The sequence below is a fragment of the Heptranchias perlo genome, chromosome 20 (assembly GCF_035084215.1).
Source record: "Heptranchias perlo isolate sHepPer1 chromosome 20, sHepPer1.hap1, whole genome shotgun sequence".
In the NCBI taxonomy this organism is placed as follows: domain Eukaryota; kingdom Metazoa; phylum Chordata; class Chondrichthyes; order Hexanchiformes; family Hexanchidae; genus Heptranchias; species Heptranchias perlo.
The window spans coordinates 18,767,430-18,839,518 of NC_090344.1; the positions used below are offsets into that span (position 1 = coordinate 18,767,430).

At 45.2% G+C, this 72,089-nt stretch overlaps 1 protein-coding gene and 10 non-coding genes across 11 annotated transcripts; 8 read left to right on the top strand and 3 right to left on the bottom strand.

Annotated features, from left to right (window-relative positions):
- Window positions 1-9,174: 9,174 nt before the first annotated feature.
- Window positions 9,175-9,245, top strand: trnag-gcc (transfer RNA glycine (anticodon GCC)). Its single transcript has one exon. It is a non-coding gene; the product is annotated as a tRNA-Gly (tRNA).
- A 2,931-nt stretch (window positions 9,246-12,176) lies between these two features.
- Window positions 12,177-12,247, top strand: trnag-gcc (transfer RNA glycine (anticodon GCC)). The gene has a single exon. It is a non-coding gene; the product is annotated as a tRNA-Gly (tRNA).
- Window positions 12,248-25,062: 12,815 nt separating this feature from the next.
- trnav-cac (transfer RNA valine (anticodon CAC)) lies at window positions 25,063-25,135 on the top strand. The gene has a single exon. It is a non-coding gene; the product is annotated as a tRNA-Val (tRNA).
- A 6,228-nt stretch (window positions 25,136-31,363) lies between these two features.
- Window positions 31,364-31,437, top strand: trnat-agu (transfer RNA threonine (anticodon AGU)). The gene has a single exon. It is a non-coding gene; the product is annotated as a tRNA-Thr (tRNA).
- A 3,202-nt stretch (window positions 31,438-34,639) lies between these two features.
- Window positions 34,640-34,721, top strand: trnan-guu (transfer RNA asparagine (anticodon GUU)). Its single transcript has one exon. It is a non-coding gene; the product is annotated as a tRNA-Asn (tRNA).
- A 4,151-nt stretch (window positions 34,722-38,872) lies between these two features.
- trnap-agg (transfer RNA proline (anticodon AGG)) lies at window positions 38,873-38,961 on the bottom strand. Its single transcript is given in 2 exon segments — window positions 38,873-38,908; window positions 38,926-38,961. It is a non-coding gene; the product is annotated as a tRNA-Pro (tRNA).
- A 4,424-nt stretch (window positions 38,962-43,385) lies between these two features.
- trnat-agu (transfer RNA threonine (anticodon AGU)) lies at window positions 43,386-43,459 on the top strand. Its single transcript has one exon. It is a non-coding gene; the product is annotated as a tRNA-Thr (tRNA).
- A 4,620-nt stretch (window positions 43,460-48,079) lies between these two features.
- trnas-uga (transfer RNA serine (anticodon UGA)) lies at window positions 48,080-48,161 on the bottom strand. Its single transcript has one exon. It is a non-coding gene; the product is annotated as a tRNA-Ser (tRNA).
- Window positions 48,162-54,280: 6,119 nt separating this feature from the next.
- Window positions 54,281-54,354, top strand: trnan-guu (transfer RNA asparagine (anticodon GUU)). The gene has a single exon. It is a non-coding gene; the product is annotated as a tRNA-Asn (tRNA).
- A 4,476-nt stretch (window positions 54,355-58,830) lies between these two features.
- LOC137335952 (zona pellucida sperm-binding protein 4-like) lies at window positions 58,831-61,154 on the bottom strand (the record flags this gene model as incomplete). The annotated part of the gene is made up of 7 exons (XM_068001461.1): window positions 58,831-59,008; window positions 59,082-59,195; window positions 59,968-60,040; window positions 60,195-60,342; window positions 60,578-60,767; window positions 60,848-60,981; window positions 61,057-61,154. Coding segments are annotated over 7 exons (906 nt in total), but the record flags the coding sequence as incomplete, so codon positions are not given.
- Window positions 61,155-68,617: 7,463 nt separating this feature from the next.
- On the top strand, window positions 68,618-68,690 carry trnav-aac (transfer RNA valine (anticodon AAC)). The gene has a single exon. It is a non-coding gene; the product is annotated as a tRNA-Val (tRNA).
- The last annotated feature ends 3,399 nt before the right edge of the window (window positions 68,691-72,089 follow it).

Genomic DNA, 72,089 nt, shown 5'->3' on the forward strand with positions numbered 1-72,089 from the left:
ATTCCCTGATAATAAATCCTAGTGTGATGTAAAGAAGAAATACATAATTATGGTACATGTCTTTCATCTTATGCTCACCACGAGAGATACTTCGTTTACCAGGGGGCCATTGCGCACTTTGATTGAAACTTCACCTGGATCACCCCTTACAATCCCAACACCTCCGTGCAAGAAACATTTTGGGTGGCAATTCAGACTTTGCTGATTTGTGCAAACAGATGCAAGCCAGCAATGCGGAAACGCACTTCTTCGGAAAGAAGATTTTTGGGTGACGCGGCCAAAATGAACAGCTCTACTAATTGTAGCAGAGGGGGGATCCGAACCCACATAATCGAAAGATTGACTCCATCATCTTGGACAACTGCATTGCTCTCCTCCATACCAGTCTGTCCATTTCTGATATAAAAGTTCAGAGGGCTGAAAGCTTACCTCTGGTTCTTTCTCCACAGGTGCTACCTGACCTGCTGAGCGTTTCCAGCATTTTCTGTTTTCATTTTTGTGAATTCACAATGGCTGTTTTCCTGAAAACACCCAATTTGACCCAAGGACAAAGCTCGCACTTCACTTTCCCCACACGCTTTAAAGTCTGTCGTTTCTGAACAAAATCCCCGCCGCGCCGGACATTCAAAGGACCTTTCGCTCACGGCCAACCTCCTGTCATCGACACTTTTTCACCATTCCCGCGCTTCTCATTTCTCCTCATTCCTTTTCAATCGGACATTTCCACAGACCTATTAAGATCAAGCGGAACATTTCCGGTCTTACTGTACCGCCCAGACTGACAAAAGTGCACCTTTCAGCCGTCATTCGCAGCTCTGTCGCGCCGCCCGTCTCTCCCGCACATCAACTGCTCGGGCAAAAGCGCCAACGACCATGAAAACAAAACCCAGTTCTTCAGTTAACATCCCCCGTGTCACAAGATACCCCATGGAAATTTCACGGAAAAGTATGCCGCTGTCCTTCCGAATGCCTGCCCTGCTTTCTTAGTGCTTGTCTCTGGAACAGTCACGCAGAACGAAATGTATCGATTGGTTTCAAGGCACAAATGAACATTGGTGTGAACGGGACATGTGCCCCCGAGAAACAGCGGTCGATGTGGAGCAAACTTAAAGGCGTAAGAATGTGAAAGTGAATGTTAGAGTAGGCAAGGCGGCAGGAAAGTCTCAATGAAATGGACGATGATTGTGGAAGGAAGAAAATGCTGGAAGAAGCGACAGGTCTGAATTTTGGATCATCCAGCAGAGACACATGAGAGAACAAAAACAGGATACAGACAAAGGTGCTGGAGGCAGAAAGAAAAAGCACGAAATAAGAGGAATGAAAAGAGAGTAACTTAGTGGAGCGCGAAGAGATACAGTAGCATAGTGGTTATGTTAAGTGGCTAATAAGCCAGAGACCTGGACTCAGAATCCGGGGTCACGAGTTCATAATCCCGCCATGACAGCTGGAGAAATTCAATTCATGAAAAATAAAAGTTGGAATTAAAATTCCAGTATCAGTAATGGTGGCCATGAAACAACCGGATTGTTGTAAAAACCCATCTGGTTTACTCATGCCCTTCAGGGAAGGAAACCTGCCTTCCTTACCCAGTCTGGCCTCTATGTGACTCCAGACCCACAGCGACCAATGTGGTTCATTCCTAATTGCCCTCTAAAATGGCCTGGCAAACCACTCAGTTGTAAAATCTCGATTAACAAAAAAGTCTTAATAAAACCGGACGGGCCACCAGGCACCGCACACGACAAAGGCTCAAACCAAGCCCAGTCGAGTCTGCAAAGTCCTCCTCACGAACATCTGGGGACTTGTGCCAAAATTGGGAGAGCTGTCCCACAGACTTATCAAGCAACAGCCTGACATAGCCATACTCACAGAATCATACCATTCAGCCAAAATCCGCAGACTCTTCCATCACCATCCCTGGGTATGTCCTGTCCCACTGGCAGGACAGACGGACCAGACAGTGGCGGTACAGTGATATGCAGTCAGGATGGGAGTGCTCAACATTGACTGTGGACCTCATGGCATCAGGTCAAACATGGGCAAGTGAAACCACCTACTGACAAGCCCTCAGCAGCTGATATCAGTCCTCCTCCATGTTGAACACCACTTGAAGGAAGCACTGAGGGTAGCTGGAAGACTTCAATGCTCATCACCAAAGGTGGCTCGGTAGCACCACTACTCGCCGAGGCCTGAAGGGCATTGCTGCAAGATTGGGCCGACTGTAGATGGTGAATGAATCAACACGAGGGAAAAACCAACTTGACCTCGTCCTCACCAATCGACGTGTCGCAAATGCATCTGTTCATGACAGTATTGGTAGGATTGACCACTGCACAGTCCTCGTGGAGACGAAGTCCTGTCTTTGCACTGAGGATACCATCCAACGTGTTGTGTGGCACTACCACCGTGCTTAATGGGATAGATTCAGAACAGATCCAGCAGCTCAAAACTGGGCATTCCATGAGGTGCTGTGTGGCCTTCCTGCAGCAGCATAATTGTATTCCAGCACAATCTGTAACTTCTTCGCCCGGCATATTCCTCACTCTGCCAACAAGCCAGGGAATCAATCCGGGTGCAATGAGGAATGTGGAAGAGCATGCCAGAAGCAGCACCAGGCGTACCTAAAAATGAGGTGCCAACCTGGTGAAGCTACAACTCAGGGCTAAACATGCTGTAGATTAGAGCAAAGCGAATCCACAACCAACGGATCAGATCAAAGCTCTGCAGTCCTGCCACAGCCAATCGTGAATGGTGGTGGAAAATTAAACAACGAACGGGAGGAGGAGGCTCTGTGAACTCTGTAGACATCCCCATCCTTAAGTGATGGACGAGTCCAGCACGTGAGTGCAAAAGACAAGGCTGTAAGCGTTTGCAGCCAGAAGTGCCAAGACGATGAATCCATCACGGCCTCCTCCCAATATTCATCGCAGCCATTCATCAACAAATTCGATTCACTCCACGTGATATCAAGAAACGGCTAAATGCACTGGATACATCAAAGGCTATGGGCCCCGACAACATTCCGGCGGTAGTACTGAGGTCTTGTGCTCCAGAACTAGCTGCGCCTCTCGCCAAGCTGTTTCAGTACAGCGACAACAATGGCACCGACCCGACAATGTGGAAAATTGCCCAGGTATGTCCTGTCAACAAAAAGCAGGACAAATCCAATCTGGCCAATTACTGCCCCATCAGTCGACTCTCAATCATCAGCAAAGTGATGGAAGGTGTCGTTGACAGTGCTATCAATCGGCACTTACTCACCAATAACCTGTTCAACGATGCTCAGTTTGATTCCGCCAGGACCACTCGGCCCCAGACCTCATTACAGTCTTGGTCCAAACATGGACAAAAGAGCTGAATTCCAGAGGTGAGGTGAGAGTGACTGCCCTTGACATCAAGGCAGCATTTGACCGAGTGTGACACGAAGAAGCCCTAGTAAAATTGAAGTCAATGGGAATCAGGGGAAAACTCTCCAGTGGCTAACACAAAGGAAGATGGTAGTGGTTGTTGGAGGCCAATCATCTCAGCCCCAGGTCATTGCTGCAGGAGTTCCTCAGGGCAGTGTCCCAGGCCCAACCATCTTCAGCTGCTTCATCAATGACCTTCCCGCCATCATAAGGTCAGAAATGGGGATGTTCGCTGATGATTGCACAGTGTTCAGTTCCATTCGCAACCCCTCAAATAACGAAGCAGTCCGAGCCCGCATGCAGCAAGACCTGGACAACATCCAGGCTTGGGATGACAAGTGGCAAGTAACATTCGCGCCAGACAAGTGCCTGGCAATGACCATCTGCAACAAGAGAGAGTCCAGCCACCTCCCATTGACGTTCAACGGCATTACCATCGCCGAATCCCCCACCATTAACATCCTGGCGGTCACTATTGACCAGAAAATTTACTGGACCAGCCATATAAATGCTGTGGCGACGAGATGCTGGGTATTCTGCGGAGAGTGACTCACCTCCTGACTCCCCAAAGCCTTTCCGCCGTCTACAAGGCTAAGGTCTGGAGTATAATGGAATACTCTCCCCTTGCCTGGATGAGTGCAGCTCCAACAACACTCAAGAAGCTCGACACCATCCAGGACAAAGCAGCCCCCTTGAATGGCACCCTAGCCACCACCCTAAACATTCACTCCCTTCACCACCTGCGCACAGTGGCTGCAGTGTGTACCATCCACGGGATACACTGCAGCAACTCGCCAAGGCTTCTTCGACAGCACCTCCTAAACCGACGACCTCTACCATCGAGAAGGACAAGAGCAGCAGGCACATGGGAACAAAACACGTTCCCCTCCAAGTCACACACCATCCCGACTTGGAAATATATCGCCGTTCCTTTATCGTCGCTTGGTCAAAATCCTGGATTTCCATTCCAAACAGCACTTTGGGAGAACCTTCACCACACGGACTGCAGCGGTTCAAGAAGTCGGCTCACCACCACATTCTCAAGGGGCAATTGGGGATGGGCAATAAATGCCGGCCTCGCCAGCGACGCCCACATCCAGTGAACGAAGAAAACATTAATGTGAAGACATTGGCTGCAGCAGCGGGGTTGCACTTTTTATTTTCCTACTGTCTCAATCTTTCTTTATTAACTGGACTAATCAAATTGGGCAGGGCAGCCTTGAGGAAGAGTTTATTGAGTGCATTAGGGATGGATTTCTTGAGCAGTATGTAACTGATCCAACAAGGGGCCAAGCAACCTTGGACCTGGTCCTGTGTAATGAGCCAGGATTAATTATTAATGTCCTAGTTAAGGATCGCCTTGGAATGAGTGACCATAACATGGTGACATTCCATATCGAATTAGAGGGTGAGAAGATTGGTTCTCAAACAAGCGTACTGAGCTTGAATAAAGGAGACTAAGATGGTATGAGAGCGGAATTGATTAAAGTGGACTGGGAAAATAGATTAAAGGGTAAGACGGTACATGAGCAATGGTGTTCATTCTAGGAGTTATTTTACAACTTTCAAAAAAAAAATATTCCACTGAGGAAAAAAGGGTGTAAAAGAAATTAAGGACAGTATCCGACTAAAAACAAGGACATATAAGGTAGCCAAACTTAGTGGGAGGATAGAAGATTGGGAAGACTTCAAAAGACAGCAAAAAGTAACTAAAGGATTGATTATGAAAGGGAAGATAGATTATGAAAATAAATTAGCAAAATATATAAAAGCAGATAGCAAGAGTTTCTATAGTTATATAAAAAGAAAAAAGGGTGGCAAAGGTAAACGTCGGTCCCTTTCGAGGATGAGAACGGGAAATTAATGGTGGGAAACATGGAAACGGCAAAAATGCTGAACAAATATTTTGTTTCAATCTTTACGGTAGAGGACACTAAGAATATCCCAACACTGGACAAACAGGGGGCTCGAGGGGGGGAGGAGCTAAATACGATTAAAATCACTAAGGAATTGGTACTCAGTAAAATAATGGGACTGAAGGCGGATAAATCCCCTGGACTTGATGGCTTACATCCGAGGGTCTTGAGGGAACTGGCAGTTGGATTTGTGGATGCTTTGGTAATAATTTTCCAAAATTCTCTGGACTCGGCAAAGGTCCCGGCAGATTGGAAAACTGCAAATGCAACACCCTCATTTAAAAAGGGTAGTCGGCAGAAGGCTGGAAATTATAGACCAGTTAGCCTAACATCTGTGGTGGGTAAAATTTTGGAATCTATTAATAAGGAGACAGTAGCGGAACATTTGGATAAACATAATTTAATAGGACAAAGTCAGCATGGCTTTACGACGGGGAAGTCATGTCTGACAAATTTGCTTGAGTTCTTTGAGGACAGAACGTGCAGGGTGGATAAAGGGGAACCAGTGGACGTAGTGTATTTAGACTTCCAGAAGGCATTCGACAAGGTGCCACATAAAAGATTATTGCTTAAGATAAAGAATCACTGGATTGGGGGTAATATTCTGGCATGGGTGGAGGATTGGTTATCCAAAAGGAAGCAGAGAGTTGGGATAAACAGTTCATTCTCGGACTGGCAACCAGTAGCCAATAGTGTTCCGCAGGGGTCGGTGCTGGGTCCCCAACTCTTTACAATCTATATTAACGATTTGGAGGAGGGGACCAAGTGTAACATATCAAAGTTTGCAGATGATACAAAGATGGGAGGGAAAGTGGAGAGGGAGGAAGACATAAAAAACCGACAGGGGGATACAGACAGGCTGGGTGAGCAGGCGAAGATTTGGCAGATGCAATACAATATTGGAAAATGTGAGGTTATGCACTTTGGCAGGAAAAATCAGAGAGCAAGTTATTATCTTAAAGGCGAGAAACTGGAAAGTACTGCAGTACAAAGGGATCTGGGGGTCCTCGTGCAAGAAAATCAAAAAGTTAGTATGCAGGTGCAGCAGGTGATCAAGAAGGCCAACGGAATGTTGGCTTTTATTGCTCTGGGGATAGAATATAAAAACAGGGAGGTATTGCTGCAGTTATATAAGGTATTGATGAGACCGCACCTGGAATACTGCATACCGTTTTGGTCTCCATACTTAAGAAAATACATACTTGCTCTCGAGGCGGTACAACGAAGGTTCACTCGGTTAATCCCGGGGATGAGGGGGTGGACATATGAGGAGAGGTTGAGTAGATTGGGACTCTACTCATTGGAGTTCAGAAGAATGAGAGGCGATCTTATTGAAACATATAAGATTGTGAAGGGGCTTGATCGGGTGGATGCGATAAGGATGTTCCCAAGGATCGGTGAAACTAGAACTAGGGGGCATAATCTTTGAATAAGGGGCTGCTTTTTCAAAACTGATATGAGGAGAAACTTCTTCACTCAGAGGGTAGTATGTCTGTGGAATTTGCTGCCCCAGGAAGCTGTGGAAGCGACATCATTAAATAAATTTAAAACGGAAATCGACAGTTTCCTTGAAGTAAAGGGAATTAGGGGTTACGGGGAGCGGGCAGGAAATTGGACATGAATTTAGATTTGAGATTAGGATCAGATCAGCCATGATCTTATTGAATGGCGGAGCAGGCTCGAGGGGCCGATTGGCCGACTCCTGCTCCTATTTCTTATTGACCTTCTCTGCTGGTGTTGCAGGTTCGATCAGGCATCGCCGTTTCAGGAAGCCTGAGAAGTCCATCAGGGGACAATACAAGAGACAGAGACAGGGAGAGATAAAGAAATGCATGCAAAGAAAATAAAGAGAATACATAGAATCATACAGTCATAAAATGGTAACAACACAGAAGGAGGCTATTCGGTCCATTGAGCCCGTGCCGGCTCATTGTAAGAGCGATCCAGTTCGTCCCACTCACCCGCTCCTTCACGTGTGTTGCGCCTCGGAAACTTCCACACCCTGTCCTCTGGAGCTCAAATATTCTCTGGAAAAAAATCAATTCTCCCAACAGCAACACCGAAATGATGTCGGAAGCTAATTGCTGACTTTTCACGAAAAGCACTGAGATCGGAAAGATCGTGCGGAATTTGAAACTGAGATCTCACGTATATCATTTAACGCAAAAGCTCTAAGCGAGAATCATACCCCGAGACCCACGAACCGCTGACATTGAAATCGTACACCAGTTAAAATGTGCGCTGCCTCCCACTGCCGATCGGCCATCCTTTCAGACCTCTTCTGTCCATCCAATCTCGTTTTCTATTCTGGTGCACAGCAATATCAAGTTGTACATTAACGACTTCCAGTGACCAATATTAGTCTCCCTTTACCAAATTGGTTTCGACTGTACGATTAGAATTATAAAGTAAGACGTTTCAGAATTAGTTGCTCTGAAACTACATTGCTTGGGAGGAGACTGAGAGATCCAGATGAACAGCAGAACCTTGGAGTGCATGTCCACAGATCACAGAAGGTGGTAGAACAGGGAGATAAGGTGGTTGTGAAGTCACAAAGGATACTCTCCTTTATTTGCGAGGCATAGAATAAAAGAGCAGGGAGGTTATGGAAGAAATGTATGAAACAATAGTTAGGCCACAGCCAGAATACTGCGTACAGTTGTGGTCACACATTACAGGATAGGTGTGATTGCACTAGAGAGGGTACAGAGGACATTTACGACAACGTTGCCAGAACTGGAGAATTTTAACGATGAGGATAGATTGGATAGGCTGGGGTTGTTTGCTTTGGAACTGATGAGGCTTTTCGGACATTTAATTAAGGTGTATAAAATTATGACGGGCCTAGATAGAGTGGATAGCAAGAACCTATTTCCCTTAGCAGGGAGGTCAATAATCAGGGTACATAGATCTAAGATAATTGGTCGAAGGATTAGAGGGGAGCGGAAGATTTAATTCCCAGCCAGAGGGCGGTGGGTGTCGGGAATTCACTGCCTGAATGGGTGGGAGAGGAGGAAACCCTCATCGCATTGAAAAATAAAAACTTCAACATGCACGTGAAGATCCGTAACCTACAAGATTAGTGACCAAACGCTGGAAAGTGAGATGAGACTCGGTACCGAATTTTCGGTAAGCACAGGCAAGATGTGCAGAATGGCTTCTTTCAGTGGCCTTACTTTCTATGATTCGATGATATGATTGCCGTCTGTCTCGGCATCGCGATAATATACACTCTAGCATAAGTATACTTTAATCAAATTGGTGCTTTGTTTCACTGTGAGAGCGAAGAGACATAAGTGTGTAGACATTGGCTGCTGCAACTCGGTTGCACCTTTACTTTTCCTACCGTCTCAGTCCTCTTCTCCAGCCTTCTCTGCTGGTGTTGCAGGTTAGATCAGCCTTCGCCGTTCAAGGAAGCCTGAGAAGTCCATCAAGGGACACACAGAGAGACATGAGACAGAGACAGGGAAAGATAGAGATATGCATGCAAATCAAATAAAGAGTATAAATGTCAGGTTTTGCAAACTAGAAGAATTTAAGTTACAAATTGGGAGAGATTCCTTCTCGGGTCTTGAAATCTTAGAAGAGAAGATTGGACGCCCGATTAAAAGCACCGGCCACGTTGAAGCATCTGGGAGAGAGGTAAATGTGGTCAATTAATTCCATTTAATGTATTTGAGCATTGAAGAGATCTTTGAAGAGTAGCGCTTCGAGCAGAATTCAAACCTAGGCAGGAAAACCACATCGGAGTTTTGAGACCACCGCTTCAACCTCTCGGCCATCCCAGCTGGAAACGGCATGTTCGTTAAAACAGGATTCTATTCAGAAACATGCAATTTCAGCACAAGTTAGCATTGGTGGTTCAGGGGCAGAATTCTCGCCTGCCACGCGGGAGACCCGGGTTCGATTCCCGGCCAATGCACGATTATTTTGCATTCTGCACCAAGGAGGAACTTCGAAACAGGATTGTGGTTTTTGGTCCTTGCAGCCTGTTCCGCAACTCAATGAGATCATGGCTGAGTTGTGACCGAAGTCCCTGTACCCGCCTTCGTCCCATAGTTCTCAATACCTTTGGTTAACAAAAATCTATATATCACGGGTTTGAAATTAACAATTGAGCTTACATCAACTGCCGTTTGTGGAAGAGACTTCCACACTTCTACCTCCCTTTGCTTGTGGAAGTGTGTCCTAACTTCACTCCCGAAAGTCCTGACTCTAATGTTGAGGCTATGCCCCCAAGTCCAAGACACCCCAACGAGCGGAAATAGTTTCTTTGTAACTACCCCATCAGTTCCTCTTAATATCTTGATAATTTCGATCACATCAGCCTTTAATCTACTAAATTGCAAGTTTGTGTAATCTCTCCTCGTAATTTAACCCTTAGAGTCCAGGTATCATTCCAGTAAATCAACACTGCACTCCCTCCAAGGACGGTATATCCTTCCTAAGGTGCGGTGCCCAGAACTGAACACAGCACTCCAGGTGTGGTCCAACCAGAGCTTTGTGTTGATGTAGCATAATGTCTATTCCCTTGTATTCTCATCCTCTAAATATACAGGCCACCATTCTATTAGCCTTTTTGATTATTTCCTGTACCTGCCCATGACATGATATTGATCTATATACATGGACACCTAAGTTCCTGTGGAACTTCACAGTTTCGAATTATTCACCTTTTGTAAAGTATTCTAATCTATCTTTGTGAAGTCCAAAGTAGATGACCTCACACTTGCCAAAATTGAAATCCATTTGCCACGGTTTTGGCCATTCATTTATTATATTAATGTCTCTCTGGAATGTTATGCTTTCATCTGCACTGCTCACAACGCTACCCATTTTGGGGCCATCCACAAACTTCGATATGTCGTTCTCGAACCCGTCATCTAATATTAATGAGAATGCCTGAACTGGGGGAATTCATATTCAGCATCAATCTCTTCATCATCCAGAGACATTTTATTTATTTACATGTGTTGCGCCTTGGGAAACTCAGCACTCTGTCTTCTGGAGCTCAAACATGCTCTGCATGTAATTCAATCCTACCAACAGCAATACTGAGAAGATGTCAGAAGCCAATTGGTGTCTTTTCACTCAAAGTTGTGGAATAGCAAGGCTCATCCGGGATTTGAACGCGGAACTTCTCGGACTTTAATTAACGAAAGCCCCAAATCGAAAATCATGCATTTGGATCAACCAGGCGCTGTTACTTGCTTTGTGCAGCCAGTGACAAGTTTCGTTGTCTTCCAAAGCCGATCGGCCATCCTTTCAGACCTCTTCTGTGCATCCAATCTCGTTTTCCATTCCGGTGTGCACTAATATCAAGCTGTACACTAACTATTTCCTGTCGCCAATATTAGTTTCCCTTTACTAAATTGATTTCGTCTGTGCGACTTTTATTATCAAGCAAGACGTTTCAGAATTAGTTGCTCTGAAACTACATTGCTTTGGAGGACACTGAGAGGTGTAGATGAAAAGAGGGACCTTGGAGTGCATGTCCACAGATTCCTGAAGGTAAGAGGACACGTAGTTAAAGTGGTTAAAAAGGCACACAGGATACTCTCCTTTATTAGCTGACGCATTGAATGTAAGAGCATGGAGGTTATGGTAGAAATTTATAAAACAATGGTTCAGCCTCAGCAAGAAAGCAACATATAGTTGTGGTCACCACATTACAGGAAAGATGTGATTGCACTGAAGATGGTGCAGAGGAGATTTACGACACTGTTGCCAGAACATGATAATTTTAGCTATGAGATTAGATTGCATAGGATGAGGTTGTTTGCTTTGGAGATGAGGAGGCTGTTGGCAGATTTTATTGAGGTGTATAAAATTATGACGTCCGAGATTGAGTGGATAGCAAGGACCTATTTCCCTTAGCAGGGAGGTCAATAATCAGGGTACATCGATCTAAGGTAATTGGTAGAAGGATTAGAGGGGAGTGGAAGATTTTTTTCCCACCCAGTGGACGGTGGGGGTCGGGAAATTACTGCCCGAAAGGGTGGGAGATGCAGAAACCTTCATCGCATTGAAAAAATAAAAACTTCAATATGCATGTTAAGATCCGTTCCTAAAAGTATTAGGTATCAAACGCTGGATAGTGAGATCAGGCTAGGTATCGATTTTTTCGGCCGGCACAAGCACGATGTGCAGAATGGTTTCCTTCTGTGGCCTAACTTTCCAGGATTCGATGATAAGATTGCCGTCTGTCTCGGCATCGTGATAACATATATTCTCCCATAAGTATACTTTAATCAAGTTGGTGCTTTGTTTCACTGTGAGAGCAGAGACATAAGTGTGTAATCATTTGCTACAGCAGCTGGGTTGCACCTTTATTTTCCTACCGTCTCAGTCCATTTTTTTACCCTCCTCTGCTGGTGTTGCAGGTTCGGTCGGCCTTCGCCGTTCAAAGAAGCCTGAGAAGTCCATCAGGGGTCACACAGAGAGACAAGAGACCGAGACAGGGAAAGATAGAGAGATGCATGCAAAGAAAATAAAGAGTATAAATGTCAGGTTTTGAAAACTAGCGGAATGTAAGTTACAGTTTGGGAAATATTGCTTCTCGGTCTTGAAATCTTGGAAGAGAAGATTGGACGCCCAATTAAAAGTACCGGCCACGTTGAAGTATCTCTCATGCTGGGACAGAGGTAAATGCGGTCAATTAATTCCAATTTATGTATTTGAGCATTGAAGAGATCTTTAAACCGGAGCACTGCGAGCCAAATTCAAACCAAGGCAGGAAAACTCCATTGGGGTTTTGGGACAACAGCTTTCACCACTCGTCCATCGCAGCTGGAAACGGCATGTTCGCTCAGACAGGATTCCATTTAGAAACATGCAAACTCTACACAAGCCAGCATTGGTGGTTCAGGGGTAGAATTCTCGCCTGCCACGCGGGCGACCCGGGTTCGATTCCCGGCCAATGCATGATCGTTTTGCATTCTGCACCAAGGAGGAACTTCGGAACAGGAGTTTGGTCTTTGATCCTTCCAGCCTGTTCCGGAACTCAATGAGTTGTGACCGAACTCCCTGCACCCGCTTTCCTCCCATATCTCTGAATACCTTTGGTTAACAAAAATCTATAAATCACGGGTTTGAAATTAACAATTGAGCTCGCATCAACTGCCGTTTGTGGAAGAGATTTCCACACTTCGACCTCCCTTTGCTTGTAGAAGTGTGTCCGAACTTCACTCCTGAAAGTCCTGACTCTAATGTTTCGGCTCTGCCCCCAAGTCCTCGACACCCCAACGAGCGGAAATAGTTTCTTTGTAACTACCCCATCAGTTCCAAATAATATCTTGATAATTTCGATCACATCAGCCTTTAATCTACTAAATTGCAGTGAATACAACCATAGTTTGTGTAATCTCTCCTCGTAATTTAACGCTTCGGGCCCAGCCATCATTCCAGTAAATCTACACTGCACTCCCTCCAAGGACAGAATATCCTTCCTAAGGTGCGGTGCCCAGAACTGAACACAGTACTCCAGGTGTGGTCCAACCAGAGCTTTTTGTAGCTGTAGAATAATGTCTATTCCCTTGTATTCTCGTCCTCTAAATATATAGGCCACCATTCCATTATCCTTTTTTATTATTTCCTGTAGCGGTCCATGACATGTTATTGATCTATGTGCAGGAAAAACCTAAGTGCCTATGGAACGCCACAGTTTCGAATTTTTCACCTTTTGTAAAGTATTCTGATGTATCTTTGTGAAGTCGAAAGTGGATTACCTCACACTTGCCAAAATTGAAATCCATTTGCCACGGTTTTGTCCATTCATTTATTATATTAATGTCTCTCTGGAATGTTATGCTTTCATCTACACTGCTTACATCGCTTCCCATTTTGGGTCCATCGGCAAACTTCGATATGTCGTTCTCTATCCCGTTATCCAATATCAATTAGACCGCCTGACCTGGGGAAATTCACATTCAGCATCAATCTCTTCATCATCTTGAGACATTTTATTTACTTTACATGTGTTGCCCAGGCATAGAATGTAAGAGCAGTGAGGTTCTTCTTGAAATGAATATAACACTAGTTAGGCCACAGCTGGAGTATTGCATACTGTTGTGGTCACCACATTACAGGAAAGATGCGACTGCACGAGAAATGGTACAGATGTGATTTACGACGATGTTTAGAGGACTGGAGAATTTTAGCTATGAGAATAGATTGGATAGGCTGAGGGTGTTTTCTCTGGAACCGAGGAGGCTGAGGGGAGATTTAATTGAGGTGTACAAAATTATGACGGGCCTGGATAGAGTGGAAAGGAAGGACCTGTTTCACTTAGCAGGGAGGTCAATAAAAAGGGCGCATAGATTTAAGGTAATTGGTCGAGGATTAGAGTGGAGCAGAGGGGATTTTTTTCCACCCAGCGGGTGGTGGGGGTCTGGAACTCACTGCCTGAGAGGGTGGGAGAAGCAGAAACCCTCATCGGATTTAAAAAGCACTTCAATATGCACTTGAAGAGCCATAACCGACAAGACTACGGACCAAACGCTGGTAAGTCGGGCGATGCTGGATACCTCTTTTCCGGCCGGTACAAACACGATCGGCGGAATGGCCTCCACTGGCGTAAATTTTTCAGAATGTCTGATTCTCTGATATGATTGCCGTCTGTCTCGGCATGGTGATAACATACACTCTACCATAAGAATACTTTAATCAAATTGGTGATTTGATTCACTGTGAGAGCGACGATACATAAATGTGTAGACATTGGCTGCAGCAGCTGGGTTGCACCTTTACTTTTCCTACCGTCTCAGTCTTTCTTTAATCTTCTCTGCTGGTGTTTCAGGTTCGATCAGCCGTCGCCGTTCCATTTCTCGCTCAGGCCTACCCGCACTCGGTACTGTCATGGCCTGAACACGTCTTTCGTGTTCTCACAGAAAATGCCACTTTTGCGAGCAGCTTGTCTGGACTGGACTGCACAGAGCTGGGACACTGGGAGTATTCCATTAATGAAATCAATACTTCAAACAGAAAAAAATCTTCACTCACTCATCCTGATACATTAGGGTCTCATTAGAAGCCTAAAAAGCCCATCAGGCAACAACACAAGAGACAGAGATAGGGAGAGAAAGAGAAATGCATGCAAAGAAAATAAAGGTTTTCAATAGAATCATACAATCATAAAATGGTTACAGAACAGAAGGAGGCTATTCGGCCCATCGAGCCCGTGCCGGGTCATTTCAAGAGCAATCCAGTTAGTCCCATTCCCCCGCTCCTTCCGGTCGCTCGATATTTTTATGCCTTCAAGTATTTATCGAATTCCTTTTTAAAACCCACGATTCAATCTGCTTCCACCATCCTTTCAGGCAGCGCATTCCAGATTATAACTACTCGCTGGGTAAAAAAGTGTTTCCTCATGTCGCCTTTGGTTCTTTTGCCAATCACCGTAAATCTGTGTCCTCTGGTTCTCGATCCTTCCGCCAATGGGAACAGGTTCTCTTTATTTACTTTATCTAAACCCTTCATGAATTTGAACACTTCTATCAAATCTCCTCTTAACGTTCTCTGCTCGAAGGAGAGCAACCCCAGCACGGGGTAAATGCGATCAATCAGCTTCAATTAATTAATTTGAGCATTAAACAGCTCTTTAAACGTTACTGTGACATTATGGTAGCGTGGCCTCGCGGTCTATAGTGTTCCATCAAATTTCTATGGAGGCGTGGGTTTGAATCCCACTAATGCTAGAATTTCTGGCAATGTTTATTTTGATCTGTTCACAGAAAACCCGATTGTCGTGCGATGGAGCAGAGGATGTGAAAGAAGCTAAAAGTGAAATGCAGATATTATTTTCATCAAGGGGACAGGACACGATTCCACAGGTAAGCGTCTCTCACCTTAAGATTCTTTCCAGCAGAGTGGGACAGTTGATCAGAGTGACCGGGCTCCAGCGGCGCAATCAGTCAGTGCGTCGTCCTTATATGACTGTACAGGGTCGGGAAATGGCGAGGTTGTTAGTTGAGTCTCACCGAGATAAACGAATCTTTTTCCTTTTGAACATTTCGAACGGAGCAAAAGGAATAATTGAGGTGTTCCAAAATGCATCAATTATTTGTCTCGCCACGTGGTTCCTCTTGTTGCAATATCAGATGTGATATTTAGTGTTATCAGTTTACAGGAGGTAGACTGCGGAATTGGAGCCACGCACTATGATTTTGATCCATCTGTAAATTATGGGATTTAGCTTGAGCTTTAAACCAGCGCGTTCGACCGCTCAGCCAGGATAATTTCCATCTTGCGATCTTCAGGAGCTACTTCTACAGCATAGAATTACTGCAAGCAAGAATTCTACCCCTGAAGCACCGATGCTTGCACGGCAGCCGGATGCATTTGTCCAGTTGGAAACCTGTCTGATGGAACATGCAGTCTGATAGAACCGGAAGTCCAGCAGATTGATTTTGCGGTGAGCAGATGATGAGCCTCCTTCTTGAGAGTGTTTCGCCAATCCAACTCAGAGTGGATTAAGCATTATAAATTCGGGTGGGGCTGGAGCCACTTGTATAAGAGGAAGTGTAGGAGGGGGTTATTTCCCTTCCTTGAAGGGCATTAATGATCCTGTTGAGGTTTTGATGCAAAATTTCACTTCCCAGCGCCGAAATCACCGAACCCTGAGCTAAAATTCAACGATGGTGAGATGTGGACACACAACTTTTGCAGTGATTAGAAGAAGTCCCACGTGCTACCCATGGCGCCACAAATCGGCTATCGATTAGGTTATTACACGTTACCCATATGCTGCTTTGGAACTTTTGCTGCGGTGCAGTAAATGGTTCAAAAGCTCAGTGGAGATTCAAGGCAGCTCCTGAGAAAGCGACACAGCGACGGTTTGTGCAATGCATAGTCCTCTCTCTCTCTCCCATTTGCTCACTCTCGCTTTCCATCTTGAGCTCTCACTCTCCCCGTTTATCTCATGAGCGCTGGAATACCAAGGGGTGGAAGTTATGTTAAAGCTGCACAGAGCTCTGGCAAGACCCCATCTGGAGGACAGCATTCAATTCTTGGCACCCCACCTCAGCAAGAATGTATGAACCTGGATGTTCGAGGGGCTGAATGGCCTACTCATGTTCCTATGTTCCAATAAATGAAAGAATAATTCAAGTATGGAGACCCGAATGTATCAGGATGAGTGAGTGAAGAATGTTTTCTGTTTGAAGTACTGATTTCATTCATTGAATGCTCCCAGTGTCCCAGCTCAGTGCAGTCCAGTCCAGACAAGCTGCTCGCAAAAGTGGCATTTTCTGTGAGAACACGAAAGACGTGTTCAGGCCATGACAGTACCGAGTGCGGATAGGCCTGCGCGTGAAATGGAAAATTGAGGTGAAATACTCCCACAAGCAGCGGGTGGCTCTGTTTCCATTTCCAAAATATACGCACGCACGGGCTGAATCGATGCAGCTCCTGGGAAATCTGTGAGGCGACGCAGGGCTGCCGTGGATCATTTGAAGCAACTGGCACACACAAGATTCGGCCCGTTTCACGTGGAATCTCCTGTTTCTGAATTTTCTTTCCTTCCTGCTTCCTCTGCACCTCCAGCTGCCAGTTGAATTAGATGCTTGATGCAAACACAGCGAATACATGAAACCCATCTTGACCTGGTCAGCAGGGAGAGGGAAAGGATGGTGCTGGCCATTGAGAAGGGATGGATTTTGCACATACCGGAAAAAATAGACGCAAATGTCTCATCTCCCTGCTTCTTTGCTTTGCGGAATATCTTCGCATTCAGAGATGATCTCACTGCCCCCCAGGCCCATGATCTCCACTCGCACTCTCCTTCCAATCACAAACACTTTGCTTAGGTTTGAAATCGTATATGTTTTCACACTGGGATTTAATTTGCAGAAAGCGATGCTGTGATAACCCGGGGCTATTGAGGAGATGCAGTGCAAGAAGATACATAAAAGGCTAATGATAATAATGACTGTTCTCACACTGTGAGCTACAGTTAAAGGCTGACAACATTTAAAGTCTCATGCAGCAGGTCTGGGCCCAAATCTTTCACGTGGCATCTCCTTCTGCTTCTGTCACTCCGTTTCCTCCACGGAGAGTTCACTTGGAACTCCTGTGCGGCTGCATTGCGCATTTTCCAGAACTGCTTAGAGCGCAATTCGCTCCAGTCCATCAATTGCAGATATTAGTTTGATCAAGGGGAGAGGACACCTTTTCACAGACAAGGGCTGTTCATCCCATTGTTTTTCTGCCAGATTAGGGCAGATGATCAAAGTAACCGGATTGGGTGAACTGTCCGTACAGGTGCCTGGTGGGCTCGTGGTTATGATTCGGCGCTTACACTGATATAATTAATTACATGAAACCAAATAAACTCTGCGAACAGAGGAATATTTCTGTAAACACCATTAACCAACCTATAACATTTTGTTGCATACTGAAAGAAACCCTAACATGGTTACCGAATGACACTCACGAGTTTAATAATGATTTGTTTTGTATTTGAAACGCTTTTCCGACTGCATTTTAGGAGACTGTTTGGAAATGTTCAGTGTGTATGAGACCAGGAGTTTGGTGCAGCCGTTGTTAAATTGAACAGGAACAGCCAATTGTCGACCTATCAACACAGTAGAAGAAACTCGCCCCTGGAGGTACATCTGGAGCAAGTTCCAATATAATGAAAAAATTCTGCCCGGGATCGAATCGGGGGCTTTTTGCGTGTGAGGCAAACGTAATAATCGCGATAATACAGAAACCGCAACACGGTAAGTATTTTTAAAAATGCTCAGTGTTTATCACACCAGTAACCTGGTGCAACCGCTGATCAATTTCACAGGACCGGTGCTTTGTATCAAACAGAAGTTAGCAGCAAAAAGTGTTATTAATGGTAATAGTGGGACTGAGAAATGCTTAAACAACCGGCACTCTGTAAAACAGAACTCCAATTATCGGTTTAAATAAAATCCTGAACTGACAGAGCGGAGGGCAATTAAAGATTGAATTATATCGCAATTCACTGAATCCAAACAACGTTTAAAGAAGTGAATCTCTCAGGAGTAGGATTCCTGCGCTTTTGGTGAGGAAGTGTGGTTGGCTGCTGCTTTCGTCCCCTGCACTCCCAGAAGCGCGGTGGTGGTCAGTACCGATCGCCATCCATATGGATTTCGGATCCACAAGTTTCCTGTGGAGCTGGTGGCAGAACTGCAGCATCTGACTTCAGATCCGAAGACTAAGTGTTTGAATTACGTTGGGTCGCAGCATTTTCACTGCGGCTCAGGGCTCTGCGACTGATTTTATGTCGGGACAGTGTTTGAGGGATTGGCTGTTCAGCATTTGCGCAGTAAAGCAAAATTACATTTCATACATCAATGTTTTTTTTCTGTTACTTTCTGTTTCGACCCTTTCCAGTTTTATATGGAAACAGATATCAGTATTTAAGGGATGTGCTGAGCAATGTTTGTGGAATCAGTGTAATTAAATTTGATACCTCAATGTTGTTTTTTCTGTAACTTTCTATTTACACCTTCTCCAGTTTTACATAGAAACAGGTATCAATGTTTGGAGGGTGTGGTGTGCAAAGTTTGTGTAATCAGCATAATTCAGTGTAATACAATGAATGGCTTTTTCTGTTACTTTCTATTTAGACCCTCTCCAGTTTTATATAGAAACAGGTCTCAATTTTTAAGGGCTGTGGTGTGCAATGTTTATGGAATCAGCGTAATTAAATTTGCTTATTTAGTCTATTCCGTCTCCAGCCCAAACTCTTGTCGTTAGATTTGTAACTTCACCGAGTTCAAAATGGGATAAATCCACCGTCCAGCCACTCGGCAATCATAAATTTTAATTGAACTTTACTCTGGCCCAGAGTCACCCGCTGTAATCCAGTCTTTCTCGGGCACATTAACATCATAACCACTGGTTTAAAAGAGAAAACTGCCGTCCGTTTCACTGGAAGTGCAAGAGACAACTTTGTGGACACCGGCTCGTTGGACCTTCTCGTTTCAACTCATCTCATTTTCAGCAAACCAGAACGTTACTGAAATAGAGGATGGTGAATAACAGCTCGAAAAATCAATGTTGTCTATCATTGGGTGACTGAGTCTTCCAACATACAGACATACAGACATTTCGGGGCAAGGGGAGTTTGAAGTTCAGAAATAACACAGCACAGATTTTCACTCGTGCAAGCTGCACACCCTATTTTGGAAAAGTAAACTGATGGTAAGACCGCTGTTACATTGATCACGACAAGCTGAAGCTTTCGCTCGGTGAATTAATGGTTCAGTGCGCAAGACGTCGTGTTTCTATAGCGCAATTGGTTCCTGTTAATTAATAATGGTTGGTGGTTCAATTCCACTCACAGAGGGTGACTTTTACCTTAGCATTCATTGTCTCGCATTGCCGGGTTTCTAAAGTGCTGCTATCAGCTGAGCACGGCTGATATTCCAACATTTCGCCTGCGGTCGGAGAGCAGGCACACGAACAATAAATAAAAAACCGAGATTGGCTTCAAGTTAATCAGAATTCTTCGTGACAGACCAGATCCGAAGAGAATGCTCACGGTTTGCCGGAGAGCTGTCTCGCTGTGACGTGGATATTTCTGCAGTGAGCGAGAGGCAAACTGTTTCCCATTTTTCCGTGATGAATGTCACTCCCCTTACTTTGGAAAAGTAAAATGGTATTCACATTCCGACAGGTTTCAGTTGATTTGTGAGGGATCATTAAAGGATCCTGCAGCGCTGCCTCCGTTAACAACAGCAGTTCTGAGCCGCATCTCAGAAGCAGCAACAATCCCATCAGTTTTTTGCTGTTCCCCAGCTCCCGGAGTGAGCGAGACCGTGACAGCAGCACCATTCAGGCCGCCTGTCCGGCCCTGCCCTCTCCAATCACCGGCTGCCGATGGAAAGCAGCGAATGCAGTCTCAGACCGAGCATTATTGCCCTTCCCTGGGAAACTGGATACCACGGCCCGACCAAACGTCCCCAGACACCGAGCACAGGCAGAGGAAACTCCGGGGAGTTTATATACTGATCACTCGGCCTTCCAGCAGGATTTAGCGAGAATCAGAGAGAGTGAAACTGCCATTGGGCCTCACTGAGAAAATCGGGGTCAGTAAATTAGAGATTCTGGAGTCAGGATGAGCCAGCGGTTGAGGTCGCTGTATTCAGATCGCAGTTTCCCTAGTGTTGTGGTTTTGAATCCTCAATCTTCACATTCAGTCCTTTGCTTGTACGAAATTCTTTCTTGTGCCTTAGGCTGGAGGTGTTTTTTTTTCTGCACTGTTGATTTGCTACTTCCAGAAAACCAACCCGACATCCGTCCCCGGCAGGTTTGTTTTTATTGGTTGTAAGAATGTGTAGTGTTTGGGGTCAGTAGAACACGGCCCGTGGAATCAATCCATTGTGGCTTTGACCAGTTGTTCCAATTCCTTTGCCACGAGACTCATCTGGCGAAATGGAAATCCAGATGTGGCTCATTGCAATTGCGATTATTAAATAAAAATGAGTCATGGACACGGCCTTTAGGCCTATGGTCTCAATACTCATATTCGCATGTGGACTTTAAACTTTTTGTGTGTTGTTGATAAAATGGTGAAAAGCAGAGTGCGAATGTTTTTGATCGTTGTGAGTCCTTTACTTCCTCGGTTACTGAATGGTGGGAGATGTTTGTTATGAAACAGACACATATGAAGTACATCTCACTGTATATTGTGCGCGTGCAAGATGTTTTCTGCTAAAGTTCGTTCATGTGACTGAAACAATGCCATCATAGCCACACCTGCGGCGAGTCAGCAATTTCTCTTGGACAACACTGACATAGAGCATGGCCGAGTGCACTGAGTCCGGACATTGATGCTTCAGGACTGTCAGGGTGGGATTCGATTTTCGTCTCTAACAAAATTTCCATAGCAACGGAAAGAATGGCGGCTGCTGTTGCATAAACATCACAGTCAAACAAACACACACTCTTTGTATCTACTCACTTGAGGTTGTACAAGAGTGGGGGGCACTAGTTAATGTACTTTAGCTGAGGCGGCACCAGTTGGGGTTGTATGATAGAGTGGAGCAGCCGTTGCCATTCTGTATTACTAAGGTGGGAATCCAGACTACTTGTATCACAAGCACGGAACATTTTTAACCAAGTCCTAAAATACCGCCTGTAAAATGAGAACGGGTGACAATTCAACACAGGGAAAACACAGCAAACTCATTTAAGTTTAGACTGTCACTTGTTAACCAAGGTGGAAAGCCAACAAAGTGGAGCATTGTTCAGGGATGTCCTGTTCATAATAGGCTGGAAAAAGCCAATCCGGCAAATTATTACCCCATCAGTCTGCACTCAATCATCAGCAAAGTGATGGAAGGTGTCGTCGACAGTGCTATCAAGCGGCACTTACTCACCAATAACCTGCTCACCGATGCTCAGTTTGGGTTTCGCCAGGACCACTCGGCGACAGACCTCATTGCAGCCTTGGTCCAAACCTGGACAAAAAAGCTAAATTCCGGAGGTGAGGTGAGAGTAACTGCCCTTGACATCAAGGCACCCTTTGACCGATGTGTCTTCAAGGAGCCCTAGGAAATTTGAAGTCAACGGGAATCAGGGGGAAAACTCTCCAGTGGCTGGAATCTTACCTGGCGCCAAGTAAGATGGTAGTGGTTGTTGGAGGCAAATCATCTCCGCCCCAGGACATCACTGCAGGAGTTCCTCAGGGCGGTGTCCGACGCCCAACCATCGTCAGCTGCTTTATCAATAGCCTTTCCTCCATCATAAGGTCAGAAATGGGGATGTTCGCTGATGATTGCACAGTGTACATTTCCATTCGCAATCCCTCTACTAATGAAGCAGTACGTGCCCGCGTGCAGCAAAACCTGGACAACATTCAGCCTTGGGCTGATGAGTGGCAAGTAACATTCAAGTGCCAGGCAATGACCAACTCTAACAAGAGAAAACCTAACCAACTCCCCTTGACATTCAACGGCATTACCATCGCCGAATTCCCCGCCATCAACAGCCTGGGGGTCACCATTGACAAGAAACTTAACTGGACCAGCTACATAAATACTGTGGCGACAAGAGCAGGTCAGAGGATGGGTCTTGTGCGGCGAGTGACTCATCTCCTGACTCCCCAAAGTCTTTCTACTATCTACAATGTACAAGTCAGGAGTGTGACGGAATACCCTTCACTTGCCTGGATGTGAGCAGCTCCAGCTTCAATCAAGAAGCTCGACATCATCCAGGACAAAGCAGCCCGCTTGATTGGCACCCCATCCAACACCCTAAACATTCACCCCCTTCACCACCAGCGCACCGTGGCTGCAGTGTGTACCATCTACAGGATGCACTGCAGCAATTCGCCAAGGCTTCATCGACAGCACCACCCAAATCCGCGACCTCTATCACCTAGAAAGTCAAGGGCATATGGCACATAGGAACAACACCACCTGCATGTTCCCCTCCAAGTCACACACCATCCTGCCTAGGAAATATATCGCCGTACCTTCATTGTCGCTGGGTCAAAATCCTGGAACTCCCTTCCTAACAGCACTGTGGGAGAACCTTCACCGCACGGACTTTAGCGGTTCAAGGAGCTGGATCACCACCACCTTCTCAAGCACAATTAGGGATGGCCAATAAATGCTGGCCTTGCCAGCGACGCTCAAATCTCATAGAATCGTAGAATGTTTACAGCACGGAAGGAGGCCATTCGGCTCCATGCAATCGTAATCCAGCAAGTCCCACTCTCCCGCCCTTTCCCTGTAGCCCTGCATTTTTTTCCTTTCAAGCACTTATCCAGTTGCCTTTGAATCTGCCTTCACCACCCCCTCGGGCAGTGCATTCCAGATCCTAACCATTCGCTATTTAAAAACGTTTTTCCTCATGTCACCTTTGGTTCTTTTGCCAATCACCTGAAATCTATGTCCTCTGGTTCTCGACCCTTCTACCATTGGGAACAGTTTCTCTCTATCTATTCTGTCCAGACCCATCATGATTTTGAATTCCTCTATCAAATCTCCCCGCAACCTTCTCTGTTCCAACGAGAACAACCCCAGCTTCTCCAGTCTGTCCAAATAACTAAATTCCCTCATCCCTGCAATCATTCTAGTAAATCTCTCCTGCACCCTCTGTAAGGCCTTCACATCTTTCCTGAACTGCGGTGCACAGAACCGGACACAATACCATAGTTGTGGCCGAAACAGTGTTTTATAAAGGTTCATCATGACTTCCATACTTTTTTACTCGATGCCTCTATTTATGAAGTCCAGGATCCCGTATACCTTTTCAACCGCATTCTCAACCTGCTCTGAAGCCTTCAACGATTTGTGCACATAAACCACCAGATCTCTCTGGGCCTGTACCCATTTTGGAGTTGCGCCCTTTAGTTTATATTGCCTCTCCTGGTTCTTCCTACCGAAATGTATCATGTCGCATTTTTTGTGTTAAATTTCATCTGCCACTTGTCCGCCCATGACACAGGCCAATATATAACCTCTTGAAGTCTGTCACCATCCTTCACACTGTTCACTACCCTTCCAAGTTTTGTGTCATCTGCAAATTTTGAAATTGTGCCCTGTACAAGCAAGTCCAAGTCATTAATATAAATCAAGAAAAGCATTGGTCCCAGCATTGACCCCTGGGGAACACCATTGTACCCCTCCCTCCAGTCCAAAAAACAACCAATCACCAATACTCTCTGCTTCCTGTCCCTTTGCCAATTCTGCATCCATGTTTCTACTGCCCCCTTTGACCCATGGACCTCAATCTTACTGATAAGCCTACCGTGCTGCAATTTATCAAACACCTTTTGAAAGTCCATATGCACCACATCAACTGCGTTGCCTTCATCTACCCTCTCTGTTAACTCAACAAAAAACTCTATCATGTTAGTTAAACACGATTTGCCTTCAAAAAACCCATGCCGGCTTTCCCTAATCAATCCACAGTCGTCCAAGCGTCTGTTAATTCTGTCCCGGATTATCGTTTCTAAAAGTTCCCCCACCATTGAGGTTAAACTGACTGGCATATAGATGCTGGCTTTATCCTTACATCTTTTTTGAACAAGGATGTAACGTTTGCAATTCTCCAGTCCTCTAGCACCACCCCCGTATCTGTGGATGTTTGTAAGATTATGGTCAGTATCTCCTGCTATTTCCACCCTTCCTTCACTCAGCAGCCTACGATGCATCCCATCCGGACCGGTTGACTTATCTACTTTAAATACAGCGAGCCTTCCGAGTACCTCTTCTTTATCAATGTTTAGCCCATTCAGGATCTCAACTGTATTTACCTTTACCGAGACTCTGGCAGCATCTTCTTCCTTGGTAAAGACGTATACAATGTATTCATATAATATCTCTGCCATCCTCTCTGCCTCCATGAATAGCTCTCCTTTATGGTCCCTTATCAGAGTACGGCTCCTACTGCCCGTTTAATGTTTACATGCCAGTTTATGTTGGCCGCCAGTTTATTCTCACACTCTCTCTTTGCCCGTCATTTCCTTTTTCACTTCCCCTCTGAACTTTCCATATTCAGCCTGGTGAATGAATGAATGAAAAACATGCTGGATTTCCGTCAGTCCGAAACAGAAAGTTATTGGTTGATCAATGGCGATTTGAACAACTATTCGTCTTTTTACTGAGTTTAATGAGTTTTGCGAAATTAATACAACAAACTATTTTGTAAAATGTAATCCCCTGAAGGGGACCCGGCCCCGTCTCCCAGCACTGAGAACATTTGGAGACGGCAATTATCTTCCGAGCATTTCGTATAACCATTTGCACAGCAGCGTTTCCGTAGTGTAGTGGTTATCACGTTCGCCTCACACGCGAAAGATCCCCGGTTCGAAACCGGGCGGAAACATTTTCAAAACGTCATCCACTCAAAATCAATAAATATGAAAACACGCAAGATTTCACTCTGTAGTGAAATATGAATAAATTACAGAACCGGTATATTTTCCTTTCTCTGTCCAGTTCTGCACACACTCAAACATTACACAGATACCGAAAATATATCTCCCTCACTTCAGTTTCCTGCCCTGCCTGTGCAGAAATGTCCTCTCAAAGCTACTCATTGCGACTGGTTTTTGTTGATTTGTGAGAGATTTTTAAAGGACCCTGAAGAGCTGCCTCGGTTCATAACTATAGTTCTAAACAGCATGGCAACCGCGGCAACAAACACATCCGTTTTTCGAAGTTCGATGTTCCCCAGCTCCCGGATTGAGTGAGGCCACGACAGCAACGACATTCAGGCCGCCGGTCCGGCCCCGCTCCCTCCAATCACAGGTTGCTGGCGGAAGGCCGCAAATACCGCCTCAGACAGCGCAATACTGCCGATCCCTGGGAAACAATATACCACCGAAGCTTTGACAACACATCGCAGGCATCATTTGTCCCGCAAACATAGATACTTGCCAGCTGTTTCAAAGTTTATTGCCTGAACAAGGATTTGATTTCTGCACACTCAAATCACCAGCCGCTTATAGAAATCTCAGAGTCTACCGACTGAGCGACCCAGGCTCAATATACGAAAAAGATCCATTGTACAAATTTATGGTAGGACTCTGAATTATCCTTCGTGAACGTCGAAATGAGTTGAAGATCCCTTTTATAAAATTCTCAGTAACGTGTTGAGGAGAATCCTTGTTTCTGTTGAACATGATGTAAGAAACATGGACAGTGAACTCGTGAGTTTACAATTCTTCTTGTTTGTGCCAAATGTCTTCTCATTCGTTAGCAGCAATTAAAATAACACTTTATCCAGTGGCTCAAAAGCAAAACTTGTCCCACACGGGAGCTGGAAAAGGACTCTCGACCTTTCATGTATTAACATCTGTAAGCTGAATAATTTCACCCGTTACACAGTGACACCAGGCAGCATATTTCCCTTCCAAATTTTCCCCACACGAAACTTCCACCCGATGAATATCCACTGAACGAAAAGAAGAATTGTGTGTTTGGTTCTTCAGATTTAAAGATTTCGTACCGGCGCCTTTGCCATATCAGCTGACGCTAATCGCCCCCTCTCCCCCTGTAAACAAGTAAACTCGCACCTACTGTTGTAAGACGGTAGGCCAGAGGAACCCAAGTGCCCACATGGGAACACGAAGAAGCAGATGCGTGACGGAACATACCAGTTGTACCTTGAACTCCGGTCAAAATGTTCGGAGTAAAATGTTCGACTGTTCTCGGTGAGGCTGAAACTCACAACCTGGGCATTTCTGAAGCTGATAAAAGTGCCGCACGCTGACCGCTTGCGCTACAAGAGCTTCGAGATCTTTCTCCGATTTCTCCAAGAAGCCTCCAATCAAGATGCACTTCGATAAATATCCGCAGTGGCCTTTAAAAGCCATGGAATCTGAAACAAAACCCCAGAAGATAAGAACTTTTAATTATATTATTATTAACTTGGGACAATTTTTGATGGTACTTTAAGGAGGATTTGGGGAAAGTGTGAGACGAAACTGGGAAACTCTCCCTGGGATGTCGTTGATTGAAGAGATGGGCGTTATTTCATTTGAAAACCGAGGCTCGGAACTTTCTGATGGAGAAGTGTGACAGAAGATTGTGGTTCGTGACAGTTGCCGGTGAGATCGAGAGGAGAGGGAGAAAAGTCAAAGTCACAGCTGTGACAGCTCAAGTGCTCCGCTTATCTGTAATATTTAAAAAGTAATGTACACTACGGGGCAAACCGAATTGGTATCGCTTATCAAAAATATTAAAAGACACGGGGTCAAACGCGGATTTGTGAAGAGGGAATGGTTTTAACCCCCAAAGCGAAATCATTCCACATGAATCTGAAGTGTCTTGGGGAAAACGGCAGTGCGAACCGTTACGTTCGTGTCATGACTTGAAAGACCCACCAATTACCGACAGTATCTTTGAACGAGTTGTGTCAGCAAAACCGTGATTGAAGCCGCTTTGCATTTGTCAAACGTGCAAGTGACGATATTGGGATTGATAAAGGTCGATTTCAATTATTTGAACTATCACGATACGTCATGACCCGAAAATCGAATGTAAAATCGAGTTTTTCCTATCAGTCCTGAATTGAAGGGAAAGGCGCACCAATCAGATCAGGGAAACGAAGAGCAGAATAGGTGAATGAAACTTGCACGATTGAAAATCTCTGTTTGTCGGAAGATTCAGTCCCCAGTGGTGGAGAGGATTGGTATTTCGAGCAGTTATTCACCAGCCTCAATTTCAGTAATTTCCCGTTGCTGACAATGAGATGAGTCGAAATGAGCAGGTCCAACGAGCCAGTCTGTAACACAGGCCAATGTCTCAGTGCAGCTCATTACCCAGTCACTGGGCTCCATTATAGCCGCTCCTGTCAGCAACACACAAAGAGAAATTGTAAATCTGAAACAGAAAGAGATAATGTATAAAACTTTATATCTAACACCGGGTTTTCCCTTTTTTCGGCTTTTAAAATAATCTGTTTCACAGTTTGTCAAACCCGAAACAGCCTCTGGGATTTGCCGATTGTAATTTCAATGGAAATTGCGACCGTCACTAATTATCGGAACAAATATACCCGCTGAGGGTTCGGGGTTGTTATTGGTTTATTTATATCAGTGAGTGACCGATTTTAAACTCGGTGAGGGTCTAAACCAGAGGTAAGAGCCTGGGATAGACAAGAGATTCTTCAATGTATCAAGTTAAATTACTCTGATTCCACCAACACTGCACATCACATCCCTTAAACATTGTTACCTGTTACTATATAAAAATGGTGAGGGTGGAAATGGGAAATAACCGAAAAAAACCTTCATTGTATCAAACTTATTATTATTATACAAACAATGTACAGCCTATTCCTTAAAAAAGACTCAATGTAAAACCAGTCGCCAGTCCCAGACCCGCTGTGCCGGTTATGTGATTTGCATCCGATTCTGACTGACTTAGTATCAGACGCGCTCCCGTCAACAGTAAACGGATGGGGCCGGATCCATAAGAGAAAAATGAGGACCGACCTCCGCATAACCTGTCCTCATAATTTAACCATTTTAGCCCCGGTATCATTCTGGTGAATCTGCGCTGCACCCCCTCCAAGGCCAATATTTCATTCCTGAGATGTGGTGCCCAGAACTGAATGCAGTACTTTAAATGGGGTCTCAGCAGGGATTTCTATCTGAACATACTTCCCCCCTTTGAATACCGGTTTCCCTGAAATATAGGCCAACATGCCATGAGACATTTAAATTCATTTTTCTAACATTCCACTGGCTTTCAGCGATTTCTGTACTTGGACCCCTAAATCTCTCTGCTCCTCCACAGTTCCTAGATTCTCACCATTTAGAAAATACTCTGATCTATCTTACTTCAGTCCAAAGCAGATGAGCTCACACTTGCCCATTTTGAAAGTTTGAACAGACTGGGGCTCTTCTGTATAGAAAAGAGAAGGCTGAGGGTTGACCTGATATCGGACTTTAAGATTATGCAAGGGTTTGATAGGTTAGACGTAGATAAGGTGTTTGCACTTGTGAATGCGGGGACTCCAAATCATTGGGGCCATGATTATAAGGTAGTCACTATTTAATTCAATATGGCATTCAAGAGGAACACATTCACCCAGAGAGTGGTTAGAATGTGCAATTCGCTCCCACAAGGAGTAGTTTAGGCGAATAGCATGGATTCGTTGACGGCGAAGCTAGATAAACACATGGAGGAGAAAGGAATATAAGGGTCTGCACATACGGTTAGATGAGGAGGGGTTGGCGGAGGCTTGTCTGCAGCATAAACACCGGCATAATCTAGTTGGGCCGAATTGCCTGTTTCCGTGATGTACATTCTTTGTAATTCTATGTAACTCCATCTGCCGCAATTTTGCCAACTCACTTAATCTTTCAGTTTCCCTATGCTTCCATTTACAATATTCACTGTGACACCTAAATTGGTGTCAGCGACAAACGTGGATATAAGAACATAAGAACATAAGAAATAGGAGCAGGAGTAGGCCAATCGGCCCCTCCAGCCTGCTCCGCCATTCAATAAGATCATGGCTGATCTGATCCTAACCTCACATCTAAATTCATGTCCAATTTCCTGCCCACTCCCCGTAACCCCTAATTCCCTTTACTTCTAGGAAACTGTCTATTTCTGTTTTAAATTTATTTAATGATGTAGCTTCCACAGCTTCCTGGGGCAGCAAATTCCACAGACCTACTACCCTCTGAGTGAAGAAGTTTCTCCTCCTCTCAGTTTTGAAAGAGCAGCCCCTTATTGTAAGATTATGCCCCCTAGTTCTAGTTTCACCGATCCTTGGGAACATCCTTACCGCATCCACCCGATCAAGACCCTTCACAATCTTATATGTTTCAATAAGATCGCCTCTCATTCTTCTGAACTCCAATGAGTAGAGTTCCAATCTACTCAACCTCTCCTCATATGTCCACCCCCTCATCCCCGGGATTAACCGAGTGAACCTTATTTGTACCGCCTCGAGAGCAAGTATGTCTTTTCTTCAGTATGGACACCAAAACTGTATGCAGTATTCCAGGTGCGGTCTCACCAATACCTTATATAACTGCAGCAATACCTCCCTGTTTTTATATTCAATCCCCCTAGCAATAAAAGCCAACATTCCGTTGGCCTTCTTGATCACCTGCTGCACCTGCACACTAACTTTTTGACTTTCTTGCACGAGGACTCCCAGATCTCTTTGTACTGCAGTACTTTCCAGTTTCTCACCATTAGGATAATAACTTGCTTTCTGATTTTTTCTGCCAAAGTGCATAACCTCACATTTTCCAATATTGCATTGCATCTGCCAAATCTCCGCCCACTCACCCAGCCTGTTGATATCCCCTTGTAGGTTTTTTATGTCCTCCTCACTCTCTACTTTCCCTCCCATCTTTGTATCATCTGCAAACTTTGATACGTTACACTCGGTCCCCTCCTCCAAATCGCCAGAATATGCGGCAGTCTATTCCGTCGTCTACGTCATTTATACACCGGGTCTCTTCCTCCCACCTTCTAACCAACTCCCAACCCGTTTCGATAGGTTGCTTTAAATTCTACGCGCTCCCATTTATGTTAACAGTATCTTCTGTGGTACCTTATCGAATCCTTCTGGAATTCAATATTATATAACATCCATAGACACTCCATTATCTACCACGTTAGATATATCTTCAAAAAGTTCAACTCGCTTTGTTGGACTTGACTTTATAAATCCATGCTGGTTCTCTCTGATTACGTCATATTTATCCAAGTGCTCAGGCATTCCTTCCTTAATAACGAATACTGGTAACGTCCCCACCACGGACGTCAGACTAATGGGTCTATAATTTCCAACTTCATCTCTGCTACCCATCCTAAATAATGGAGTGACATTGACAATGTTTCAATCAAAGGACCAATTCCTGAATCAAGATATTTTGAACGATCATGACGAAAGCATGTACAATTTCCTCGCCTATTCCTCTTCGTCCCCTCGGGTGGTAACGATCAGGTCCTGGAGATTTGTCTGTCTTTAATCTAATTATTTTCTCCATTGCCATTATTTTACTTGTACTGAATCCCCATGATTTATTTACAGTTGTCCTCGTGTCTCTGGTATGTTATCCTCATCCTTTTCTGTGAAGTAAATATTTAGCAATTCTGCTATTTCCTGATATTCAATTACAATATAACCTCCATCTGTCTTTAAAGGGCCCACATTACTCTTAGTCACCCTTCTTTCTCTTCATGTACTGGTAAAAATCTTGATTGTTGGCCTCATTTTCCCTCACAGGTTTTTCTCCTTTTCCCTGATGGTTCCTCTTCCGGTTTTTAGTTTCAGCACCGCAAGAAATAATACTTTGCAATAAAGTTCGGCTCATTAGTTCTTTACTGTCAGAGAGAGAATTGTCTGATCCCCTAATTTATTTAATGTAACAAACACAAGCACACATAATCATCGGTGTATCAATGCACTGATGGATGCACAAAGATAAACACAGCGAAAAAATGCAGGAAGTGTCGGGATTCACAGGGAAACGGACAAGCGAAATCGACAAAATCAAACGGTCTGAACCCCGAACAGACAGTAACGTGTCGCTGATAGATGTTATTGAGAGGAGGTGTGAATAAGTTGTCACCAATTGGCGCTGTGGCTTAGCTGGTTAAAGCATCTGTCTAGTAAACAGGGGATCCTGGGTTCAAATCCCAGCAGTGCCTTATGCAACTTATTATTTTCACCTAATTTGTGGAATTGAGCGACAAAATAACACTGTGGTGTTTGGATTTGTTCAGGTTTCAGGCTGGAACAGATGACTGCTCAAAAACGCACTTTCATTATTCAGACAGACCTCTCATTGAATGTGTCTGTAACACGTTCTTGTTTCTGGTCTCGTTGGGGTCGGGGTATAATTCACGATTTGAAGTTTAAACCCGGAAGTAGTCCTAATTCTGACCGAGACTTGTGATCTTGACCAGCGGTGCAAACTTTTGCAAACTGGAAAATGAAAGTTCCCAAATCACTCCACCTGAATCCCCGGGCCCTGACGAAATATATCCCAGGCTGTTAATAGAAGCAAGGAAGGAAATAGCGGAGGCTCTGACCATCGTTTTCCAATCCTCCCTGGTTCCAGGTGTGATGCCGAAGGATTGGAGGACCGCAAAAGATGTACCGTTGTTTAAAAGGGAGAAAGAGATCGATCGAGTAATTACTGGCCAGTCAGAATAACCTCGGTCAGGCTGAAGGTATTCCATTAAATCTACACTGTACTTCCTCCACAGCCAATACTGGGAGGAGGGGACTCTTGACTGACAAGCCTCAGCTGCACCAGGAGAGCAAACTCACGCTCTCTCTTATTCCTGGGATGTGCTACTTTTGAAAAAAAAAGGTGAGTATCTCTATACCTTTAAACTCTCTGTCTCTCTGCACAGCATTGAAAGTGTATTGTCGGACGGTGTGAGTGTCTTTATACCTTTAAACTCTCTGTTTCACTGAACAGCATTGACAGTGGATTGTAGGACGGTGTGAGTGTCTTTATACCTTTAAACTCTCTGTTTCACTGAACAGCATTGACAGTGTATTGTAGGACGGTATGAATGGGATGAGGGTCTGTGGGGCGAAGTGTAGCCGATTGGGAGCAGCGCCCATTTGCGGGCTGAGTATTGCACGCTTGATTTTGTCTCTCCCTTCTATCTTTCTTTCTCTCTTTCTTCCTTTCACCTCCCTCTCTCCCATTCTTTCTTTCACTATCATTTCATTCCTCTTATTTCGTGCTTTTTCTTTCTGCGCCAGCACCTTTGTCTGTATCCTGTTTTTGTTCTCTCATGTGCCTCTGTTGGATGATCCAAAATTCAGACCCGCCGCTGCCTCCAGCTTTTTCTTCGTTCCACAATCATGGTCTATTTCATTGAGACTTTCATGCGGCCTTGCCTACTCTAACATTCACTTTCACATTCTTACACCTTTAAGTTTGCACTGCATCGACCGCTGTTTCTCGGGGGCACATGCTCCAGAGACAAGCTCAAAGAAAGCAGGGCTGGCATTCGGAAGGAGAGCGCATACTTTTCCGTGAAATTTCCATGGGGTATCTTGTGACACGGGGGATGTTAACTGAAGAACTGGGTTTTGTTTCCATGGTCGTTCGCGCTTTTCCCCGAGCAGTTGATTTGCGGTAGAGACGGGCGGCGCGACATAGCTGCGAAAGACGGATGAAAGCTGCACTTTTAGCAATCTGGGCGGTGCAGGAAAGTCGGAAATGTTCCGCTTGATCGTAATAGGTCTGTGGAAATGTCCGATTGTAAAGGAATGAGGTGAAATGAAAAGAGCGGCAATGGTGAAAAAGTGTCGATTACAGGAGATTGGCCGTGAGCGAAAGGTCCTTTGAATGTTCGTCGCGGAGGTGATTTTGTTCCGAAACCGCAGACTTTAAACGCCTGGGGAAAGTGAAGTTGGAGCTTTGTCCTTGGGTCAAATTGGGTGTTTTCAGGAAAACGGCCATTGTGAAATCACAAGAATGGAAACAGAAAATGCTGAAAACGCTGAGCAGGTCAGGCAGCACCTGTGGAGAAATAACCAGAGGAAACGTTTCAGCTTGATGAATTTTGTCATCCGAACTGAATGGTTTGCCGTGTGTGTGAGTAGCTTTGTTGTCTAAGATGCTGACTTCCATTTCTGAATTATGTAGGTGCGAATCGCACTGCTGCCATAATTTGTAGAGCTTTTCATTTTGGCCGCCTCACCAAAAACCCTTCATTGGTAAGAAGTGCTTTTCCGCATTGCTGGTTTACACGTGTTTGAACAATTCAGCAAAGTCTGGATTACCACCCAACTGTATCTTACACGGAGGTGTTGGGAGTGTAAGGGGTGATCGAAGTGAAGTTTCAACCAATGTGCACAATGGCGCCCTGGTGAACCGAGTACCTCTTATAGTCAGTATAATATAAAAGATATGCACCATAATTATGAATTTCTTCTTTGCATCACACTAAGATTTATTATCAGAGAATGTACATGAGCAGGTCGATTTACGTCACGCTCCGGTCGCTTTGCATCGCCTCCGACAAATAGAATAGAATCAAAGAAAGGTCACAGCACGAAAAGAGGCCATTCGGCACATCGAGTCCGTGCCGGCTCTCTGCAAGTGTAATCCAGATAGACCCACTCACCCACCCTTTCCCTGTTGCCCTGTATTTTCTTTCGTTTCAAATACTTATCCAGTTCCTTATTGAAGACAATTATTGAATCTGCCCCCACCACCCCCTCGGGCGGTGTATTCCAGACCCTAAACACTCGCTGTGAAGAAAAGTTTTTCCTCATGCCAACTTTAGTTCTTTTGCCAAACACCTTAAATCTATGTTATCTGGTCCTTGAACCTTCCACCAATAGGAACAGTTTATCTCTTTCTACTCTGTCTAGATCCTTCATCATTTTGAATACCTCTATTAAATCTCCTCGTAACCGTCTCTGTTCCAAGCAGAACAACCCCAGCTTCTCCAATCTATCCATGAAACTTATGCCCCTCATCCCTGGAATCTTTACAGTAAATCTCTTCTGTGGGGATTCGGTATTAACATCGCCGAATCCCCCACCATTAACATACTGTTGGTTACCATTAACCAGAAACTTAACTGGACCAGCCACATGAACACTATGGTTACAAAAGCAGTTCAGAGGCTGGATATTATGCGGCGAGTGAATCACCTTCTAATTTCCAAAAGCCGTTCAACCATCTATAAGGCGCAAGTTGAGTGAGTTGGAATAATCATGTGATGGCCATCGACCTGAAACGTTAACGCTGTTTCTATGTTTAAAGATTCTGCCTGACCTGCTGAGGATATACACATTTACAGTTTTGATTTCAGGTTGGCAACATAGCCAGTATTTTAATTTTGAATAAAGGGGCTTTCGCATATTTTTGCGTGCGACGAGGTGACCGAGAGGTTAAGGCGATGGACTGTTAATCCATTGTGCTATGCACGCGTGGGTTTGAGTCCCATCCTCGTCGTTATTGTGTTTAAGTTTTGTTTCTCTCCTTCAATCCACACAGAAGGTCTGGTCAAAGTCCCATCCTTCTCGAAACGGCAGACAGAGGGTTTTGCATTATTTGCTGAAATCAGCAACAGTTCCTTCCAGGATGGTGTTGAGATTGTAAGGTCGCGAAGTATCAGATTGTACAGTGGTGTCATTGTAAAAAGAGTAAATCTTATGTTCAACCTAAGAGAAACGTATGTACCATCATGATGATTTATGTCCGGATCATTCAGTGTCTGTGTCTGTTAAAAAGGGATGTGCTGTAAGTCCCGGATCATTCCGTGTCTGTGTCTGTTAAAAAGGGACATCCTGAAAGTTCCGGATTATTCCGTATCTGTGTCTGTTTAAAAGGGGTGTGCTATAAGCCCCGGATCATTCTGTGCGCGTTTTACCCGATTTTCTTGATACCTTTTTCCTTCTGAACTGAAATGACGATCCTCTCTCGAGAAGAAGGTTCACCGCCTGCTTCGGGCAACTGGTTGGATAAGTAACAAAAACTGATGAGGCCAAGTTCATTCTGCTGGGCTTCCATTCCAATCTCCGCACTCTATCCCCCATTCAGACCCACCCCCGCCTGGACATTATAAGTTGCGATATTCATAAGGGAATGGAGAAGCCGAATATCACGGTTATAATTTTCTTGGTTGCTCAACGCTGAATAGCATCAATTGCAATGATTCAGAAGGTAATCATCGAATCATAGAATCTTACAGCACAGAAGGAGGCCATTCGGCCGTCGTGCCAGTGTCGGCTTTTTCGAAGACCTGTCCAAATTAGACCCACACCCCAGATTCTTCCCAATAATCATGCAAATTAGACCTCTTCAATTATGTCCAATTGCCTTTTGAATGATCCCATGGAATCTGCTTCCACCACCCTTTCAGGAAGTGCGTTCCAGATCTTATCAACCTTCTGTGTGAAAAAAATTCTCCTCAATTCCCCTTTCGTTCTTTTCCCAATTATTTTAAATCTGTGATCTCTGGTTACCGACCCACTTGCCAGACGGAAACAGTTTCTCCCTACTTGCTCTTTCAAAACCCCTCACTATTTTGAATATCTCTATTAGGTCTCCCGTTAACCATCTCTGCTGTAAGGAGAATAATCCCAGCTTCTCCAATCTCTCCATATAACCGAAGTCCCTCATCACTGGTATCATCCAGGTCAACCTGCTCTGAATCCTCTTCAATGCCTTTTTATCCTAAAGTGCAGTGCCCAGACCTGTACAATATACTTCAGCTGAGGCCTAACCACTGATTTGTAAGGATTAGTATGATTTCCTTTTTTGTATTCAATGCCCCTATTTACAAAGCCAAGTATCCCATACGCTTTCTTAACCGCCTTATCAACTTGCCCTGTTTTATGAATATGAACTCCCAGGTCCCTCTGCTCTTGGAACCCCGCATAAATAGTTCCATTTAGATTATACTGCCTCTCCATGTTCTTCTTCTAAAAGTGCATCACTTCACACTGATCGGCGTTAAATCTGTCACGTGACTGACCGTTTCACCAGTCAATCTGTGTCCTCCTGAAGTCTGCTATTCTCTTCGTCACTATTTGCTCCGTTGCCAAGTTTTGTATCATCCGCAAACTTTGAAATTGTACTCCCTATTCCCACATCCAAGTCATTTAAATATAACATGAAAAGCAATAGTCCTGATGCCGACCGCTGGGGGATTCCACTGCATATTTCTCCCCAGTCAGAAAAACATCCGTTCACTACTAACCTCTGCCTCCTATCCCTCAGCCAATTACTTGCCCACGTTACCACCGACCCTTTAATCCCACGTGCTTCTAGTTTTCGAATATGTCTGTTATGTATTAATTTCTAAAATGTGTCCTGAAAATAACTGTAACCCAGTAATTTTATTGTTAAACAATGAGAATACAGATATTAAGACCGAGTGATCGATCGGGTTCATTCCCATTACCCGAAGGTGACGGGACCCGAGGAGGGGAAATCCCATCTGGGTTTATATTTTCCGCAAACGGAGACGGAAAATAGCAAAACTCATTCCGTCGAAATCCAACAATTGGACGAAGATCCGACAGCCTTTTCCCATCCGGGGTTTCCAGACCTGGCCGTTGAAGGAAGCTTGATAAGTTCATTAGGGAGCAACACCGAAAGTGAAGAAACGCAGAGACAGAGAGATACATGAAAAGAAAAATAGTATAAATCTCCAATTCTGTGATTGAACAGAATTTAAGCTGCAGCTTAAAGGAAATTCTTCGCATGTCGTGAAATCTTAGAGGTGTATGCAGGGCTGGATTATAACTTTATTTCTGAGAGAAGTAAACACTGCCTGGTAACTACAGCTCTTATTGATTTAACCATTTTACAGTGGCGGTGTGAAGTGATTTCGAATCTCAGTGAATTTCAAGACCATGCTTGACCCACTCGTTAGATCAGCCATCGCCGTTCAAGGAAGCCTGAGAAGTCCATCGGGGACAACACAGAGAGACAAGAGACAGAGACAGGGAGAGAAAGAGAGATGCATGCAAAGAAAATAAAGAGTATAAATGTCAGGTTTTGCAAACTACCAGAATTTAAGTTACAGACTGGGAGAGATTCCTTCTCTGGTCTTGAAATCTTGCAAGAGAAGATCTGACACTAATTAAAAGCACCCGCCACGCTGGAGAATCTCTCATTCTTGGAGGGAGATAAATGCGGACAATTAACTCCAATTAATCTATTTCAGCACTGAAGTGATCTTAAAACAGTAGCTCTGCGAGCAGAATTCAAACCTGGGCAGGAAAACCTCAAGTGAATTTTGAGTCCAACGCTTTAAACACTCGGCCACCGCAGCTGTAAACGGCATGTTCATTCAGATCGGATTCCAAATGGACACTTGCTTCTGTTACAAACGCGCGCATTGATGGTGCTTGGGGTCGAATTCTTACTTGTTACGCTGGAGACCTTGGTTCGATTCCCAATACAATGCAGGATCATTCTGTAACAATGAGGAACTGAAGAACAAAAGTGTACTATTTCGCCCCTCGAGCCTTATGCGCAATTCAGTGAGATCCTGGTTGATATGTAACCTAACTGCATATTATCGCCTTAGCCCCATGTCCCTTAATGCCTTTGGTTAACAAAAATCTATCAATTTCAGTCTTAAAATTAACAATTGAGCTCGCATCAACTGCAGTTTGCGGAAGAGAGTTCCAAACTTCTGCCTCCCTTTGCTTGCAGAGGTGTTTCCCAACTTCACTCCTGAAAGTCCTGACCCTAATGTTTATGCTCTGTCCCCGAGTCCGAGACACGCTGACGGGCGGAAATCTTTTTTTTTCTGTTTACCCCATCAGTTCCCCTTAATATTTTGAAATGTTCGATCAAATCAGCACTTAATCTACTGAATTCGAGGCAAACCCGAGTTTATGTCATCTCTCCGCGTAATTTCAACTGTGGAGTCCAGGTTACATTCTAGTAAATCGACGCTGCACTCCCTTCATAGCCAATATATCCTTCCTAAGGTGCGTTGCCCAGAACCGAAGGCAATACTCCAGGTGTGGTCCAACCAGAGCTTTGTATAACTGTATCATAATGCCTATCCCCTTGAATCTAGTCCTCTGGATATAAAGACCAACATTCCATTAACCTTTGTGATTATTTTTTTGTACCTGTCCATGACATTTTAATGATGTATGTTCATGGACCCCAAAGTCTTTTTGGACCTCCACTGTTTCAAGCTTTTCACCATTTAGAAAGTACTCTGATTTATCCTTTTAGGTCCAAAGTGGATGACCTCTCACTTGACGAAATTCATATCGATTTGCCACAATTTTGCACATTCATTTATTATATTAATGCCTCTCTGTAATTTAATGCTTTCATCTGCACTGCTTACAATGCTGCCCATCTTGGTGTCATCGGCAAACTTGGATATGTGGCTTTCTATCCCGTCATCTAATATCCGCCTGAATTGGGAAAAATCCAAATTCAGTTTCAATCTCCTCATCATCTTGAGACATTTTATTTGCTTCATGTGTATTGCGTCGACGAAACTTCGGCATTCAGTCCACTGGAGCTCAAACATCCTCCGGATATAATTCAGTTCCACCAACAGCAGAACTGAAAAGATGTGAGAAGTCAATTGGTGACTTTTCACTAAAAGGAGAAACACATGCGGGCTTGTCCGGGATTTGAACCCGGGACCTCTCGCATATCACTCAATGAAACTCCCTAAGCGAGAATCATACCCCTAGACCAACGAGCCGCTGTTACTTTAGTTTTGCAGCCAGTGTAAAAGTTGGTTGCGTCTCACAGCCGATCGCCCATCCTTTCAGACCACTTCTGTCCATCCAATCTCGTTTTCTGTTCGGGTGGACAGCAATATCAAGTTGTACACCAACTATTTCCATTCGCCAATATTAGTCTCCCTTTACCAAATTGCTTTCGAGTGCATGACTTGAGTTATCAAGTAAGACGTTTCAGAATTAGTTGCTCTTAAAATACATTGCTTGTGAGGATACTCAGAGTCGTGTCGATTTATGGCACGCTCTGTTCCCTTTGCATTGCAACCGACACATAGAATTGAATCATAGAAAGCTTACAGCACGGAAAGAGGCCATTCGCGCCATCGAGTCCGTGCGAGATCTCTGCAAGAGCAATCTAGCTAGAACCACTCCCCCGCCTTTCCCCGAAGCCCTGCATTCTTTTTCCCTTTCAAGTACTTATCCAGCTCCCCTTTGAAGGCCATGATTGAATCTGCCTCCATCACACCCTCGGGCAGTGCATTCCAGATCCGAACCTCTCGCTGTGTAAAAAAGTTTTTCCTCATGTCACCTTTGGTTATTTTGCCAATCACTTTAAATCTATGTCCTCTGGTTCTTGACCCTTCCGCCAATGGGAACAGTTTCTCTCCATCTTCCATGCCTTGACCCTTCATGATTTTGAAGACCTCTATGAAGTCTCGACAAAACCGTCTCTGTTCCAAGGAGAACAACCTCAGATTCTCCGGTCTATCCACGTAAGTAAAGTCCCTTATCCCTGGAATTATGATAGTATTTTTTTTCTGCACCCCCTCGAAGGCCTTCACATCTTTCCTGAAGTGCGGTGTCCAGAACCCCACTCAAAATTTCAGTTGTGTTCGAACCAGTGTGTTATAAAGTTTCATCCTGACTTCTATACTTTTATACTTTTGTACTCTATACATCTATTTCTAAAGCCCAAGATGCCGTATGCTTTTTAACCGCTTTCTCAACCTGCCCTGCCACATTCAACGATTTGTACACATAAACTCCTCTTTGTTCCTCTACCGCTTTTACATTTGTGCCCTGGAGTTTATTTTGCCTCTCCTCGTTTTTCCGACCGAAATGTATCACTTCGCATTTTTTTGCGTTAAATTTCATCTGCCCCGTCTCCGCCCATGCCACCAGCCTGTCGATATCCTTTGAAGTCTATCACTATCCTTATCACTGTTTACTACCCTTCCAAGTTTTGTTTCATCTGCAAATTTTAAATTGTGCTCTGTGCACTCAAGTCCAAGTCATTAATATATATCAAGAAAAGCAGTGGTCCCAGCACTGATCCCTGGGGAACGCCACTGTACACCTCTCGCCAGTTCGAAAAACAACAGTTCACCAGTAATCTGATTCCTGCTGTTCGTCAATTCTGCATTTATGTTGTTTCTGCCCCGTTTATTCCATGGGCCGCAATCTTGATGAGAAGCCCACCATGTGGCACTTTAGCAAACACCTTTTGAAAGTCCTTATACACCACATCAACTAAATTGCCCTCATCTATCCTCTCTGTTACCTCATCAAAAAACTCTAACAGGTCAGTTAACCACGATTTGCCTTCAACAAATCCGTGCTGCCTTTCCCTAATCAATCCACCCTCGTCCAAGTGGCTGTTAATTCTGTCCCGGGTTATCGTTTCTAAACGTTTCCCCACCACTGAGGTTAAACTGACTGGCCTATAATTGCTGGGTTTAGCCGTACATCCTTTTTTGGACAAGGGTGTAACCTTTGCAATTTTCCAGTCCTCTGGCACCACCCACATATCTAAGGATGTTGGTAGATTATGGCCAGTACCTCCGCAATTTCCACCCTTACTTCCCTCAGCAACTGAGCATGCATCCCATCCGGACCGGGTGGCTTATCTACTTTAAGTACAGCCAGCCGTTCAAGTGCCTCTTCCTTATCAATTTTTAGACCATCCAGTATCTCAACGATAACTTCCTTTGCTGAGACTCTGGCAGCAGCTTCTTGGTAAAGATAAATGCAAAGTATTCATTTGGTACCCAGGCCATCCCCTCTGCCTCCATGAGTGGACCTCCTTTTTCGTGCCGAATCGGCCTCACCCCTCCTCTGACTACCCGTCTACTGTTTGCATGCCTGTCGAAGTCTTTTGGATTCCCTTTTATGTTGGCCGTCAGTCTATAGTCATATTTCTCTTTGCCTCTCATTTCCTTTTTCACTTCTCCTCTGAACTCCCTAAATTCGGCCTGGTGAATTAACGCATAAAAAAAGTCAGCATTTCTTTCAGCCGGAAACAGAAAGTTACTGGTTGATCAATGGCGATTTGAACAAGTATTCGTCTTTTTTACAGAGTTGAATGAGTTTTGCGAAATTAATACAGTGAACTAATACAGTAAAGTTGAATTCCTGATCGGGAACCGCCTCAGACCGCGCATTACTGCCAATCCCTGGGAAACAAGATACTATCGAAACTTTGACAACACATCTCAGGTCCCCCGACAAAGTCACAGCTTGCCAGCTGTTCCGAAATTTGGAGCCTGGACAGCGAGTTAAACGCTGGACCTTCAGCTCACTGCCCACTTTAAAAGTCAGATACTCTACCGACTGAGCTACCCAGGCTCGATACTACATAAGCTCCCATCGTACATATTCATGGGAGATCTCTGAATTATCCCTGCAGTCGTCGAACGAGGGTGAGGTCCGTTTGATAAAATTCTCAGCAACGTGTTGAGGAGAATCCTTGTTTCTGTTGAACAAGATGTAAGAAACATGGACAGTGAACTCGTGAGTTTACAATTCTTCTTGTTTGTGCCAAATGTCGTGTCATTCGTTAGCAGCAATTAAAATAGCACTTTACCCAGCGGCTCAAAAGCTGAACTTGTCCAACACGGGAGTTGGAAAAGGCATCTCGACCTTTCAGCGTATTCACATCTGTAAGCTGAATAATTTCTCCCGTTACACAGTGAAACCAGGCAGCATATTTCTCGTCCAAATTTTCCCAACACGATGAATATCGGTTTAAAGAAAAGAAGAATTGTTTGTTTGGTTCTTTAGATTTAAAGATCTTGCACCGGCCCCTTTGCCATATGAGCTGCCGCTAAAAGCCCCCTCTCCCCCTGTGAACAAGTAAACTGGCACTTGCTATTGAAAGACGGTAGGCCAGAGGAACCCAAATTCCCACATGGGAAAACTAAGAAGTCGATTGTTGACCTCCATACGTTTGTCCCACAAGAGCGTATTGTAAAAACGACTGGTTGTTAACAAGTTGCGTTATGGAAGATACAATTTCTACCTTGAACTCCGATCAAAATGTTCGGAGTAAAAGATTTGATTGTTTTAGAAGACGCTCGAACTCACAACCTGGTCATTTCTGGAGCCCATACTGCTATAAATAAGTAACGCACGCTTAACAATTGTGCAACACGAGAGCAGCGAACAACCGACAGCATCAGCGCTCCTGCCAAACAGCTTTATTTTCGGTCTCTCAATTATCATGATGTGGAGATGCCGGTGATGGACTAGGGTTGACAATTGTAAACAATTTTACAACACCAAGTTATAGTCCAACAAATTTATTTTAAATTCCAAATTTAAAATACATTTGTTGGACGATAACTTGCTGTTGTAAAATTGTTCTCAATTATCACTTCGAGATCTTTCTCAAACACAAGCCTCCAATCAAGATGCGCTTCGTTAAATAACAATTCCTAAATCAAGAGAGTTTTGATCGATCATGACTAAAGCATGTACAATTTCCTCACCTGTTCCTTTTAATCCCCTGGGGTGGAAACCATCAGTTCCTGGAGATTTGTCTATCTTTCGCCTCCTCATTTTCTCCATTGCCATCATTTTACTTGTACTGAATCCCCTTGATTTATTAACAGTTTTCCTCGTGTCTCTGGTATGTTAGCGTCATCCATTTCTGTGACGACCGATGCAAAGTAAAAATTTAACAACTCTGCCATTTCCTGATTTTCAATTACAATATCACCTCCATCTGTCTTTAAGCAGCCCACATTACTTTCAGCCTCCCTTCTTTCTCTTAATATACTCGTAAAAACCTTGAGAGTTGTCCTCATTTTAAATCATAAGTTTTTCTCCTTTTCCCTTTTTGCTCCTCTTACGATTTTTTTAGTTTCAGCACCACAATAAACAACACTTCGCTGTAAAGTTCGGCTCAATAGTTCTCCAATGTCAGAGCGAGAATTCTCTGAAGCCCTGATTTATTTAATGTCACAAATACAATCACACAGAATCATCCATGTATCAACGCACTGAAGGATACACAAAGATAAACTCAGCGAGAAATGCAGTCAGTGTCGGGATGCACAGGTGAACGGACAAGCGAAATGGACAGAGACAAAACGGCCTGAACCCCCAACATTGAAGTGTCGCTGATAGATATTAGTGAGGAGGTGGGGGCCCCATATCATCAATTGGAGCTGTGGCTTAGTTGGTTAAAGCATCTGTCTAGTAAACAGGAGATCCTGGGTTCAACTCCCAGCAGTGCCTTGTGCAGCTCGTTATTTTACCTAATTTATGGAATAAAGCGACAAAATAACAATGTGGTGTTCGTATTTGTTCAGGTTTCAGGAGGAAACGGATAACAGAATGAATGTTCAAAAACGCCCTTTCATTCCACAGACAGACCTCTCAGAGAATGTGTCTGAAACACGTTAATTTGAGGACACGTTCTTGTTTCTCGGCTCGTTGGGATCGGGGTATAATTCACGATTTGAGGTTCAAAGCCGGAAGACATCCTAATTTGGACCAAGACTTGTGATCTTGACCTGCGGGACAAATGTTTGCAAAGAGGAAAAAGAAGTCCTCAAATCACTCGACCTGAATCTGCAGGCCCAGATGAAATAGATCCCAGGATGTTAACAGAAGCAAGGAAGGAAATAGCGGAGGCTCTGACCATCATTTTCCAATCCACCCTGGCAAAAGGTGTCGTGCAGGAGGATTTGAGGATTGCTAACGTTGTACCATTGTTGAAAAAGGGAGACAGGGATAGATCGAGTAAATACAGGCCAGTCGGCCTGAACTCGAGCTGAAGTATGAATCGTCATTTAGAAAGGCACGGATTAATCAAGGACAGTCAGCGTGGATTTGTTCAGGGAAGGTCGTTTGAATTGAATTAATTGAGGAGGTATCAAGGAGGATCGATGAGGGTATCGCGATTCATGGAGTCAACATGGATTTTAACGAGGCTTTTGATAAAGTCCTCCAGGGCAGATTTGTCAAAAATGTAAAAGCCCATTGGATCCAAGGGACATTGGCAAGTTGAATCCAAAATTGGCTGAGTAGCAGGAAGCAAGCGGTTGTGGTCGACGGGTGCTTTTGTGACTGGAAGGCTGTTTCGAGTGGGGTTCCATGCGGCTTCAGACTAGGTCCCTGCTTTTCATGGTACAGATCATTGATTTAGAATTCAATTTAGGGGACTTGATGAAGACATTTGCAGATGATACAAAAATTGTTCCTGTGGTTGAGAGTGAGGAGGAAAGCTGTCGACTGCAGGAAGATATCCATAGAGCAGACAGGTGGAAAGAAAAGTGGCAAATGCAATTCAATCTGAAGAAGTGTGAGGTAATGCATTTAGTGGGGGGGGGGGGGCAAAAAGGCAAGGGAGTATATAACAAATATTGTAATTAATTTGCCATTTACACGCCCATTCTGCAAATTTACTGATGTCTTCCTTTATTATTCGCATTTTTCTTTGTATTAACTACAGCTCGCAATTAGGTGTCGTCCCTAAGTTTTGAAATTGTACTTCCAATTCCCGTGTCCAAATCATGAATGTAAATTTTGAACAAAAGTGGTCCCAGCACCGATAAATTGTGAACAACAGTGGTCCCACCACTGATAAAGTGTTAACAACAGTGGTCCCATCACTGATATATTGTGAACAACAGTTGTGCCAGCATCGATAAATTGTGAACAACCGTGGTCCCAGCACCGATAAATTGTGAACAGCAGTGGTCCCAGCACCGATCAATTGTGAACAACTGTCGACCCAGGAATTTTGATCTTGAACTGCAGTTGAAACTTTTGCACAAAAGAAAATAACGTCCCCAAATCGTCCCACGTGAATCTCAAATGCTTTGGGAAGAAGTTCAATAGAAACAATCAGGACTTTAAAGGCACCTCAACGACCTGAACTTTCGTTGAATGAATTGTGTTAGCCATTGCATTCGACCGTGAAATCGCTCTTGACTTTCATCTCACTGAAGCAGAGTGTGGCCGCTTTGTATCTGTGAGCATGTCGGTGGCGTGTTTACATTTGATATTGATCGCTTCCAATTTGTAAAATTTCATCAATCGTTCCTTGGAGCAGAGGAGGCTGAGGGGGGACATGATTGAGGTGTACAAAATTATGAGGGGCACAGATAGGATGGATACTAAGGAGCTTTTTCCCTTCGTTGAGGGTTCTATAACAAGGGGACATAGATTCAAGGTAAAAGGCGGGAGGTTTAGAGGGGATTTGAGAAAGAACTTTTTCACCCAGAGGGTGGTTGGAGTCTGGAACTCACTGCCTGAAAGGGTTGTGGAGGCAGGAACCCTCACAACATTCAAGAAGCATTTGGATGAGCACTTGAAATGCCATAGCATACAAGGCTACGGACCAAATGCTGGAATATGGGATTCGAGGAGACAGGGCTGATGGCCGGCGCGGACACGATGGGCCGAAGGGCCTCTATCCGTGCTGTATGACTCTATGACTCTATGAAAAAGAAACCGAGAATCGAGTTGTCCCTCTTAGTGATGAGCTGAAGGGATTGGTGATCCAAGCAGATCTGGAAAATGCGTGGTGCAATCGGTCAGGAGTTCCAAATCCACCCTCCAGCCACTCGGCAATTATATTGAATGAACTTTACTCTGGCCCAGTGTCGCCGCACTGAAATCGAGTATTTCTCCTGCATGTTATTCTTCATAGTTGCTGGTTTAAGAGTGAAGACTGGCTGGTTGGATTTTCACTCCTACAAGCTTTAATCATTCATTTTTCACTGACTGTAGACAGTTGTTATATTGGTCGCTGCAAACTCAAAGTTTAGCCCAGTGAATTATTGGTTTAGCAGGTGATCTCTTCACCTGTTCTCGGTAGTGTTATCCGTTAGCGTGAAAGTTTGATGGTTCGAGCCCTTATTTTATTTTTCCTCAGGATTCATCGTCTGAAAGTTCCAGGGCTTCAACGCATGTTTTGGAATCAAGAAAATGTACCGGAATCAATGCCAGCTGAGCAGGGCTGATATTCTACCATTTACCCTGCGGTCGGGAATCAGGCACATGAATCATATAAAGGAATGGAACATTGGCTTCACGGTAATTACAATTCTCCTTGACAGACAAGCCCCTGAAAGGCCCGAAGGGAGGCCGCATTCGCAGCAGGAGAGCTGGTTCGCTGTGACATGGAGATTTCTGTAGTGAGCGAGACCAGACTGTTCCTATGTTCAGAGAATAAATTTCACACCCTTTATTTTGGAAAAGCAAAACGGTGGGGATTTTTGTCATAGCCCGATGCCTTTCGTGTTGTATCAGATGTTCCTCGTTGCGTCACTTTCATCTTGATCGGAGAACCAGTTCGGGCGCTCCTGTGATAAACAGCGACAATTGCCAGTTAATGTTAAATTTAACAACGACTCCACTGCGTTTTTAATCCCACTCTTAAGATGCAGTCTATAAAATGAAAAAAATTCATCACATTCAAAGCATAAAAATCTTATTAAAGTTTTGACTGTCTCTCGGTAACCACGTCAACATCGCCTTCAGTCTGAAATAGAAAGTTATCGATTGATTCATGGTGATTAAAACAGGGATTCAACTGCAAACAGGATTTAATTAGCTTTATGTAATTAATTTAATACGTTCATAACTCTTTTTAAAGTTAATTCCCTGACTGGGAATCGAACCTCGCGGCGGTGAGAGTACCGAATTCTCACCGCCAGGCCATTGGGGAGCTCCCAAGATTGCGCACGAGACAAAGTGGAACTGATGACATTAGTTTTTCTTTCACCCTTTCATAATTCATTCAGCTCTGTGTTTATTCTCAGGCCTCTTATCTCTCCTTCTTTTCAGCTTCTGACTGCGGATATTCCTGTGGCTAAATATGAATAATATAGAACATCTCACAGCCCCGGTATATTTGCTGTTTCTCTGTGCAGTTCTGTGCAAAATCAAACTGCACGCAAATACCGACAGTGCCTCTCTCTCACTCCCCACAGAAGCAGCAGGAGATGCCACTTTAAACTGCCAGTTGCTTCAAACGATTCATGATGGACCTGCGTGGCCTTGCAGTTTTTCAAGGAGCTGCATTCGATGCGTGAATTTTGGAAATGAAAACATGTCCATCAGCAGCTTGTGGTAGTATTTTACCTCACTTTCCATTTCATGTACATGCCTACTTGCACTTGGTGATGTCATTGCCTGAACATCACCTCTGTCGCGATATTATTTCGAACAGAAAATGCTATTTTGTGCGAGCAGTTTGTCTGGCAGGAAAATGACCTGAATTACAAAGGGCCAAGTCGGAAAGGCTGCGTTGCTCTTCTTGTTCGCAGCAATGAATTTTTAGCGTTTCCTTGGGGTTTCGTGTTTAGGATTCGGCGCTTTCATCACCACGGCAAAGGTTCAATTGTAGGTCTCAACATCCGCATATTATACACTCTATCATAAGTGTACTGTACTCAAATTGCTGATTTTTTCCTTGTGAGGGGAAGAAACATAAATGTGTGGACATTAATTACGAATTCATCAGCTGGGTTGCACCTTTTCTTTTCCTACCGTCTCAGTCTTTCCATCTTTACCCTTCTCTGCTGGCGTTGCAGGTTCCATCATTCTTCGCTGTTCACGATGCCTGAGAAGTCCATCAGGAGAAAACAGGCAAAGTCAAGAGACAGAGATAGGGAGAGATTAAAACATAGAAATAAATTGTATAAATGTCAAGTTCTGCGAACGAGCAGAACTTAGAATGGAGCTTGGGAGAGATTCCTTCACGTGTCTTGCAATTTTGCAAGAGATCATTGGGCTCCGAGTTAAAAGCGTCGTTGGCGATGGAGCACCTCTCTGAGGGAGCGAACAAGGTCCGTTCGTTCAAGTTCATATTAATTTGAACACTGAGCAAACTTTAAAAAGGAGCGCTGCGAACAGGATTCGAACCTGTGCAGGGAAACCCCATTGGATTTCAAGTCCAACGCCTTAACCACTCGGCCATCGCAGCTGCAAACATCGGTGATGCACAGCTATAAATCAGAATGCGTAGGGTTATCACACGAGATCTGTGACACTTTGTTCTCTCAGACAGGTTTCCAACTGGAAACTTACAGCTTGTTAATGTGCTGACTTTGCTGTCTCGGTGATATAATTCTCATTTATCACGTGAGAAACCTGGGTTCGATTTCCGGTTCGTTTAGGATTATTTTCATTCTCCATTCATAAGATCGCGTGAATTGTGCGACATTCGCCCTCAGCTTCAATCTGCGCACCATTTGAGACATTTTCCATTCTCCACGTGTGTTGCGTCGAAGCTGGGTTGGAAAATCACATTGCAAGTCGAACGCCTTAATCATTGGGTCATCGCTGCTGCAAGCGACAAATCCGACACCGCTGCAGAAGAGAATGAAGAAGGTTATGACAGGAGAACTCTGAGACTGTATGTTCTTTTAGACAGATTTCGAACTGAGCGCAGACCACCGGCTGCTGTGCGGACTTTGTGATTTCAGTGATCAAATTCTTGCTTTCTGCGCGGGAGACCCGGGTTCGACCACCGCTCAATGGAGGAGCATTTTTCATTCTCCATTCATGAGGTCATGTGAATTCGGATACATTCACATTAAGCTTCAATTTGAACACCATCTTGTGACATTTTCCTTTCTCCATGTGTGTTGTCGTCGACAGAACCTTTACATTCTGTCCTCCATGCATTGAAATTAATACAATCCTGCCGACTGCACCGCTGACAAGACGTGAGAAGCCAATTAGTGATTTTGAACTAAAAATGGTAACACCGCAGGGCTCGTCCGGGATCTCTCACATAACAATCAGCAAATCCCCAAAGCGAGAATCATACCCCAAGATCAACGAGCCACTGATAACAGAGGGGTGAAACCAATGCAGAATTCGGTGCCACCCACAGCCGATCGGCCACCATTCTCTACATCCTATCACTTTTTCTATTCCGATGTACGGCAATGTGAAGACGTACATTAACTATTTCATATCAACAATATTAGCCTCTCTTTACCACATTCGTTTCGAATGTGCGAGTTTTAATATGAAGTGAGACTTTGCAGAATTAATTGCTCTGTAGCTGCATTGTTGTCTGTCTCGGCATCCGCAGATTATCCACTCCACCACAAGTATAACAGTGACCACACTTCAAAAATACTTCATTGGCTGTAAAGCGCTTTGGGAAGTCTTGATGTCGTGAAAAGCGCTTTATAAATACAAGACTTTGTTTTTATACTGGGCTAAAAGTACTGATAATTTCACTATGAGGACGAAGAGACATCAATATGTGGACATTGGCTACGAATTCATCATCTGGGTTGGTCCTTTACTTTTCCTACCGTCTCATTCTTTCGATCTTTAGCGTTCTCTGCTGGTGTCGCAGGTTCGATGAGCTTGGGCCGTTCAATGAAGCCTGAGAAGTCCATCAGGGGAAAACAGAGAGGGACAGAGACAGGGAGAGATAGAGAGATAAAAGTATAGAAAATAAGCCTGAATATCAAGTTAAAAGAATTTTAAATGAAGCTTGAGAGAGATGGAATCATACACTCAAAGAATCGTTACTGCACAGAAGGAGGCCATTCGGCCCATTGAGCCTGCCCCGGATCTCTTTAAGAGCAATCCAGTTCGTCCCATTTCCCCGTTCTTTCCCTGTGGACCGCAAATATATTTCCTTCAAATACTTGTCCAATTCCTTTTAGAAATGAACGATTAAATCCGCTTCCACCACCCTTTCAGGCGATGCATTCCAGATTATAACTACTCGCTGATTTAAAACGTTTTTCCTCATATCTCCTTTGGTTCTTTTGTCAACCACCGTAAATCGATGTCCTCTGGTTCTCGACTCTTCCGCCAACGGGAGCAGTTTCTGTTTATTTACTTTATCTGAACCCATCATGATTTTGAACACTTCTGTCAAATCTCCTCTCAACCTTCCTGCCCTAAGGAGAACAACCCCAGCTTCTCCAGTCTATCCACGTAACTGAAGTCCCTCATCCCTGAAACCATTCCAGTAAATCTTTTCTGCGCCACCTCTAAGGCCTTCACATCCTTCCTAAAGTGCGGTGCCCAGAATTGGACACAATACTCCAGTTGTGGATTAATGTGAAGTTTCCTTCACGCACCTTGAAATTTTGCAAGAGACCACTGGGCTCCCAATTAAAAGTTCTGCCGCGGTGGAGGATCTGTCTGAGAGAAGGAAATGCGGTCCGTTATCTCCAGTTCCTATTTATTTGAGCATTGAACAAAACTGTAAACAATAGCGCCGCGAGCAGGATTCCAATGTTTTACCAAAAGACCCCCGTCGAGTTTTAGATGTGACGGCTTAACCATTCGGCCATCACAAGCAGCGAGTGCTAGTAATGCACGGCTGTAAATCAGAATGCGCAAGGTACTCAGAGGAGATTTGTGAAATGATATGTTGTTTTAAACAAGTTTCCAACTGGACACAGAGAGCCCGATACCATGCAAACGTTGCTGTTTCACTGGTAGAATTTGCACTTACCACGCGAGGGAACAGGGTTCGTATTCTCGACCAATTAAGGCGCATTTTTGTTCTGCACCTCTGACATCGCCTGAATTGGGATAAATTCACCTTCAGTTTCAATCTGCACACCGCCGTGAGGCATTTTACTCTCTCCGTGTGTGTTGCGTCGACAAACCGGCTGCATTCTGGCCTCTGGACCTCAAACATGTTCGAGAATTAAATCAATCCTGCTTTCTGCAACGCTGAATAGATGTGAGAAAGAAATGAGTGAATCCTCACTGGAAATAGTGAAACAGGAGGGTTCTGGGATTTGAACTGGGGACCTCTCACATATCAAACAGTGAAACGTCCAAAATGAAAACCATAATCCGAGAACAAGGAGCCGTCATTAACACAACCGGACAACCAGTCGAAAATTTCCCTGTTCCCCACAACCGATCGCCCATTCATTCAGACCGCTTCTGTCCATCGAATCATAGAATGGTTACAGCACAGAAGGAGGCTGTTCGGCTCATCGAGCCCGTGCCTGCTTTTTATAAGAGCAATCCAATTAGTCCCATTCCCCGGCCCTTTCCCGGTGCTCTGTATTTTTCCCCTTCAAATTCCTTTTTAAAGTCACGATTGAATCTGATTCCACCACCCTTTCAAGCAGCGCATTCCAGATCAGAACTACTCGCTGCGTAATTCAGTTTTTCCTCATATCGCCTTTTGTTCTTTTGCAATCACCTCAAATCTGTGACCTCTGGTTTCCGACCATTTCGACAATTAAAACAGCTTCTCTTTATTAACTTCAAACCTTTCATGACTTTGAACACTTCTATCAAATCTCCTCTGAACCTTCTCTGCTCTAAGGGGAACAACCCATCACCCGGCAAATACGGTCAATTAGCTTCAATTAATTTATATTATCATTAAACAGACCTTTAAAGACATGCCTTCTTTTGTGGAAGTGTGAGCTGGTGGTTTAAATCGCTGGTTTCAATGTCTGGGGCGTTTCTCGATTCGAATTTTACCACTGACAGAATTTCTGCCAATGTTTATTTTGACCTGTTCACAGAAAACCCGATTGCAGTGCGATGGAGCAGAGGATGTGAAAGAAGCTGAAAGTGAAAGTGCAGATATTAGTTTCATCACGGGGACAGGACACGTTTCCACAGGTAAGGATCTCTCACCTTAAGATTCTTTCCAGCAGAGTGGGACAGGTGATCAGAGTGACCGGGCTCCAACGGCGCAATCGGTCCTTATATGAGTTCCAGGCTCGATAAATGCCGGGGTTGTTAATTCGAGTCTCACCGAGATCAAACAATCCTATTGTTTGTGAACATTTCGACAGGAGTTGAAGGTAGAATTGATGTTTTCGAAAATGCATCTACTTATCTGAATTGCCATGTGGTTCCTCTGGACTACGCTGTTGAAATATCAGAAGAGATGTTGAGTATTACTTGTTTACAGGAGGGAGGTTGCGGTTTTGTAGACACAAACTATGATTTTGATCCATCTACACACTGTGGGATTCAACTGGAGCTTTAAACCAGCGCCTCCGACCGCTCAGCCAGGATACTTTCCATCCGACACTTCAGGAATTATTTTTACAGGAACAGAATTACTGCAAACAAGAATTCTACCCCTCAAGCACCAATGCTGCCACGGCAGCAGGATGAATGTGTCCAGTTAGAAACCTGTCTGAAGGAACATGCAGACTGACAGAGCCGGAAGTCCAGCAGATTGACTTTCGGTCTGAGCAGGTGTTGAGTCTCCTTCTTGAGAGAGTTTCGCCAATCCAGCTCAGAGTGGTTCAAGAATCATGAATTCGGCTGGGAATGGAGCCACTTGTGTAAGATGAAGTGTAGGGGGCAGTTTCACATCCTTGACGGACATTAATGATCCTGTTGCGGTTTTGCTGCAAAATTTCACTTCCCAGCTCCCGAACTAAAATCCAACGCCGTTGCAACTCGAATCCACAACCTTTGAATGGCTTATCAAACAAAACAAGTAGAAGTCCAACACACTCGCCATTGCGTCACAGGGTCAGTTGCCAAAAAAAACCCGAATAAAAAGAAAGACGTGTTTCTCCGGTCCAGGGGCAAAGTGACAATGGATATTATTCAAAAAACTGTCCCCTCAAATTTGTCTTTATATTTTTTTTGTAAAGCTTCGATTTTAAAAGTTATAAAAAGCCGAAATAAATAAAGTAAATTATAAGAATCGAATCCGAGATTAAGGCGTTACAACACACTCCAATCAACAGTTAACCGGCCGTACTGATGGTCCATTAGATATTTTAATTAATTTCTGTACCTGTGCGCTAGTTGGTAGCGCTTTCTGTACTTGAACCCCGAAATCTCTCTGCTCCTCCACAGTTCCTAGCTTCTCACCATTTAGAAAACATTCTGATTTATCTTTCTTAGATTTAAATTGGATGATCTCGCTCACCCCCCATTGAACTATATTTGCCGCAGTTTTGCCCACTCACTGAATCTATCAATTCCCACTTTTCAACTTCCTGCTTCAATCTTCATGACTTATTGCGTCACCAGAAGGCTGCGTGTTCAAATCACGGGAAACCGTTACTTTTCGAGCTGATCAGATTCTGGATCGTTCCGGAATGAATATTGCATCTGCTTTTTCTCAATAAACAGAACCTTGCTCTAAAGTCTGCTTCCCTGGTTCTCAAATTTCAGGAAGGCGTCTCATTCCGCCCTCGACTTTTGACTTTGACCTGCGGTTGAAACTTTTGCAAAGATGGAAAAGAAGTCCCCAAATCGCTCCATGTGAATCTTAAACGCTTTGGGAAGAAGTTCAGTGCAAACAGTTAGGAATTTAAAGGCACCTCAATGACCTGCACTTTCTTGGAATGAGTTTTGTTCGCCATTGCATTCGACCGTGAAATCGCTCCCGGCTTTCATCTCACTGAAGTGAAGAGTGTGACCGCGTTACATCTGTCAGAGTGGAAGTGACGTGTTTGGGGTCGGTATGGGTCGTTTCCAACTTTTGAAATCTCACCAAGCAGCAGAGAAAACGAATCTTGGAATCAAATTGTCCCTGTCAGTGATGAATTGAAGTGAATATCGCTCCAAGCAGATCTGGACAACTCGCAGTGCAGCCGCACAGGAGTTCCAAATCCACCTTCTGGCCACTCGGCAATCGCATGAACTGAACTTTACTCTGACCCCGTGTCACCGCGCTGAAATCGAGTATGTCTCGGCCACACTTTTTCTGAACATCATGGTTCCTGGTTTAAGAGTGAAAAGTGCCGTCCGCTTCACTGTAAGTGCAAGAGACATCTTTGTAAACACCGAGTCGTGTCACAGACCTGCTCGTCGGACCTGCTCATTTCATCTCATCTCATTTTCAGCAAACCTGAATGTTACTGGAATGGAGAATGGCGAATCACAGCTCGAGAAATCAATCCTCTCGACCACGAGGGGACTGAGTCCTCCAACATACAGGTGTTTAATGACAAGGTGAGCTTAATGTTCAGGAATAATAGAGCACAGATTTTCACTCGTGCAAACTTCACACACTTTATTTTGGAAAAGTAAACTGATAGCAGAGAGAATTTATTTTGATCGCTGCAACCTGAATTTTTAGTTCGTTGAATCAGTAGTTCAACACAAACGTGTGCTGTCTCTGTGGTGCAATCGGTTAGCGCGTTCGGCTGTTAACCGAAAGGTTGGTGGTTCGATCCCACCCAGGGACGGTGGGGAAACTTTTATCTTCATGGTCTCGCATTTCCTGGTTCTGATGTTTGTTTTGGCTGCAAAACAAATGCCCGGTTTCGATGGCCAGCTGAGCACAGCCGATCTTCCACCATTTGACCTGTGATTGGCTTCGCGGAAATCTGAATTCTTCTTGACAGACAAGGTTCGAAGGTTGCAGGAGAGCCGCTTCACTCTGACATGGATATTTCTGCAGTGAGTGACGCCAGACTGTTTCCACAATGAATGTCACTCCCTTTTATTTTGGAAACGCAAAATTGTATTCACATTCCGATGGGTTTCAGTTGATTTGTGAGAGATCATGAAAGGATCCTGCAGCGCTGCCTTGGATAATAACAACAGTTCTAAGCCGCATTTCAGTCGCGGCAACAAATCCCTGCATCCGAGTATCTGCACCCTGAAATCCGAGTATTTGCACCCTTACACCGGAATATCTGCACCATTACACCGGAGTATCTGCACCTTTAAATCCGAGCATCTGCACCTTTGCAGCAGAGTATCTGCACCCTCACACTGGGATATCTGCACCGTTAGACCGGAGTATCTGCACCGTTACAACCATTAACTCATCAACTGTCCCTAATCCTCTTGATCAGCGTCGGGAGACCTAAACAAAACCCAACAGACAAGACATTGGCTTTATGATTCTTCACTAATGTCCGGACACATTTTTATTTCCGGTACTTTAAGGGAGATTTGGGGAAAGTGGCCGCTGATAGTCAGAAATTAATGCTCGGCGGTTTTTTCCCCAGCGGGCTCGTTGCTCTTGGGCTATGATTTTCGCTTCGGGTTTGTTACTTGAAATATGTGAGCGATCCCGGGTTCAAATCCCGGACGTGCCCTCATTTTTTCCCCCCCCAGACTTTTGATCTTGAGCTGCTGTTCAAACTGGCAGGGTGTTTGGAGGTATCTCAATGATCTCACGTCCTCTGAACGAATTCTACTTGCAATTGCAATGGACCTTGAAACCGCTCTCGGATTTCATCTCACTGAAGCAGAATGTGGCCGCTTTTTATCTGTCAGCGTGCAGGTGACGAGGTTGTGGTTGATAACCGCGGGCACACCTGTCCGGACATTGGTATTCAGAATGTACAAAATGCTGTCTCAAATACTCTGTTGTCATCCACGGAGCTCTAGTTTTCCATGCCCTAACTTTCCCCGAGTAAGAATGTGTCCAGTCTGTACCCAAACTATCTCCTCACTCAAAGCCTCCCATTGCTCGTTTACTGTTTTACCTGTCAATCTTTGATTCCAATCCACCTGGACCCGATCCCTTTTCAACTCGCTGAAATTATCTCTTCCCGGTTGAGTATTTTCATACTTGATTTGTCCTTGCATTGTCCACAACGACACATTGGACCCTCTTTGCATCCTCCTCACAGCTCACATTTCACCCCAGCTTTGTGTCGTCTTCAAACTTGGAAATGTTACATTCCGTTCCCTCATCCATATCATATATTGTCCAATGTGATTTCGACAAGTTGGGTGAGTGGGCAAGAACATGGCAGATGCAGTATAACGTGGATAAATGTGATGTTATCCACTTTGGTTGTAAAAATAAAGAGAGATTGTTATCTGAATGGTGATAGATTGGGAAGTGCAACGAGACCTGGGTGTCCTTGGACACCAGTCGCTGAAAGCGAGCATTCAAGTGCAGCAAGCAGTTAGGAAGGTGAATGGTATGTTGGCCTTCATTGCAAGAGGATTTGAGTACAGGAACAGGGTCGTCTTACTGCATTGATACAGGGCCTTGGTGAGGCCACACCAATATCTGGAGTATTGTGTGCAGTTTTGGTCTCCTTATGTGAGGAAGGATGTCCTTGCCATGGAGGGAGTGCAACGAAGGTTTACCAGACTGATATATATTGTGACTAGCTGGGGCACAAGCAGTGATCCCTGCGGTACCGCACTGGTCACTGCCTGCCACCCGGAAAAAGACCCGTTCATTCCTACTCTGTTTCCTGTCTGTCAACCAATTCTCAATCCATGCCAGTCTATTCCCCCCAATCCCATGTGCTTAAATTTTGCACGCGACATCTTGTGTGGGACCTTATCAAAAGCCTTCTGAAAATCCAAGTACACCACATCTACTGGTTCTCCCCTATCTATTCTACTAGTTACATCCTCAAAAAACTCCAGTAGATTTATTAAGCATGATTTCCCTTTCACAAACCTATGCTGACTTTGTCTAATCCCATTGATGCCTTCCAAGCGTTCTGCATTAACATCTTTTAAAATAGACGAGCATTTTCCCCACGACTGATGTTAGGCTAACTGGTCGTAATTCCCTGTTTTTTCTCTCCCTCCTTTTTTAAATAGTGGAGTTACATTTGCCACCTTCCAATCTGTAGGAACCGTTCAGGAGTCTATAGAATTTTGGTAGATGATCACGAATGCATCCACTATTTCCAGGGCCACTTCGTTTTGTACTCTGGGTTGGAGATTAGCAGGCCCTGGGGATTTTTCAGCCTTTCGCCCCATTAATTTGCCAAGCACTATTTTTTTTTAAACTAATACTTGTTTCCTTCAGTTTGTCCCTCACTCGGCCCTTGGTTCCCTAACATTTCTGGAAGGTTATTTGTATCCTACTTTGTGAAGACAGAACAAAAAGTATGTGTTTAATTGTTCTGCCATTTCTTTGTTCCCAATTATAACTTCCCATTTCTGACTGTAAGTAACCTACATTTGTCTTCACTAATCCTTTTTCTCTTGACGTATTTTTATAGAAGCTTTTACAGTCAGTTTTTATGTTCCCTGCTAGTTTACTCTATCTTTCCCCTCTTAATCAATCTCTTTGTCCTCCTTTGCTGAATTCTAAACTGCTCCCAATCCTCAGGCTTGCGGCTTTTTCTGGCAATTTTATATGTCTCCTCTTCGGATCTAATACTATCCCTAATTTCTTTTGCAAGCCACGGTTGAGCCATCTTTCTTGTTTTATTTTTGCGCCAGACAGGAATGAATAATTGTTGTAATTCCTGCACACGTTCTTTAAATATTAGCCATTGCCTCCAGACCGTCATCCCTTTTAGTAAAGTTCCCCAATCTATCCTGGCCAACTCACACCTCACACTTTCGTAATTTCATTTATTTAGATTCAGGACCCTAGTTTCGGATTCAACTACTTCACTCTCCATCTTAATGAGGAATTCTATCAAGTTATGGTTGCTCTTCCTTCAGGGACCCCGCACAACAAGATTGTTAATTAATCCTTTCTCAGTGCACAATACCCATTCTAGGATCGTCTGTTCTCCAGTTGGTTCCTCAACATATTGGTCTAGAAATCCATCACGTACACACTCCAGGAATTCCTCCCCCACAGTATTATTGCTAATTTAGTTTGACCAATCGATGTGTAAATTAAAGTCACCCATGATTATAGTTGTACCCTTCTTGCATGCATCCCTAATTTTCTGTTTAATGCCCTCCCCTACAGTTTGGGGGGGGAGGGGGCAATAGACAACCCCCACCGACGCTTTCTGCCCCTTGGTGTTTTAGCTCCACCCATAGAGATTCCACATCCTGATTTTCGGAGGAAATATCCTTCCTTATTATTGCATTGATTTTCTCCTTTACTTGCAACGCTACCCCACCTCCTTTCCCCTTTTTGCCTGTCGTTCCTAAATATTGAATACCCGTGGATGTTCAGTACCCATCCTTGGTCACCCTGCAACTATGTCTCCATAATCGCAACTATATTATACCCGTTAATATCGATCTGCATTTAATACATCTACCTTATTGCGAATGCTCTGCACATTAAGACAACGCCTTTAGACTGGTTTTGAAGATTGCTAGCCATCTTAGTATTATTTTACACTATGAGCCTATTTGGTTTTTCTGCCTTCCACTATTGCTTCTTCCCGTTCTGTCTTGTTTCAACCTCCTCCGCCTCCCTGCTCAAATTCCCATCCCCAACAGCACTGGCAAACACCTTCACGAGGACATCGGTCCTGGTCCTGCTCCGGCGTAGCCCATCCCACTTGTACAGGTCCCACCTTCCGCAGAACCGGTCCCAATGTCTCAGGAACTTAAATCCCTCCCACACCATCCCTGCAGCCACATATTCATCTGGTCCATTCTCCTGTTCCAAAAGCTGGAGAGACCAGCAGCCAGCAGGCATGCAAGGAGAGCCCAACACTTCAGGCTTGGCAAACTGGTCAATCGATGCCCTCAGGGAATAGGTAATTCCAGAGACATGGGCCCAGGACCAACCCACAGGATCAGAGTTAGAGGCAAATGAACCAGTCATTCCTGCCCGACACCATTTTACGACAAACCCACCGCAACTTTGCCCCGGATCTCAATCCGAATGGTGGGAGTGGGGGCAGGGGTAATTGTTGGCTGCAGCCGTCGGATGCTGCACAAGCAATTCTCAAACCAGGCACCAAGTTAACTCACTGCAAAGAGTAAAATCCAGCGAGCATTTGGAAGATAACACGAGACCTGCAATCATCTATAACAGGATTTTATTATCCAACAGACACATCTACAGTTCCATGGAGCTGCACTCGGAGCCCACCCTGCGGCCAGGCTCCTTTTTCCACATAGCAACAGTCCCGACCAACAGGGCCACGGAGAGCAGCGCTACCCCAATCGCCAATCCAGGAACACGGGAGGGTGAATCAACAGCAGCATCTGTGGGGAGAATCCAGGGTTAGATGGGCACCAGACACTCCATAACTCGACACAAGTGGAGCTTACTGCTTACCTTTCTCGTCCTGGTGGATTTGAGCAGCCAACCTCGCTTCACCTTCCAGGAAAAGGATGGGTCCATTAGCGGTCACCAAGACCCCAGACCGGTCATCGGCGCTTCTTCGCCTTTCTGGGGGACAAGGAGAACAAGAGACAGTTTATGGTGAATGATTAAATCTTCAGCTCTCTGCAAATCCTGAATCAGATGGCCTCATGCAAAAAACATCAAGGCCCTGGGTACCGGACTGAGTTTAGAGTTCCGGCTATAATTGCATCTGGTTCTCACCAAACCGATTCTCAGAAGGACGCGGCATCTGAGCAGAGTTTGCAATTGCTGCCGCCACAATGGCCAGTCTGGTCTCCTGGTGAAGAGACACTGTTTGATGCATTACTTTGACCCGCAGTTTCATGAGACTTTGACAATTGGCCAGTTGTCCGGCCCCGGGACATCCGTTCGGTTCCACCCTGAATTCCCGGTGTCAGAAAGGGGACAATTGGATGCCGGTTAAATGTTCTCCAAGGCCAAGGGTGGACTCTTCCGAACCGGATGTGGAACACACCCGTGCCAACAATGGGGATTCTGCTCCTCAGGGATCGGCAATTTGGACAGCTCAGCATCCGGGCAAGTAGCAAGGAACCAAAAATACTTCATTCATCCCAGCTTAAGGATTAGAGCATCCTTCACAATTACTGACCTGGTGCAAGATGTGCTCAGACCCGCTGACCTAGATTGCTAGTCTAATGGAAACCGGCACCGACTGGAACGGGATAAGTTCCCAGATCCGAGACACTCAGCAAGTGGCCGAGCACTGGGCACAGGGTGAGGGAGCCCCATGTCCAGATGTCCCACACCCACCCCTCCCAATCAGGGTTTAGTTTCTATTCAGATCACAGGTACTTACTGGAGCTGCAGGGAGCCGTGCAGTTCTCTCGGGTGGAAGGGTAGCAAACCTCAGCACTGCAATGGAAATAAACCTGCAAAGGGACAGTGTGGTATGGTCAATCCCACAGGTTACAGTCAGATTAATGCTTCTACAGTCAACCGACCAACAGAGGCCTGCTCACTTAGTAAGATCCAGGCAACAAGTGATACCAAGTGACGGGGAAAGAAGCACTGAAGGAAACTCACCTCTCCGGTCAGAGCCCGGCCCGAAACTCGGTCCCAGAAAGCGAACGTGCTGACTACAAATCGATTATGGTGAGTTGGGAACCGCAAATGGGAAGCAGCGTTTACTGGTTGGAGGCGGGTTTTGTAGTTATCACCAGCAAAGGGGCACCTGGAACAGAGACAGAGGGGCGTCACGGGGAGAGGAGACCTCCAATAGATGGCCACACGGTTATAGGTTTACATCAACCCAATTATTCCGGAGAATGGACCAAAATGTCACCTTCGAAGGAATATTTCCCCAATCACTAACCCGGACTGAAGTAATGATTTCTGTATTATACCCGCCCTTGTCGCCCCCTCCCCAATCCCCACACTGCCACAAGCCCCCTCACTCGATCCCTTACCTGCCCACCAGGAGGTGCCATCGGAGCCCCGAATACGGCTCGGGGGTGGGGGTCGCCCAGCAGTCATTGAGCACCAGCACAAGGGACGGATCGTTCCGGTTCAGAACACGAACCTCCACAAACACGGGGTCCCGGAGCACACTCAGGATCGGGTAGTCACTGGCCACGTACCAGCTCCGGTAGCCACCATCTGGAAAGAGAAAGATGAAGGGCGGGCACTATTTGGAGAGAGACTGAATTTGGACACTACTGTCAGCGAGCACTCGTTACCTCTCGCTATTCTCAGCTCCAGAAGCAGGATCCCGGCCTCAGTAGCTGGCAGTGGCGGAGAAAGGCTGTAAACTCTGGGCTTCACCTGCAGATCAGACTCCTGGCTTCCCTTGTAACTGCACTGGACATGGAGCCTGCAAGAGAACGGACACGGCTGGAGAATTCAGCTCCTCACTGTCTCTACCCGCTGAATGTGCTCCTATTCTCACCTGAAAGAGCTGTCCCGGGTCACCGATCCCAAAGCGCCATCCAAGATCTCAAACTCACCCAACACATCCGTTTCATACAGGATGTTCACCCCGTCCAGCTACAAGAGACAGAAGACCATCAGTCCCGAACTGAGCCATTGACGGGACTCCCAGCCCGCAATACCTACCCGCTGAGTAGCGCCACATTCAGTGACTGCGAACTGAAAGAGCACAGTGTCTGCAGAGGCCACGGTTGGACTGCACTCAGCTCCGTCTCCATCCTTCAGATGGAGGGTTGTTAGGTTTACAGGAGGCAGCGTCAAATCCTTAGAGATCGCGATCAGGACCCGCCCATCCTTGGTGCAGACTGCAAGAGAGGCAATGGAAGGCGGTTAGTTGCCCCACGGGGAGGGTCAAGGGAACCGTTACCGGGAGGGGGACAAACCCCATCCATGTTTCAGTTTCTATCCCACCCCATTATCTGTCTAATGGAGACCAGTGGACCAACTACAGCTCATCACCGCGCTGCTTGGACTGAAATTGCCCGCATCTCCGATAGAAATCAAATATGAAATCCAAATGGTCAGTGGCAGCAGGTGCCGGAGCTCGTTCACTCTGCCCTTCCTCAGTGTGACTCCCAAGTTATCGAGCAACAGTAGAATGATTCGAACTCCAGATACTGGGTCAAAGGGCGATTAACTATTGCCCTTTCTGTATCTGATTAACAGCCAACCCCCAATCCCACCATCAAATCTACTCTGCGGGATTGGAAGCTCCCAATCCCACCACCGGTTCCACTCTCCGAACTGGAAACGTTTGAATTTCCAACTGGCGTTGTAGGACAGGAAGGAGAGAGATGAAACTGTCCAGGGAAACCGCGTGCAGCTGGATTGCGGGTGACCCTGGAAAGTCCTGGCCCAGAATATGGACAGACCAAGAATACACACACCTGGCAAATTGTCCAGTGAATAGAAACATGGCGGCGCATCCCGATTCCCCGCATCGAAGCAGCAGCCTCTCTGCACACACTCAATGGCTTCAATTCCCGGAAATCCGCAGTCTTTGCGGTTTTTAGGAGACAACCAACATTTATCGGCGGGGAAAAGAAGAGAGGGCGGCTGAGCTGAACAGATTACAACAAATAACAAAACAAGAATCCCCAACCCCTCCATTATAACAAGCGAACTCTCCTAAGTAATTGATAAGGGAAAGCCGACTCCCCCTTTTTATAGCAGCGCTGTTTAACCCGCAGTAACGGAATGTCCCAATCAGGCTGAGGCAGAGTCCGTGGCCCACGAGCTCCCGAACATCAACCCGCATTCGCACGGCTCACACGGATGGGCCTGTTTTTAATGGCAGAATAAAGGTGAGACTGGCTCCAACGTCACCTCTGTTTCTTCATCACAACCAAACTGGAACCAAATCGCATTATTTGTTTTTTTCTTGCTTTTTTAGTCACCTTTATTTTTTAGACCGAACGTCACCTATAATAGTTTATTACAAATAGGCCCCATCTCCGTGTGACCGGTGGGAATGCGGGTTTTTTAATACTAATTAATAAACAGAGTGAAATCAATATGTTATTCTACAGATACGGTACGGCAGCAGAGTGGTGATGTCACTGAAATAGCAATCCAGCAGGCCTGGCTGAATAATCTCTAAGTCATAAGTTCAAATCCCGCCACGGCAGCTGAGGAATTTAATTTCAATTAATTAAATAAAATCTGGAATTAAAATACTGGTATCAGTAATGGGTTGCTATGAAACTACCGGATTGTCGTGAAAACACATCTGCTTCACGAATATCCTTCAAAGAAGGAAACCTGCCGTCCTTACCCGGTCTGGCCTGAATGTGACTCCAGACCCACAGCAATGTGGTTGATTCTTAATTGCCCTCTGAAATGGCCCAGCAAGCAACTCAGCTGTATAAATCCCGCTGAAAAAAAAGTCAAAATAAGAATAAAACCGGACGGACCACTCCGCACGGGACACGACAAAGATCAAAACAAGCCCAGCTACCCCGCAAAGCCCTCCTCACTAACATCTGGAGACTTGTGCCAAAATTGGGGGAGCTGTCCCACAGACGAGTCAAGCAAGAGCCTGACACAGCCATGCTCACAGAATCATGCTTTTCAGCCAACGTCCCAGATTCTTCCATCACCATCCCTGGGTATGTCCTGTCCCACCGGCAGGACAGATCCGACCAGAGGTAGCGGTACAGTGATATACAGTCAGGAGGGAGTGGCCCTGGGTAGTCCTCAACATTGACTCTGGACCCCATGAAAACTCATGGCATAAGGTCAAACATGGGCAAGGAAACCTCCTGCTGATTACCAGCTACCGTCCTCCCTCAGCTGATGATATCAGTTATCCTCCATGTTGAGCACCACTTGGAGGAAGCAATGAGGGTAGCAGGGGCACAGATTGTACTTTGGGTGGGAGACTTCAATATCCACTACTGACCGAGCTGGTCGAGTCCTGAAGAATATAGCTGCGAGAGTGGGCCTGCGTTGGGTGTTGAGCGAACCAACACGAGGGAAAAACTTACTTGACCTCGTCCTCACCAATCTACCTGTCGCAAATGCATCTGTTCCATGACACCACTGCACAGTCCTCATGGTGACGAAGTCCCGTCTTCGCACTGAGGATACCATCCAACGTGTTGTGTGACACTACCATTGTGCTAAATGGGATAGATGCAGAACAGATCCAGCAGCTCAAAACTGGGCATCCATGAGTTGCTGTGGGCCATCAGCAGCAGCACAATCTGTAATCTCATGGATCGGCATATCCCTCACTCTACCATTACCAACAAGCCAGTGGATCAACCCTGGTTCAATGAGGAGTGTAGAAGAGCATGCCAGGAGCAACACCTGGCGTCCAAATAATGAGGTTTCAACCTGGTGAAGCGACATCTCAGGACTACATGCATGCTAAACAGCGGAAGCAACATGCTATAGACAGAGCTAAGCGATTCCACAACCAACGGATCAGATCAAAGCTCTGCAGTCCTGCCACATCCAGTCGTGAATGGTGGTGGATAATTAAACAAGTCATGGGAGGAGGAGGCTCTGTAAACCTCCCCATCCTCAATGATGGCAGAGCCCAGCACGTGAGTGCAAAAGACAAGGCTGAAGCGGTTGCAACCATCTTCAGCCAGAAGTGCCGTGTGGATGATCCATCTGGGCCTCCTTCCGATATCTCCAAAATCACAGAAGCCAATCTTCAGCCAACTCGATTCACTCCACGTGATATCAAGGAACGGCTGGAGTGCACTGGATACAGCAAAGGCGATGGGCCCGGACAACATCCCGGCTGTCGTGCTGAAGTCTTGTGCTCCAGAACTAGCCGCCCCTCTCGCCAAGCTATTCCAGTACAGCTACAAGACTGGCATCTACCCGACAATGTGGAAAATTGCCCAGGTATGTCCTGTCCAAAAAAGCAGGACAAATCCAATCCGGCCAATTACCGCCCCATTAGTCTGCTCTCGATCATCAGCAAAGTGATGGAAGGTGTCGTCGACAATGCTATTAAGCGGCACTTACTCACCAATAAACTGCTCACCGATGCTCGTTTGGGTTCCGCCAGGACCACTCAGCTCCAGACCTCATTACAGCCTTGGTCCAAACATGGACAAAAGAGCTGAGTTCCAGAGGTGAGGTGAGAGGTACAGACCCTTGATATCAAGGCAGCATTTGACCGAGTATGGCACCAAGGAACCCTAGTAAAATTGAAGTCAATGGGAATCAGGGGAAAACTCTCGAGTGGCTGGATTTATACCTAGCACAAAGGAAGATGGGAGTGGTTGTTGGAGGCCAATCATCTCACCCCCAAGGCATTGTTGCAGGAGTTCTGCAGGGCAGTGCATTAGGCCCAACCATCTTCAGCTGCTTCATCAATGACCTTCCTTCCATCATAAGGTCAGAAATGGTGACGTTCGCTGATGATTGCACAGTGTTCAGTTCCATTCGCAATCCCTCAAATAATGAAGCAGTCCGAGCTCGCATTCAGCAAGACCTCGACAACATCCAGGCTTGGGCTGATAAGTGCCAAGTAACATTGGCGCCAGACAAGTGCCAGGCAATGACCATCTCCAACAATAGAGAGTCGAACCACCTCCCCTTGACATTAAACGGCATTAACATCGCCGAATCCCCCATCATCAACATCCTGGGTTCACCATTGATCAGAAACTTAACTGGACCATCCAATAGTGCGGCTACAAGAGCAGGTCAGAGGCTGAGTATTCTGCGGCGAGCGACTCACCTCCTGACTCACAAAGCCTTTCCCCATATACAAGGCACAAGTCAGGAGTGTGATGGAATACTGTCCACTGGCCTGGATGAGTGGAGCTCCAACAACACTCAAGAAGCTCGACACGATCCAGGACAAAGCCGCCCGCTTGATTGGCACCCATCCACCACCCTAAACATTCACTCCCTTCACCACCGACCCACAGTGGCTGCAGTGTGTACAATCTTTGGGATGCACTGCAGCAATTCGCCAAGGCTTCTTCGACAGCACCTCCCAAACCTACGACCTTTTCCACCAAGAATGACAATGGCAGCAGTCACATGGGAACAATACCACCTGCACGTTCCTCTCCAAGTCACACACCATCCCGACCTCGAAATATATCGCCGTTCCTTCATCACTGCTGGGTGAAAATACTGGAACTCCCTACCTAACAGCAGTGTGGGATAACCTTCACCACACGGATTGCAGCGGTTCAAGAACGCGGCTCACCACCACCACTCAAGGGTGATTAGGGATGGGCAATAAATGCTGGCCTCGCCAGCGACGCCCACATCCCATGAACGAATATATATAAAAAAACTTAAATACTGTGGCTACAATAGCAGGTCAGATGCTGGGCATTCTACGGCGAGTGACTCAGCTCATGACTCTCCAAAATCTTTCTACCATCTACAAGGCACAAGTCAGGAGTGTGATGGAATACCCTCCACATGCCTGGACGAATGCATCTTCAACAACAATCAAGAAGCTAGGCACCATCCAGGACAAAGCAGCCCTATTCATTGGCACCCTATCCACCATCTTTAACATTCACTCCCTCCAGCGCACCGTGGCTGCAGTGTGTACCATCTACAAGATGCACTGTAGCAATGCAATTCGCCAAGGCTTCTTCGACAGCACCACCCAAACCCGCGACCTCTACCAGCTAGAAGGACAAGAGCAGCAGGCGCATGGGAACAACACCACCTGCACGTTCCCCTCCAAGTCACACACCATGCTCACTTGGCGCTGGGTCAAAATCCTAGAACTACCTGCCTAACTGCACTGTGGGAGAACCTTCACCACACGGACTTCAGCGGTTCATGAAGACGGCTCACCGTCACCTTCTCAAGGTCAATTAGGGATACACAATAAATGCTGGCATTGCCAGCGACGGACACTTCCCATGAAATCATAGATTTCGGACAAATGTTGCAGCACGGAAGGAGGCCATTCGGCTCTATATAACAGCAATCCAGCTCGTCCCACTCCCCCACCGTTTCCCCGTAGCTGTGCAATTCTTTTCCTTTCAAGTAATTATCCAGTTCCCTTTTGAAGGCCATGATTGAATCTGCCTCCACCACCCCCTCGGGCAGTGCATTCCAGGTCCTAACCATTCGCTGTGTAAAGAAGTTTTTCCTCATGTCACCTTTGGTTCTTTTGCCAGTCACCTGAAATCTATGTCCTCTGTTTCTTGACCCTTCTGCCAATGAGAACAGTTTCTCTCCATCTATTCTGTCTGGACCCATCATCATTTTGAATACCTTGATTAATTCTACTCGCAACCGTCTCTGTTCCAAGGAGAACAACGCAACTTCTCCAGTCTATCCAAGTAACTAAAGTCTCTCATCCCTGGAATCATTCCAGTAAATCTTTTCTGCACCCTCTCGAAGGCCTTCACATTTTTCCTAAAGTGCGGTGCACAGAACTGGACACAATACTCCAGTTGTGGCCAAACCAGTGTTTGATAAAGGTTCATCATAACGTCCATGCTTTTTTACTCTATGCCTCTATTTATAAAGCCCAGGATCCCGTATGATTTTTAACGGCTTTCTCAACCTGCTCTGCCACCTTCAAAGATTTGTGCACATAAACCCCCAGAACTCTCTGAACCTGTGCCCCTTTTAGATTTGTGCCCTCTAGTTTATATTGCCTCTCCTCGTTCTTCCTACCGAAATGTATCACTATGCATGTTTCTGCGTTAAATTTCATCTGCCATGTGTCCGCCATGCAGCCAGTCTGTCTATCGCCTCTTGAGGTGTATCACTATCCTTCACAGTGTTCACCGCCATTCCAAATTTTGTGTCATCTGCAAATTTTGAAGTTGTGCCCAATACACCCAAGTCCAAGTCATTAAAATATATCAAGAAAAGCAGTGGTCCCATCACTAACCCCTGGGGAACAACACTGTACACCTCCCTCCAGTCCACAAAACAACCGCTCACCACTACTTTCTGTTTCCTGTCCCTTAGCCAATTCTGTATCCATGTTTCTATTGCCCCCTTTATCCATGGGCCGCAATCTTACTGATAAGCCTACAGTGGGGCACTTTATTAAATGCCTTTTCAAAGTCCACATACACCGTATCAACTGCATTGCCTTCATCTACCCTCTCTGTTGTCTCATCAAAATATTCCATCATGTTAGTTAAACACGGTTTGCCTTTAACTAATCCGTGCCGGCTTTCCCTAATCAATCCACACTCGTCCAAGTGATTGTGAATTCTGTCCCGGATTATCGTTTCTAAAAGTTTCCCCAACACTGAGGTTACCTGACTGGCCTCTTGTTGCTGGGTTCACCCTTGCACTCTTTCTTGAACAAGGGTGTAACATTTGCAATTCTCCGCTCCTCTGCACCACTGCCGTATCTTTGGATATTTGGATGATTATGGCCAGTACCTCTGCAATTTCCCCTCTTACTTTTATCAGCAACCTAAGATGCATCCCATCCGGATCGGGTGACTTATCTACTTTAAGTGCAGATAGCCTTTCAAGTACCTCTTTTTTATCAATGTTTCGCCCATCTGGTATCTCAACTATATCTTCCTATACTGTAACTCTGGCAGCATCTTCATCTTTGGTAAAGACAAATGCAAAGTATTCATTTCGTCCCTGAGCCACCCACTTTGCCTCCATGAATGGATCTCCTTTATGGTCACTAATCAGAGTAGGGCTCTTACGACCCGTTTAATGTTTACATGCCTGTGGAAGACTTTTGGATTCCCTTTTATGTTGGCCTCCAGTCTATTCTTATACTCTCTCTTTGACCCCCTTATTTCCTCTTTCACATCCCCTCTGAACTTTCTATATTCTGCCTGGTGAATGAATATATAAAAAAAAGTTAGGATTTCCGTCAGCCTGAAACAAAAAGTTATTAGTTGATTAATGGCGATTTGAACAACTATTCGTCTTTTTTCAGAGTTTAATGAGCATTGCGAAATTAATACAGTAAACTATTTTGTGGAAGTTAATCCCCTGAACGGGAAAGGGACCCGTCTCACACACTGAGAGCATTTGCAGACGGCAGCTATTATCTGAGGGTTTCCTATAAAATTGTGTGTAACAGCGTTTCTGTAGTGTAGTGGTTATCACATTCGCCTAACACGCGAAAGGTCCCCGGTTCGAAACCGGGCAGAAACATTTTGAAAACGTTACCCACTAAAATTCAATCAGTGTGAAAAAAGCAAGAATTCAGTCTGTGGTTAAATGTGAATAAAATACCACACCTCACAGAACAGGTATATTTACCATTCTCTGTATAGTTCAATACAAACTCAAACACTGCACATATACAGACAGTGTTTAACACTGACTCACGTTTCCTGCACTGACGGTGCAGAAAGCCCCTCTCAAAGCTGCACATTGCGAATAATTTCAGCTGATTTGTGAGAGATCATTAAAGGCTCCTGAAGTGCAGCTTCGGTTAATAACCACAGTTATAGACAGCATTGCGGCCGCGGCAACAAACATCAGTTTTTCGATGTTTGATATTCCCCAGCTCCCGGATTGATTGAGGCCACGACAGAAAGAACATTAAGCCCCTCTTTCGGCCCCGCTCTCTCCAATCACACGTTGCTGGCGGGAAGCTGCAATTCCCGCTACAGACAGCGCATTACTGCCCATCCCTGGGAAACAAGACACCACCGAAGCTTTGACAACACATCGCAGGCATCGTCTGTCCCGGAGCTGTTGCTCCGCAACAAAGGCAGAATTTACCAGCTGTTTCAAAATTTATACCTTGAACACTGGACCCTGATATCACTACCCGCTTTAAATGTTTGATGCTTTAACGAACGAGCTACCCAGGCTCGCTAATCGTTTAGTTCCCATCTTAAATATTCATAAGAGGACTCTGAATTATCCCTCTAAGACGTCGAACAGGGGTTCTAAAATTCTCAGTCACGTGTTGAGGGGTATCCTTGATTTTATTGAACATCATCTAAGAAACATGGACAGTGAACTCGTGAGCTAAAATTCTTCTTGTTTGTGCCAAATGTCTTGTCATTCGTTAGCACCAATTAAAATAACACTTTACCCATTGGCCCAAAAGCTGAACTTGTCCCACACGGGAGTTGGAAAAGGCCTCTCGATCTTTCAGTCTATGAACATCTGTAAGCTGAATAATTTCTCCCGTTACACAGTGACACCAGGCAGCATATTTCCCTTCCAAATTTTCTCCACACGAAACTTCCAACCGATGAATATCCGCTCAACGAAAAGAATAATCGTATGTTTGGTTCCTTCGATTTAAAGATCTCATCCCGGCCCCTTTGCCATATCAGCTGACGCAGAGATCCCCCTCTCCCTCGAAAACAACGAAACTCGCATCTGCTCAAGCAAGACGGAAGGCCAGAGGAACCCAAGTGCCCACATGGGAACACTAAGAAGTAGATGCATCATGGAACATACCAGTTGTACTTTGAACTCCGGTCAAAATGCCCGGAGTGAAATGTTGGATTGTTGAAGGTGAGACTGAAACTCACAACCTGAGCACTTCCAGAGCCCATACTGCTTTCATCAGTACCGAAATAACAGTGTTTCTGACAAACAGCTTGATTTTCGGCCTCTCAATGATCGCTTCGGAATCTTAATCAAAGAGAAGCCGTCAATCAAGAGGCGCTTCGTCAAATATCCGCAATGATCTTTAAAAGCCGTGGAATCTGAACAAAACTCCAAAAGATAAGAACTTTTATTTATATTATTATTAACTGAAGGACATTTTTGCATGGTACTTCATGGAGGATTGAGGCAAAGTGGGACCTGAGACTCAGAAACTCTCTCTGGACTGTCCGTGACTGAAGAGATGGACGTTATTTCATTTGAAAACTGAGGCACGGAACTTTCTCGTGGAGAAGTGAGACAGACGATTGCAGTTGGTTAGTGGCAGTTGCCGGGGAGATCTGGAGGAGAGGGAGAAAAGTCAAAGTCACAGCTGCGACTGCTCAAGTGCTCTGCTTCGCTGTAATATTAAAAAGTAATGTACAGTACAGGGCAGTGTCCTAGGCCCAACCATCTTCAGCTGCTTCATCAATGACCTTCCCTCCATCATAAAGTCAGAAATGGGGATGTTCGCTGATGATTGCACGGTGTTCAGTTCCATTCGCAACCACTCAGATAAAGAAGCAGTCCGTGCCCGCATGCAGCAAGACCTGGACAACATCCAGGCTTGGGCTGATGAGTGCCAAGTAACATTCGCGCCAGAAAAGTGCCAGGCAATGACTGTCTCCAACAAGAAAGAGTCTCACCATGTCCACTTGACATTCAACGGCATTACCATCGCCGAATCCCCAACCATCAACATCCTTGGGGTCACATTGACCAGAAACGTAACTGGACCAGCCACATAAATGCAGTGGCTGCAAGAGCAGGTCAGACGCTGGATATTCTCCTGACTCCCCAAAACATTTCCACCATCTACAAGGCACCAGTGAGGAGTGTGATGGAATACTCTCTACTTGCCTGGATGAGTGCAGCTCCAACAACACTCAAGAAGCTCGACAACACCCAGAACAAAGCAGCCCGCTTGATTGGCACCCCATCCACCACCCTAAACATTCACTCCCTTCACCACCGGCGCACATTGGCTGCAGTGTGTACCATCCATAGGATGCACTGCAGCAACTCGCCAAGGCTTCTTCGACAGCACCTCCCAAACCCACGATCTCTACCAGCTAGCAGGACAAGGACAGCAGGCAGATGGGAACAATACCACCTGCACGTTCCCCTCTAAGTCGTTGGTTCAAAATCCTGGAACTCACGACCGAACAGCAGTGTGGGAGAACCTTCACCACACGGACTGCATCTTTTCAAGAAGGCGGCTCACCACCATCTTTTCAAGGGCAATTAGTGATAGGCAATAAATGCCGGCCTCGCCAGCGACGCCCACATCCCATGAACGAATAAAAAAACCCTCAACCAAACTAACAGACCTTTTGGATGGGTTCACTAATTGGGAATCGGATTTAACTGCTGTGTTTGGGCACACGGTTCCACACTGCTGAACTCCCAGCCCCTTCCATCAGCACTCGCTTTCTTTCACACACCGACTGGATTTCAACATGTTGCTGTTCCATCTGAAATTCATCAACGGTCTCTCTGCCAAAATATCGAGTGAATCCTAATGCTTGGTATCCTGGCAATTCCCCACGCTCACCATTAGTCTTTGGTCCTTCCAGCATGCTGCATGCAGTGACAAAATCTGTTCTTCCACCGAAGTTTTCTGCTGACTGGATATTTTCAACATTCTCGATTTGGGTGCATGGGCAGGTCATATTGTATGGTCAGACTTTCTTGTCCTCAGAATCCAGGGCTTTGCATTCAAAAAAAGAAAATAAAAGCGCTTTTATTCTGACTCAGCTCAGACGAAAGTTCATCGACCTGAAACATTAACTCTACTTCTGTATCTAAAGATTCTGTCTGAAATGCTGACGATTTCCAGCATCGACTGTTATTATTTCAGATTGGCAACATAGCCAGTATTTTCATTTTGAATAAAAGGGCTTTCCAGTTTCTGCTTATGTGACGCGGTGGCCGAGCGGT